A 72,089-nucleotide genomic window follows, 5' to 3' on the forward strand; every position below is an offset into this window, starting at 1 on the left:
ATTCGTGATCTGGGAATAAATAGGTTTAGCACTTGAGCGTCTAGCCCTAATCACGATGCGAGAAGTAAAGTAGCATTAACGGAGAGAAGACGGGGACATGGCTTAAAGAGGGAGCATTTAGCGGGGAATGTCACCGGTCGTACGAATATGCGGGCTGAAAGGTGAAACTGGGGTGGATATGAGTCTGATTTGGAGACTAGGTCGAGTCGGATTCCGTGTACATTTGGTTCGGAGAGATGACTAGGTCGCGGAAAAGGATATGAGGGTCTCATACCTACGGTATAGCCTCTGCCAAAATTGTTGGGGGATTTTGAAATGATCCGTCCAGGTGTGCCTTACAATGTTTCCAACTAGTGCAGAGAAAGCAGCTAGGAGATATTAGAAGGATGTATTCTCAATGTTTTTTCGGATACCCACTATTAATCCGAAAGAGAGCGCTCAGGTATTTAAATATAAAAAAATAGGCAACGCGTAACAAATGAATTTATTATATCCGGATTTTATAATGACCATTAATTGAGTCTAATAAGAAAAAATTCCATGCATATATGTTAGTCCGTTTATCATTCATTCATATTTTAACACTTCTATCGACGGTGTAATGGTGCGATTCCCGTGGTGTAATTCCTTCAAGAGTTTGTTTCGACTTGAGATATCACTGCAGCGTAAAGGCTCCATGATAATGATTCCTTTTATAATGAAGCCATATGCAGTAACCGTGGGTGGAAAAGTAGGGTGTTAAATTATTTTATGTAATAAAATGCCATAACGATAGCAATTATGCGTGGAATCTTAGAATTTATTTATGACAGAAATCGTTATTTTTGTCGCTGGATAACACACATAATGCCCAAGGAGAATTTCAAACTATGATATGCCCAAGCCTTACGTTTTTTCATATTTTTCACCGCCTTTGAAAAACTTGGATAGCTATTTTACTCAAATTTAAATGATAGATAGAGAGTAATTTAAGCTTCTGTAGAAATATCATTGAGACATTAAGCTTAAAGTCGAAGCTTAAATTATTCTATTTGTTGTTCGTAGAGCATGGACAAAATCGTTATTTTAACTCTTTAATGCAAAAAATATAAAGCATTTTTACAATTTCGTATAATAACTTTGGAAAATTTGATTAATTAAAATGAAAGACTCCGGCAATTAGCGGTTAGAACTTCAACTGGGTCATTATATTTGTTATCTAACGATGAAAAGAAAACCTTGGCTTATACCTGCAGCGAAAATAGTTTCCTGGTCATAAATAAAATTGCAATATTATGTTTCGGTATCCTCACGCATAATAGTCCTCTTCTAAAACATTTAAGTCTGTAAGAGCTTGTGGAACCACTTCCAGGCCATAACATCGGCTATGAATAACCATATTATTCCATTTATGTTTGAAAGGTTATTCAAAATATGACTATACCTGCTGTAGCTACGTTGCATGAATAGTTAGAAGATTTCTCTCTGATTTATTTTCTAAATTTTCTCGTACGGTCTTATAATCTGCAGTGGAAACAAAATGCTTGCAAGGTGCACTTTGGGATGATGCATTATTGAGTAGCAACTCCGTGCTGAAGGAAAATTATTCAAAGGCCGATCCCGTCAACATTTACCACGGTATGCCGTCTGCAGTAGTTACCACTGAAGTATTTTATTTTGGGCAACGATTAAGACTTGGGCAAATATCGGCGCCGAGGAAGAATATAGACGCAAGCTTTCCAAAGCAGATTTCCAGCGCAAAAATTTATCCTTTGTCAAATACAATAGCAGTTATTCCGTTGAAAATCAACGCGTATAAACTATAGCAGTGAAGGAGTCGTAATTCCTTAAATACTTCAAAAATACCTTCACCACATCAAAAGACGTAGTTAAAATTTAGCTTCAACGTTGCGCTCCTCTTTGTTAGAATAGTAAAGAAAGCTCTGCTGTTGCTTCTGAAATTAGATTATCTCAAGTGAATATTTCAATTTTCTACAAACTTAGTATTTTATTATTGAACTTATTATGATTTTAATTTTTTAGTCGTTACAAATGAAGTCAATCTGAAAAAATCTGGCATTGAAACGTGTCTGACCTTTAAAGTAAACGTCGCTCAAGTTTAAATGGTCTTTAAAGTAAACTGTCATCAACAATGCATGTATTTTAGTGGTGTAGTGTGATTTTAATACCGTTGAATATCAAATCATTTCAAGCGATATTGCTTCATTCTTTCAACGTGATTACTTTCCAATAAAAAAGTAATAGGAAACCATCAGATTATGCGGCATCGAAGAAAAATTATCTGTAAAAAAGTTTTTTGTACTCCTTGGAACATTGTGGAGGATGAACCGCCTTCACGACAATTAATCTTTTACCTCCTGATTGCTTGGAGTAACTCGTTTTAGAATCCAATCAACTGAGGCAATTTCTAATATATTATCTTCGTTTTTGTTTGAAATTGGGTTATTTGGGTCAATGATTATACTATGGTATTAGATGGGTAGATTTGTTATTCATGTGTGTAAGTCAAATACTGCCACCAGGTAATAAGTAATAATACTAATAGTAATATTAATAATGAAGACAATGTTACAGTTTATCCACGAAAAATTTGTTCTCTATACTCGCATACTCTCACGAGAACCTCTAAACATGTTTCTTAAGCCTCAGTTCATTGATGAAATCAAGATTTGCACTCTTTATCCGAGCTTTTTAATGACGCGCCTCCTTATGTGGTGTTGAATGGACTCCGATCCTCGTCGCCCACCATGTCCAGCACTTCGTTTTTCATTCCTACTCTGTACCTAACCTTCTTCATTCATCTCCACACTCAGGTCTCTAACGCCTCTAGTCCTCTTCGTAAAAAAATCAATAAATTACATTTTAGTATAAATAAATTGGGATTAATGACTCCTCTTCACGGAAAAATACTCGAATTCATCCAACCTTTAAAATGTAAACATCATTCTTTTCTTCTCTATACTCACACCTCGAAGGCCTCCAGTCATTTCTCCAAAAAACATCAATAAACTACATTGTTACTATTAAAAAAAATGTTGAAGATAATGACTCTGTGAGCCAAAACGCGTCGTACGCATTATTATTGTGGAAAAATGCTACTACTTCCCATTTCGATGCGTCGAACATCCACTATATCAACGATGAATAAGTTCAATATTTAAAAATTTGGGATTGATGCCTCCTTTAGCTCTTCTGCATGGAAAGCTACTGGAATTCACCTAAACCTGTAAAACTCTCACCTGTACTCCCTGCTATGGAACTAATTTGCACCCCCTCAACTTTTCTTCTCGGTACACCCTTGCTACTGTTTCCGAGACGAATCTTTCGATCCCGCGGGCACTCAGAGCACGCTCTCCCTTTTTCCGCGTCCACAGATTGACGGCTGGCCTTTTCCCTCGCCGCCTTTTCGATTCCTCGCCCTGCTCCCCTTTCGTTTGGCGGGAGACGGCCGCCCTCCGCGCCGATGGCATTTTCGTCTCTGGGTCGGGGGAAGAGGAGAGGGATCGTAGGGGTGCCGTAGTGGGGGGTGCGGAAATTCGGCGTGGCTTGTACGGCCGCCGCGGATTGGCCGGTGAAAGGATGCCTTAAAGAAAGGAACTGACGCAGCTGCCAGCTGGGAACGTAGGTGCGGAAAATTCAATAAGGTTTAGAAAGACTTAGATCACAACGGAAATCATGTGGTGGGTCAAAGGAATAAGATGTTCGTAGCTTTAGGATACGGTTTTGGAATCTTGACTCCTGCCACGGATAAATTTACCATGGGTAAAAAGGTCACAGACAGTATGGCAAAACTTGAAGCAATGCATTCATTAAATAACTTTGGAATAGTAGTTTCTCTCGATGTGTCGGTTAATATTTTTGTATTCGAGTAGGTTTTCGTGGCAGGGTGACTAAAAATTATAAATTACTACCTTTTTTGCTGAAAAAAGCTCTATAATATAGTTGAAAACGTTGGGACTGATGGAGTGAGCCATCGGCTTATGGTTATGGCCCTATTAAGTGTTGCCATTATGGTATATGGAGAAGACGAGAAACGGAAATTATCATTTCAAATATCCGTTTTGGGATGGAAAGAAGGATGGAGAGTAGGTACTGCAGCACAACGTCTTGACTGCTTAACAGATATCTTTGCTTAAATAACCCACCATATAGCTCCAAAATAGGCCTCAAACTAGAATCTCTATGCAGCCTCTACTGCCACCGAGAGCTGAACCTTGGATAACTTTATATCAGTTGTGTGAGAGCTGAAGAAAACATTTATAGGAGTTCAAAAATGATGTGTTGCGAGGGATTATTTTGTTGGAATTAAACTATGACAGCTTGGAAGGAACAACAATAGAATACACCATGCGTATATCGTATGATATGCGTTACAATGCGGTGGAAGTTGTGGACATTAGTTGATTAAGATATTGAAACGTTTCCAATAAATTTATTGTATTAAAACGCGTCTCTTTGTTGTCACAACTCTCTCAAATGGCACTTGAGACTGTTGCTGTAACAACAAAACGCGTTGTACAAAAATAAATTAATCGGAAACATTGCAATGCGTCTTTTAACTAATATCGGAAATAATAATTTTGGGAACAATTGTCCATATTGAGTGGATTATCCTCCCGCATACTTGATTCACAATGCCTCTTAAATTGGCGGATGCTACATGGTCCTCTTTAAATCGCAATATTTGGATAATCAATGACCATGAACTACTTCACAAGGAAAATAATGATTTATCGCGCTCCAAAGAGATCCAAAGCTGAGCGGGACAACGTTGGCCATCCAGTTTTAATTGCTCACGAGGCGGTTCGCGCAAAATTTGACGAAACTCTCCCAGTCTTAGTGACACTCGTGACAGTTTGACATTCAACGCGAACAGTGGAGTTACGCAGAAATAGTCGCGAGCAAAATTTTGACGTAGACACCCTGATTGCAGCCCCCAGAGTCTATCAGTACCCAGGGCTGGGGAGTATTTCAAATATATTTGTAATTTTTATTTGGTATTTAAAATGCATGACCTGCATGTATCTTGTATTTTGTATTTTAAATGCATGTTTTTGCTATTTTCCCATTATAAAATAAAAAATTCAACTGTAAAATACCTTTGAAGTAGCTCTGATAACACTTCTCTAGCATTATGCTTCAGAGATGACTTACTTACAGAGATTTGCAACTATCCATATCGTGCCAAGGTAGGTTATATTTTTTTAAGGCATCTTATTTTCCATACAAATGTATTTTGTATTTTAAAAGTTACATAAATAATATTCATACTTTATTTTTCAAATGCCCAAGTCGAAGGTATTTTGTATTTTCATTTCAAATACATTTGGAGCGGAATTTTGTGTTTCAAATACTCCTCGGCCTTTATTTTGCCCAGCCCTGACGGCACTCTATTGCTTACGTCTAGGGAAAACGGGCGACGCATTGAAGAGTGGAAAAATGGGTATATGCCACTTTTAAAGCTCTCTCAACGCAATCGGCAATTTGAAATAGAAAAAGGCGAAAAAGGGACGCATTAAAATTTCATCCGACGAACCCATCGTTCTAGTTGACGGTGCCGTTAGCGCACCCTGTTCACGCCTTTGCGGTAACGCGCGGCTGACTGCGTGGGTGCGGATAGTTTTTTTTTCTCGAACGTCGGGAAATTAGGGCTGGGAAAGTCTGGTGTGCGGGCTATTGCACGGAAGCAAGGGACGGGGCGATCCCTTTTTTCGGGAGGGGAACGGCCGGGTGTTCGGTTACTCTGCGGTGAGAGCGTCTCCTTGGGTCGCAGAATGGTGCCATTTGGTGGATTTTTTCGCCTTTTCTCACGCCCTATCTAGACCCCCGCACCCACGCACCCCTCCGACAAAGTCATCGGAACGAGTTAATGCCGTGGTTATCCCACTGACTTCTCATAATGGGAGCACAACTTTGAATTCAGGCGACTGCGCTGGTTATTCCGTAGTATTTTAAGTAGAGCAGCAAATATGTGTATCTTTATTTGATAAATGGTCTAATTTTAAAGTTTAACTTCAACAACTGTCTATCTTAACTGTTTCAAGGAGTTAGGAACATACTTGACTGCAATACGAGATATTTACGCTAAAGAGAAAATTATCCAAGAAAAAATCATTTGGCTTAGCCGGGATTCGAACTCAAACCCCGATCGCCAGTTACGCATGCCTACCGGACTCTTTATCAGACGTGGACTCCTGGCTATTATGTGGGAAGTTTTGCTTGTCCAGTAAAGTCATTGTTTGGCGAACAACGATACGTTTGAAATTAATGTCTAAACGCGTCACGTTTGTACTTCCCTAGATCATAGGTGCCTTTACTTAAGGCAACGGCTTCTAGAATCTTTTCTCTAACATGCAAACAATTTTTCGGTACAATCTTCGGCACCAAATTCTTAATAGCACGCAAAATAGTGCATAATGCATATTTAATTTATCTTCCCATTATTATTGCATATTACTATTTTGAATTTATTGTCCCTTATTAACAAATGTAGGGCTGAATTAAACAAATCCATAATATCCTTAGAGAGGGCAAAATTATGCGTGGATATTTTTAATTTAAAAGCATAATATTCGTGGCTAAATTATCAAAATAGCTTTAGATTTATAATAAAACTTTATCGCGTTATTGAATCATTCATTTTCCGCTTGCCTTTAAGCCGAGAACAGTAAATAATACAGTTTTTTCACCATAGTCGCTAATCTTCGTTTCACTAACATTCAACTCTCAATTCCACTGGCGATGTGCATTGATGTTCCTATGCCCAAGCTCTTTCCTACTTTTTTCTCCGTTATCGCGCGTGTGCTTTTTTCCACGCCTTATCTGATCGAGTGTCCTCTTCCCGTAATCACTAGGCCGCGTTAGTGGCGAAAGAGTCCCTAGGAGCCGCGGGCTATATGTTCCTCGTGCTGCGCTCTGAGTTATAGCGGAAATATCGCGCCTTACACTGTACCCTCCCACTAAGGTTGCCACGCCCGAGATAGCTTGCAAACTTCGTAGGAACATACACCATTCATTCATGCATCCGTTCCCTTGCTGTCTGTCAACGAATTAACCGCTACTAAGAGGCTCCCAATGTAGGTACCTATTTCGAAACGAATGTCTACTCTGCTGTAAACTTTTATGCTGATAATTTGATGCTGAAATTTTGCATATATTTCGTCTCGAAAAAACTGCTGATTTTTTCCCTAGATCTTATACATTGATTAATTACTGAGGCTCACAACTTATAAAATTTTCCAAATGCACCCCATGCGTTTATTTTTCAAAACCTTGAAAAATTGGTTATGCAATTAATTTTATGAAGTAAAGAAGTAAAAAAGTATGTTTTCATCGATTGATCGAATCTATAGGTTGAGTTGAAATTTTAATCCTCAGTAAATCATCCAATTTTTATCGTTCTATATCTTTATAACGCATTCATAATGCTAGTTAACTATGAATATATCCATGGTGCGGATTTTTAAAATAATTTTTGAGCAATTGAAAATTTTTTGGGACCGATTTCTAGAATACAATAAAAATTCCACTGTGCAGAGCCACTATAGTTTTTGTTAATTCCAATATGTTATATGGCAATATGTCACGAGCTTTATGTGAGATAATATTTGCGCTAGGCTATATTAAATAAATGCAATAAACTGTTAGCTAGTAAGCTTGAGTGGAGCAATTTAGCTAATTTTTAGGTCACAATAATTATTTCTCGTATATATCGAAGTAAGTGTCTGCGTTGAATTTGATGCTAGCGAGGGGATACGCTTTTAAAGCTGGGGAAGGGGGATGGGCACGAGGGATTATCAACATGAAACGAGGGCTTTGATGCACGTTGTCCCACAAAAGGACGTGCTTACACACTCGCCTGCGTGTCGACATGCAGAATTGAGTGGAAGCACCGAGTGATGCAGCCGCGCAAATCCGTTTTGCATGTGAGCCGCGTACTCTGATGCTGCGATATGCACCACGACGCCTCTTCAGTCCCTGAATATTGGCCATGAGACTCGGCAGCACGAAGGCGCATGCTAAAATGCCCGAGGAGCACCATCATTTAGATTTAAATCCACCGGGAGTATGCACGGAATCCGCTGTGAACGCTTGGGAAATGCCTCTAATACCGTCGTGATAGTGCCTCATTTCTGGACTCTGCTGTATTTGAGATTAACTTGGAGATAGCAGTGTCTAATGTATTCCCGAATTCTCATTCTATAAGGTAAAGCGTTTCTGTACGGATTAAATAGTATGGGATAGCATTTGAATAATTAAAGGAAGCACAGCTTACAGTCACCCCAAAAAAGGGTTGCCTCTCTTTTCGGTTCTTATTACCCATAAATGATAACAAAAGTATTAGATAGTCTAGGGGTGCTATATGTGTCAATATTTTGCTACCTCTCATTGTTTGATGTTTTGGGGTCATTCTCTGAACCGAAGGGCGTTGATAGTTAAACACACATTGGTATTTTTTAATTTAAGGGAGCACTGTTATCATATCAACATTAATATTTGTCAAAGGATCGATAAAAAATATTTCATGATGGCTAATGTTTTACAGGGCCGAGTTTCCTTGATTTCCGTTCTTTTTAAGCCTTTGACTGGTGGCTTTCATTCTCTTTCTTCGAACTTCCGCCGCAGAGTCATGGAACGTCAAAACCTTGAATGCATTAAAGGGGAGAATGCTTTCTTTTGCTACCTTTGAAGTGTTTCATTCATTTTATGCTGCGATGAAAGGAAGTTCATATATTTTCCTCATAGAAGACTATAATGATCCACTCCCTTACTGCCAATTCTTTGATCAATCTTTACGTTCTCAACTCTCACCACGAATCTTTATTACCTTTTCAGGCAAATATTTTTCATTCGTTATTAAAAAAAGATATATTAACTTTTCAACTTTGACCCAGATGAGTTTTTTTTTCTTTTTCTTGCTTAAAAGTACCATCATAGCTGCGAGGAAAATGATTTGTAATTTCATTAATGGTTACATTCAATTAATTTTTGTTATTTTCTTAAAGGTGTGCATTTTTGTCAAGATGCATCCTTGTAGAACATTTCTTAGATATTAACGATTATTGTGAGTCGTCGCTCAAGATCTATATCCACAATTTATGTTACATTAGGTTCTGGCGGTGGAAAATTTGTTGTTGTTTACTATCTTCCTTATTTGATTCATCTTTGTTCTTCCATTTTCTTTGCGGGTAAAAGTTTTGTTGTTTTTCTATGAGGGATAGTTTATGCAAATGATAGCTTTTTTATGGTGTACATAAATGATGGCTTGCATAATAGGCACAAGAATCTCATCAAATAAACATTAGTGTGATAGCATGATTAAAAATAAATATTTGCTCTCCAATAAAGCGCAATTCTTAATAATTCTTATTTTTAGCCCTACTCTAAAAATGAAGATAGGTTCATAGGTGATAAGTAATGCAAAAAATTTTAGCATAAATTTGACGTAGTTCTACTTTGAAAATTAGTCACGCACAATGATTTTACCTGCAACAATTAGCTGAGATTCAGCTCTCTTTCATTAGGTTGGAAATTTTTCATTCTTCTAATCATTCCAATTATATACCGTACTATTGAATCCAAACAGAAACGCCTTACCGACTGAGAAAATTAATGATAATTTTTTGCACACTTCGTTCAAGGCTTAAAAAAATCACCGCCACTGTTGAAATTCCTTCTGGGGCATTTTGAATTGGACCTACGCTCCCAAGTTACTTGTAAATTAGGTTTCCTAGTATCTCTTCGAGAGCTGGTGTCAGAATACTTGTACGTTTATCGACTCTTCCAGCCGGCCAGGACGAGTGGTCCTTGACAAATTGACGGGGGCGTGTACTCTTAATGAATCCGTGCCGCCCACGCCAATTAGGCGCAAGGGTCGCACGCGTTACTTCTTTGCATGCAACGCGGAACGAATCCAGGCACCATATACCGCGTGACGACTCTGCTTCATATCGATTGCCATCGACTCATTGTTCAGGAGTGTTCCGTCGGAAAAAAAACAACCCTAGCATGAGCAAAAGACTTCATTGTTTAAGCCAAACCCTTCCCCAGTACTAGGAGTGCGAAAGTTATAGAGAATTCCGTCATATCTCCTTTAGGCTCTGATGTCCTGCACGCCATGGTGGATCATTGTTGTAAAGTGAAACGTATCACCTCATACAAGCGTGCCCATAACATAGTGGGACGAGATAAGCGCACTTTTCCATCTTAAAGCGTTATGAAGATTCACGGAGGAACGTCTAGGCAGTAGCAAGTGAGTCACAAAATCCATCTTGTGTTCCTGATATGTTCAGTCAATCCGTAGTTTGTTGTATCCTTACTTCTATTAGCTAATTCCTACGGATATTTCAGGACTGACAGACTCCGATCCAGTCCCATGGTGTGTATTGCTGGAGTATCTAATAGTTCAAACTCGTTTAGTATTTTTTATTCAGTGTGAGTCGTTTGCGGCAGTATCTTCGCAAAACTCTATCACCATGACGAATCGTTACATCAGTCAAGTTTACTATTTATTCCTTGGTAAATTTCTGATGAGAATTCAAGTGCGGGACAGTGTTCATTATCCCTTTAACCATTTCATCATTTCAAGTGAAGAAAAACGTCTCTAAAACGCATGCTTTTTAATTTGCTTGCATATTCTTTCACGAAACTATTTCTTTTATGTATGACTAGCTGACCCGGCGAACTTCGTACCGGCTAACATTCAATGAACTTATAGTTTAGTTGCACCATTTATAATAAAGAGCGGCTGTATCGTTTTAATCATATTTGATTTATTATAAATTAAATGAGAAAATATTGATGAAATAAAAATCATACACATTCAGTTGTTGGGTATTTGTGTTATTAACCGTAAAAAAATGTTTTTAGGTATAAGTCTTTAGCGTAAACTTGGCTCGTTCACGGGGCAGGTTAACGCAACGCTAGACCGACGCTTGACTGATGCTCAAAATAGTGTAAGAAAAGCCCCTGTGAAGCGGCATTCGTATCAAATGACTTTAGGCGCGCCAGTTATAGTATCTCTGTTTGGAAAAAATGCACTGCGTAAACGTGCTGCATGCGTAAACGCACCACGGTGTTCCCTACACATTCGGGTTTAATGTCTTGCGTCAAGCGCCTTCTGATAAACAACAGTTTTTGTTTTGTTATCAGGCCCAAGATAAAGCGAATGAAGCTTTAAATAAAAATAGGGAAGCAAAGCAGGGACGCAGCGAGGGGGGTTTTTGGGGGTTAAAACCCCCCCAAAAGATCAGAGAATCTTTTTATAAAACATTTGGTTATTAATATTAGGGGGACGGATGAGTCAAGAAATATTTAACTCTTCACACAGCCGCAAAACCTACCATTTTGAACCTTTTATCCTAAAAAATGTCTGGGGAGGGCCCCCACACCTCTCGCTTACCTTGGTGAGTTTTCTATACCCTACAGACCCGCCAGTATTAGTTGCGGCTATCCTTAATTCCTAGCTGCGCCCTTGAAGCGAAGGAAGAAATACAGCGGATGGTTTACCGACTCGTAAACATACCACATATTATTTACCATGAGAAAATCATGGGTTTTCACTGACACATGAGAAAAAACATCACAAAAACTGAAAGGCTGACCATGCGATTTGTTAATCGTTATCACGAATGCAACACGAATTGGAAATTGAATACGTTTAAGCTCAAGAGGGCATATAAGTTGGGATCATGGAATCTTCGGATTGAGAACTTTCTCATCTTTGAATTTTCCTTTGAGTATAGTGGCGTGAACAACTATCATTAACAGTTTTTTTAATAACCAAACACGTTCCGTTGGATAGTTTTGGTTGGTTTAGGTTTCGAAAGATCATGAACACAGAGCCTACCTTTAGCTTTAACTCGTGCCGTGGTAAGCCAGGTGCGTCCAAGGACTTTAAATATTCAGGTAAATAGTTGGTAACTTCGTCTTCGTTCATTACAAAGTTAAAAGATTTGAATTCATGCATAGTACACGGACATTACTGATAACCAACAATTGCTTGGAGATTTGTTTACACACACGGTTGTTATGTGTTTGTTGACAACTCAATTCGAGCTGAGCTTACCTCTAATTCAATTATTTTAATACTATTTTAATTTTACTTTAATATTTTTAACATGGTTGAACATTTAAATTTTTTTTAATATTGTTAAAAAGATAAGTGAATACATTAGTAAAAACGAATATAAATCTTATTTCTTTGACCGTCTTAACAATCAACTCCTAAAAGCATATCTGTAAGATAAAGTTTAATTTTTTTGTGAACTTTTCCTATTTTTAATGTCCTATATGTTATCCGGGGCTGAGACGAATCCAAAGATCTTAATGTCACTAAAATCGGTGCAGCCGTTTTCGAGTTATATGTGTTCTAACTAACACGATTTTCCGCTTTCTTTCATATATATTGATTTCTCTCATATAAAGTATATTTTTCAATTCTACGAGCTTAAGGATTCCTCTTTTAGAAGCCTATAGCATTTGCTAATGAGATACATGTGTCATTTAAAAAATTGAGTAGATGTAATTAGGCATCATTTCTATCATATGATGTAGAATGCGGACGTGCCAGATATTAATTTCACTTTGAATGAGGAAGGAAAGTAAGTAATTACACTCCTTTCTGAGAATTTGTTTAGTTTAAATTCTTTTTCCATTTTTTCGCCATATTTAGTAACCACCATTTTCGCTAGAATAGCTTGTCCTTGACAATAATTTAAGTTGCGAAAACGTATTTAACTACCTAACTAAGCATAGTTAATTATACTCATCTAAGTTAGTCTACAGTGATTACGAGTGTTGAAACGAAAGCGACTGCTTTAGTTAATTTTTCGGAATCTACAAAGTTAATTTCTATGCTGTCATTATTCTACGAAGTTATTATACTTTCCGTATTGCTTATTGCATGCAAGTTAGTTGGTTATTAAGTATGTAATTGGTCAAAGGACTTTTAAATATGCTTTCGGAGAGTATACTTAGTAGTGATTGAGATACCAATGAGCTGTATAAGAGAAGGGGGAAATACAATATTAGAAATGTATTGAAGAAAAAAAGGTTTACTCTGTTGAAATCAGAAGGGAATGATAGAAAAACTCAGATGGATATGTAGGAGAAAAATTCGCGGTGGTCCTTTTCAAAAGAAGTAGATAACACCCTTGGTTGAGGCAAGTGTAGGAATTAATACTATACCAATGAAGTAACATTTTAAGGTAGCTATTTATGCAAAGTTTTTATCTTAAACCTTCTAAGAAGATTACTTTGTTAAGGAAAAGTGAACTTTGGAAAAAATTGCACTTGTTTTGGATTTATTCGATGAGCAGTGTGTACGTATGACTCAGCTTAATCGTAGATAGTGTAGGGCAGGGCATATTTGTTAAATGGTTAAAAAGAGGGAACATGATGAAATAAATCATGCGCGCAGAGGCGTGGTATTTGAAGCAGATAACTTACATCTTAGGCAATTTGCAACGTGATCAAAGGGTAAGGAAGAATTAGGGGAGAGAAACCTGGCGTTGGCATTAGCATGCTGCTAACGAAAGGCACTAAGGGGACCACGGTTATACGTCCTATCCGAAGGACGGAGTGCTGTCATTGAAATGCCCTTCACAAAGCCCTCAATCAGAGGTCGGGCTACGAAGATCTCAGAAATTGTCTCTGAAAATTCTCCGCCATCGTATGAGGGTATGAACGCGAACCCAGAGGGTGGGAAGCCATTCCTCTACCCTCCTGTATCAATTCTATCCCCCGTGCTTAGAATATATATTTAATGATGAGAAAGAAAGCATGTGCTTTCTGAAAACCGCAAGCAATAGCTCAGCATTCAGCTAATAACGGCGCGAAGCTAAAACTCAACTTATTTACAACTGTAGTGAGACTTATTATTTTAGCAAATAAGTAATTAAACAATCGTGGCAATGCGCAAGGTGCCTGTTTACTAAACAGAGAGACACAACATGAAATACCTGTTTTTTTAAGTCCTCCATGATGAGAATGTCACGAAAGAGAAATGTCAAATATATAAGTTTGGCTACATTTTTGTTTCATTATTTATTCATCATTTCACAATTACACTTGTAGCGTGGAGAAAGCTATCCCGTTTATTTATTTCTGAAATCCGTCAGCATCAAAAATATTCCATCCGATTCAATATGAGATTTTTTATTATTCCCTTTCCGATATTAAATTTCCTGAATAAGCAATTTATGATTTAAGGGAAGCTCAATATGGCGGATTTTATCTTTCGAAACAATATTAATAATCTGACGCAAATGGAAATGTTTATTTTTCAAATACAAGAAAATTTTATTTATTATTGTTATGATCAATGATAATCATTGATGTTACGGCCGTGTTCAATGAATATTTTTTTACCTTAATAACTATTTCACTTCCCTTTAAAAAATAACATAATAGACGCAGTGTCTTTAGTAACATAAAGGAGAAAAGATACTATTTTTTTCGATCGAAGATGGAGAACCTTTTAAAATAGTCAAGTAATAAAAGTTCAATTTTGAAAAATATTGTCACTATTATTATTATATACATTTTTTTACAACGGGGTTTCAACAGATGTAAAAAGTGAACGTACACAAACAACCATGGAGTATATGCGAAATTAAACATCGTTACGGAACAAATGGCTTCTTATTTTGATTTGTTATTTAGTTGTGCCGAATGTTTCGTAGTTGTTATGATACACTTGTTAAAATACACTAATCCATTGTGTATTTTTGCATTGTACATATTCTGATATTGCAGTACGAGCTTAAGAAGTTTTGTTCTTTTCAGATTTCTTAGATCTTAGAGAATTGACAGGATTCTCGGACTCGTGTTTACAAATGCCCAAGTTCTTCCTCTTGAAAGGGCTCCTATTTTTTGTGTCACAAAAGGAGTAAAATCAATTGTGAACCCAAGGAGAGATGTTATTGGGGATATTAACATGGCAGAAACCGTTTCCTAAAGCCCGATACGAGCCTCGTATGTCGCAATTTATCTTTTGCAACAATATCAATAATCTGACGCAAATTAGAATGTTTTCATTCAAGATAAAAGATAATTTGATTGATTATTAGTGTGATGTGACGGTCTTGTTCAATGAATAATTATATGCCAAATGTATCTCCTTTAAAAAATTCACATTGCGGACGCATTCCATACATTACCATGAAGGACTTCAAGGTACTTAAAGTTGATATGGATAAAAGATGGGGAAAATTTAGAAATTTTAGTTCCGAATTTTCAAAGAAACTCCATCTCTACTATGACCGTTTCCCGCACCAAAAGGGTCTAAGTTGAGCTTTTTCAAGCTTACTTAGATCTTACGAAATTGTAAAATTCTCGGACAAATGTTTACATGTGCTGAAGACCTTTGAAAGGTCACCTACTTTGTGTGCGTCGTAAAAAGAGTACCATTACATGTGGACGCAAGGAGAGCTGTAATTGGGGCAATGAAACAGGGAATCCGTTTCCTTATCTCCCGTTGCCGGGCGCGCCTCACGACGCGGACGTCCACTCCTTGCGCAGGGTGACCGACTATCCGGGGTGGGCAAATACGCTACTCCCGGGACTCGGAATTTATTGCAGGGTTTGGGAGTTTTTTGTTTCCTCTCAATACATTCACCTCCTCAAGGAGGAACTCCGAGAGGAAATCTGAGATCCTCCTCCGAGAGGGGAGAATAGGAGAAGGGAGAAAGTCCAAAAACTCTCACGCGTTTCTGAAGCCAGAATACTCCCTCCCGATCGAGGAAGAGGACATTTTGTCATGGAGGAAGAGCTATTTTGAGGATTATTTCAGGTAACCAAATGTTCTCCTCTTGTTAGAGCTATGCTGTGAGGACTCTGGGAGGAAATGAAAAGTGGGTCCCAACCGCCATTAGGGTCCCTCGGCGCGAGAGGTCCGACCCTTTCCTATTGTCCGTGTGGGGATTACCGCGGCCCATTCCGGCTCTCAGTGTCCCACTCAAGGAAGGGGCTCATGGTCACTTATTTGTTTATAAGTTAAAATAACTAAAAACTTTCATGTTGAATTTATTGAAAATCAATGCGAGGAATTAAATTCTGTATGTTCTGCTGATTGGTTCCAAATTTTAAACGGAATTCTAGCGTTCATATTAACGGAGTTGATCATCACCTAGAACAATTTTTGGAGACGCTAAGGTTAGATGTTTAATTATTATTTCTATAACTCACTAGCAAGTTTGTAGGAGCGATATTGTAATGATTTACATCTAAAAATATACGTTAATTTGTTAGCTCCATTCCAGATGTACATTTGCGGTGAAATTCGATAGAATATTCGATTTAACTTCTATGAAAAAAAGCCCTCGTAATGTAATAAAATATGATTCTCTCAGTTCTTTGTCGTGAGCCAAAATTACAGCGACTATTTTTAATAACCTCTTACCAACCTTTGAATTCAAAGGTATTATAAACGAATTTCGCTATAAATACTGATTAATGCATATCCTAAAAATTCGTAAATTTAATGTACGATAATGTATGATAAGGAATGTTTTACGTAGACACATGTTGTGAGAAGCATTCCATACCATTGGAGGAAAGACAACTGCTCTACCCAGGTAGTTACTCTCATATCTTGGATCTCTGGTCAGGTTGCACCTCACAGAGTTAGTTCGGGACACATTAGCGCATTGATGTTTTCTTGGAAAAACTTATTATCCTCCAACTGGAAGACCCAAGAGTATATTGGTGTAAGTATTCTCCTACTGAAAAATGTACGTGGAAGGTGATAACCTCACTCTTCTCGGAATAGCTCATTTTCTTTTCAAAATTTTCTTGGCGTGTATTCAAATTTAGCCTCTGTACGCATTCCGCTACCTATACCAGGGATGGTTTTTGTGGAGCCCTGCTGTGCGATGCAGTCCATACCATGAATGAAAGAGAACTGCACCACCCAGGTAATTACACTCATATCTTGCTTCTCCGGTCAGGATCCAGGTGGTCTGCTTTGTGCCCCTCACGGGCTTATTTCGGGACACATTAGCGCGTTAATGTTTTCTAGGAAAAACTTATCATCCTCCAACTGGAAGACCCAAGAGTATATTGGTGTAAGTATTCTCCTACGGAAATATGTACGAGGAAGATGATAACCTCACTCTTCTCGGAAAAGCTCATTTTCTTTTCAAAATTTTCTTGGCGTGTATTCAAATTTAACCGTAAATGTTCTGTATGCATTCCCCTTCCTCCTCCTGCAAGGATTTTTTTTCAAATGATGTTTCATCTACAACATCTACATCTACAAATTACCCTGCGAGCCACCTCTAGGGTGTTTGGCAGGGGGTGATCAATCACCAGCATGCAGCATGCATTTGGACTCCCACATGCACACCACACCGTCCAAGAAACGTCCCGTATAATAACAAACTATACTACTATATGCAGTTAGAAATAGAATATAGAATAGAAATTCAGAAACATGCAGTAAGTTTTACATAGGTTAGTAGGCTACACTACAAGTCATGCAATCTATTTACGCGTTCTATTGCTGCCGTTATAATCTCTTATTGATCGTGGAAAAAATGACATTCGGAATCTGTCTGTTCTGCAATCTATCTCTCTTATTTTATTTATATGATCTGATCTTCCGTAGTACGTTGGCGTCCGCAAGATATGGTTAACTTCGTCAGAAAAGACACTGCTCTTGAATTTATCTAAAAGGTTTAGTCTATTTTTCAATCTACGGTCCGACAGAGATTCCCATCCGAGTTTATGTAAGAGGTCAGTTACACTAACAAGACTATCGTAACGACCTTTCACATACCTGGCAGCTCTTCTTTGCACGCGTTCTAACTCTGTTATTAAGCCTTTTTCATGAGGGTCCCAAACACTGGCAGCGTATTCCAAATGTGGTCTAACGAGGGAAAAGTAGCTAATTTCTCTCACTTTGTCGTCGCACTTTCCTAATATTCTTTTAACAAAACCCATTTTACGATTAGCTTGACCGGTTATTTCTCGAATATGTTTATTCCACGATAGATCATTATTGAGTCTAACCCCTAGATATTTCACAGATTCAACTGCCTTTAACTGCGCGCCCCGAATGACATAGTTACGCTGTAGGGAGTTATTCTTCTTCCAGAAATTCATTACGACGCATTTTTCCAAATTTAATTCTAACTGCCAAGCATCGCACCAAGCTTGGATAGCAGCAAGGTCATTCGTTAGTTCATCTTTATCTTTGCTGGAACGAATTTCTCTGTAAACTACAGCGTCGTCTGCAAATAATCGTAACTTACTCTGCACTACTTCGCCAATGTCGTTTATATAAAGAAGGAATAGGAGTGGGCCAATGACACTACCCTGAGGAACGCCAGAAGTCACTCTAACCTCATTGGAGACTGCACCGTCTAATACTACTCTTTGGACGCGGTCGCTCAAAAATTCTCTAATCCAGGAAATGACATCTTCGTCTAGACCATAAGATTTCAGTTTTAATATTAACTTTCCGTGGGGTACTTTATCAAATGCCTTTTTGAAATCAAGAAAAATCGCGTCTACTGGAATGTTGTCTTCCCCGGAGACTAAAATATCGTGGGCGAAAAGCGCTAACTGAGTTTCGCACGATCTGCTTTTCCTGAATCCATGTTGATTTCCCATTAATAAGTTTTGCGCGTCTAGGTGTTTCATTACCGAGCTGACTACGATGTGTTCAAGGACTTTGCAAGAGATGGACGTTAAAGATATCGGCCTGTAATTAGATGGCTGTTCCTTGTCTCCACTTTTAAATATAGGCGTTACATTAGCGATTTTCCAGTCATTAGGTACTTCGTGTTGCTTGATGGATTTACTGAATATTAACTGCAAGTAGGGGGCAAGTTCTGAGGCTAGTTCTTTATATACGCGAGAAGGGATTTCGTCTGGACCAGGTGATTTATTTGGACAAATCGATTTCAATATATTTTCTATTCCGAGCGTACTAATTGCAATAGCTGGCATCTTATGAATACAGGGATTGTCATCGGTCTCGGGTGAGTTTTCGGAAGGCTCCGTGAACACGCTCTTAAAGTAGGAATTTAATAAATTGGCTTTATCGTAACTGCTTGTCAACACATCTCCATTGTCGTTTCTCAGCGAACATACGGTAGATCGTTTACCTTGAACTTCCCTAACATATGACCAAAATGCTTTTGGGTTATCCTGTAACTGCTCTACTAGTGTTTTTCTTTTAAAATTCGTGAACGCATTCCTGAACGCTTCCTTCGTGGCGGCTTTAGTCATCCTATATTTTTTAATTATTAGCTCGCGTTCATTAGCGGATAAATCCGTGCTGACTTTTTTCATTTTAGCATGACACGCTCTCTGTCGCCTCAATGGTTTTCTCACTTCCGCGTCGTACCATCTCGGTTCGCTGCCTTCTTTTACTATTTTACTAGGGATGTAGCTATTTATTCCCGATGTTACGAGCGAAAGGAAAGCTTTCCAAGTATTCTTTACATTTAACTTTATTACTGATTCTTGAAACTCGGGGAAAGCATTTTTCATATGACTCTTAAACCCATCAAAATTAGCTCTTTTAAAAATGAAAACTTTACGCTCTTTTTTAAAGTTTACAGCGGTATTTAGAGAAAACTTTGCAGTTACTACCCTATGGTCACTTATTCCTTCGACAGTGCCAGCGTTTATTACCTGATGTGGTATATTTGTCGCTAATAAATCAAGAATATTTTCTCCTCTGTTCGGTGCGGATGCTATTTGAAACAATGAATTAGATGTGAAAGTGTGTAATAAAGCCTCGCAGATCACTTTATCCCTCCCACCAGGAATGAAGCTATAAGTCTCCCAATCTATAGAAGGTACGTTGAAATCTCCACCCACAATCAAGTTTCTTTCAGGATACTTGGATGCTACGCTGTTTATTTGATTTTGAAAATCCAACATTGACGTTATATCTGAGTTAGGTGGTCTGTAATACGAACATAATAAAATAGTTTTGAATTTTGGACATTTAATTAAACACCACACAGATTCAACGCTGGAAATATCGGTGGAATTACATTTTTTCTTGGAATTATACAGCCAGGATTTTTTTCTTGAAGTGCCTTTCGTTTCGCTTTCGTTAGTTTTGCTTACGTTCTCGACCTGTTCGGAGTTGCTTGGCCGAGAGGAGCGTTAGACAAATTTCCTGGACTTAACTTGCACTGGGAAAATGTCCCGGCTAGTAACGGATCAATCGATCCTGGAAATACTTACGCAAACAGACAGTGAAGACGAGGATGTGAAAATGAGGAGTGTGGATTTTGGCATCATGGATCTAAATTATGTTAATATCATAAATCGTAAATACCTAGAAGTAGGCTAGGAACATTGAAATATTTAATTCCCTTTAAAGTATTTGTTGGTCTATGCTATAATGCCGTTTTGCTGAAAACCCTAAAAATAACCGTAGAACTTCGTTTAAAAGTTCTACAGGCATTGAAAAATGAAAGGAATACATTGATGAACTGACATTTAATGCAACAGTAACAATTAAAAAAAATTAAAATTGCACTGGTAACAATTAACTGACCGCAAAAGTACGCCGGGATGGGCTGCTCTCGGGGAAAAGGGTCGAGGATTATCCCCACTAGGAAAGGTCATTAAGGGGAGGAAGCGACTACCTGGTCAGTCCCAAGCCGAAAAAAAACTCCGTACGGGGCGAAAAAGAAAATCTCAAACCCTTCGTAGAGCCAAAAGCAACTTCCCGCGAAGGAGCTCGGCGCGAAAAGGTTAATCAATATTTTGGGTTAATTATATATTTGAGTTACAATAAAAGCGAATTATTTGCAAAAATAAAAGAGTTCCGAAAGAAAAGGAAAATGGCTCATTTGACCTGGGGACCAACGTTGCGTATACGCATCGTTTCACCAACCGCAAACTAAAAACAATAAAAATATTAAAATCGATAATTTGCCTTATTTCAGTCTGTTTTATTGCTAATTCATCAAAATATTTGGAATTTTTAAGTTATTACCATGCTTGGGATTTAATGGGTTAATGTACCATTAGGGAATGTTTTACGTAGACACATGTTGTGAGAAGCATTCCATACCATTGCAGGAATAAGAACTGCTCTACCCATGTAATTACTCTCATATCTTGGTTTTCTGGTCAGGATCCATTAAGGTGGTCTGCCCTGTGCACCTCACGGGCTTATTTCGGGACACATTAGCGCATTAATGTTTTCTTGGAAAAACTTATTATCCTCCAACTGGCACACCTAAGAGTATATTGGTGTAAGTATTCGCCTACTGAAATATGTACGTGGAAGATGATAACCTCACTCTTCTCGGAATAGCTCATTTTCTTTTCAAAATTTTCTTGGCGTGTATTCAAATTTAGCCGTTAAATATGTGTACGCATTCAGCGGAATATACCTATACCAGGGATGGTTTCTGTAGACCCCTGCTGTGCGATGCAGCCCATACCATGAATGAAAGAAAACTGCACCACCCAGGTAACTACTCTCATATCTTGCTTCTCTGGTCAGGATCCATTAAGGTGGTCTGCCCTGTGGCCCTCACGGGCTTATTTCGGGTCACATTAGAGCATTAATGTTTTCTTGGAAAAACTTATTATCCTCCAACTGGAACACCCAAGAGTATGTTGGTGTAAGTATTCTCCTACTGAAATATGTACCCGGAGGATGATAACCTCACTCTTCTCGGAAAAGCTCATTTGGCTATGATATAGTGCCGTTTTGGGATATTTCACCCGTAAACAAGCAGGTTACTTATCTTTAACCACAATTTTACCGGAGTAAAATTAGGGTAATAATGGGGTAAAATATCTTTTGTGTTGGCTGGGACATTAATTTGGCCCCTCCTCCTAACTGATGCTACAAAGTATAAATACTGGCGACTGGGTCCAACGGGATCATTTCCAGTCCTACTGCACCCGAGGAAATAGCTCATCTAGAAATTTGAAACATCGGCAGTGCATTGTTGAAAGTGTAGTGTTCTACGGTGTTCATAATTTTAAAACCCATCGGAAGTTTGTTGGTTAATTGTGTAGTACTATGTGGTGACTAACTTTTTTCCAAAAAATACAACGAAAGTGTATCGGTTGACTTGACAATCAACCTCTCCAGAAACTGACAACTGTTCCAGAAAGCTAGAAACAGGTAAGTGTTCTTATTATTTTCATATTTGAAAGTATGAATTGCTTCTATGATTTAAACCGATCCTTCACGGAGTCACCGCGGCGGAGGCGCGAATAAAAACTGTACCGGTGAGCCTAGACTCACCCCAACCAGTCAGTTTACAAAGTAATTTAAAAATGGCGCACGTGATCTGTTGCTAGTGTAATGTAGTGTTTGTGAGAAAGAGAAACGTACAACTAAAAATTCAGATTAATTACGAATGACAATAACAATGAATTCTTCGTCAAAATATTAAATTTTGTGCTTATTGTTATTTTTTTATTATAATTCTTTTTTATTTTTTATTTTCATTTTCTATTGTAAAGAACAATGGTCTTTACTTATTATTTTTTTCTTTATATATGATTTTTGGTAATTATTTATATTTTTTGTGAGAAAGCACACTTTTTTTCTATTAAATACAGAAATGAGAATTTAATCTTGCCTAACTTAAAATTAAAAGAAGGAAAAGACATAGAAAAGACTCATAGCAGAGCAATTTGTTGAGGCAGTGCATGTGTCGTTGGGTGTCAGATGTTTTCAAGGAGTGTATTTCTAGTGCCCTTTAACCTGGACTTAAAGTTTTTAACTAAGTGCGAAATGAAGTCGTTCATTGATGGGAGCTTATGTGCCTTTAGCACGTCAGAGATTTTGACCAAGCGGGAGAGTTGGAGTAGGTGTCTGATTGATTTATTTTGGAACACTTCGAGTTTCCTGCGAATTATTCTATTTTTGGCGTAGATTTCGAATGCGTAAAATATCACCGGTCGCACTATGGATTTATAAATACGAATCCATGAACTGTGGGAGAGTGAAGTGGAGGGAGAGGAGAGACAAGAAAAGGCTTGTCGAACAGCAATAGCTTTACCGGAGCAATATTTTAGATGGGGAATGAAACTCAGTCTACTGTCGGGAATGACGCCGAGGAATTTGTGCGTGGTTGCTCTAGGTATTGCCTGTTTGTTAAAGTATGGAGAGATTGTTGCTCTACCTGTTCAAGTTTTTTCCCACCTACTTTTATCTTGAGTCTCGCATTCCTCGCTCAGGGGTCGGCAAAAGAATATTAGGATTAACCCATTATGACCCAATGTTGCTTCTATGCAGCATCAATAATTTGTAAATTTTATGCTCTATTTAGGAAATATCTACTCTACGCATAACTTTATGATGTAAATTATAATTAAGGCATATTTAGCTACCACGATAATCATGATACGGTGCAAAATGTTCAATTTTTCAAAATTTAAAATCTTGAAATTTGATATCTCCGGGTTAGAAAGGGTTAATTAATATTTAAGACATCAAGGATGGGAATCTTTACAGGAGCGTAGTAGAGCCTAGTAGTGTAGTTTGTTATTATACGGGACGTTTTTTGGACGGTGTGGTGTGCATGTGGGAGTCCAAATGCATGCTGCATGCTGGTGATTGATCACCCCCTGCCAAACACCCTTGAGGTGGCTCGCAGGGTATTATGTAGATGTAGATGTAGTTCGAATTATACGCTTAACATACTAAGGACATTCGATGAAGATATTTTCTTAGAGGACGTGAATCATATCCTTCGTTTACCGTCGTACTATGGTAAATGTGATCATGAGAAGAAAATAAAAGAAATAGACTGCAAAACGGAGAGATTAAAAATGTCATTCCTCCCTCGTACTATTAAGGATAGCAACGTTGTCTCAAATGATAGGATTAATGGCGTCACTCGCTTGGATGACACATGGCTTATTTCCATAGTTCTAACCTTGCTAATAACTCTTATTTTATTTATATGATCTGATCTTCCGTAGTACGTTGGCGTCTACGGAAGATATAACGGCAGCGATAGAACTCAAAAATAGATTAGATGACTTTTAGTGTATCCTACTAACTTACGTAAAACTTAATGTATGTTTCTTAATTTCATTATTATTTCTAACAGCATATGGTAGTACAATTTTTTTGTATGTGTGACGTTTTCTGGACGGTGTGGTGTGAATGTGGGAGTCCAATTGCATGCTGCATGTTGGTGATTGATCACCCCATGCCAAATACCCTAGAGGTGGCTCGGAGGGTATTGTGTTGATGTACATCTACATGTACATAATACCCTGCGAGCCACCTCTAGGGTGTTTGGCAGGTGGTGATCAATCACCAGCATGCAGCATGCATTTGGATTCCCACATGCACACCACACCGTCCAGAAAACGTCCCGTATAATAACAAACTATACTACTATATGCTGTTATAAATAGAATATAGAATAGAAATTCAGAGACATGCATTAAGTTTTACATAGGTTGGTAGGCTACAAGTCATGCAATCTATTTACGAGTTCTATTGCTGCCGTTATAATTTCTTATTGATCGTGGAAAAAATGACATTCGGAATCTGTTTCTTCGGCAATCTATCTATCTCTCTTATTTTATTTATATGATCTGATCTTCCGTAGTACGTTGGCGTCCGCAAGATATGGTAAACTTCGTCAGAAAAGACACTGCTCTTGAATTTATCTGAAAGGTTTAGTCTATTTTTCAATCTACGGTCCGACAGAGATTCGCATCCGAGTTTATCTAAGAGGTCAGTTACACTAACAAGACTATCGTAACGACCTTTCACATACCTGGCAGCTCTTCTTTGCACGCATTCTAACTCTGCTATTAAGCCTTTTTCATGAGGGTCCCAAACAATGGCAGCGTATTCCAAATGTGGTATAACGAGGGAAAAGTAGCTATCCTGTAACTGCTCTACTAGTGTTTTTCTTTTAAAATTCGTGAATGCATTCCTGAACGCTTCCTTCGTGGCGGCTTTAGCCATCCTATATTTTTTAATTATTAGCTCGCGTTCATTAGCGGATAAATCCGTGCTGACTTTTTTCATTTTAGCATGACACTCTCTCTGTCGCCTCAATGATTTTCTCACTTCCGCGTCGTACCATCTCGGTTCGCTGCCTTCTTTTACTATTTTACTAGGGATGTAGCTATTTATTCCCGAAGTAACGAGCGAAAGAAAAGCTTTCCAAGCATTCTCTACATTTAACTTTAATACTGATTCTTGAAACTCGGGGAAAGCATTTTTCTGATGTCTCTTAAACCCATCAAAATCAGCTCTTTTAAAAATGAAAATTTTACGCTCTTTTTTAAAGTTTACAGCGGTATTTATAGAAAACTTTACAGTTACTACCCTATGGTCACTTATTCCTTCGACAGTGCCAACGTTTATTACCTGATGTGGTATATTTGTCGCTAATAAATCAAGAATATTTTCTCCTCTGTTTGGTGCGGATGCTATTTGAAACAATGAATTAGATGTAAAAGTGTGTAATCTACATCTACATAATACCCTTCGAGCCACCTCTAGGGTGTTTGGCAGGGGATGCATTTGGACTCCCACATGCACACCACACCGTCCAGAAAACGTCCCGTATAATAACAAACTATACTACTATATGCTGTTAGAAATAATAAGTGAATTAACACGTACGCTGCCGGGCCCGAATTCTGCTGCCATTCCGCGTGTGCCAGGCAAATATTTTCGAACCTATTACCAAACGGCAATAATGATATTGAGCCTATCTCCGGGTTTTACTAATATTTCTCGGTATATTTACATTCATTACGTGATGCGCTATCGCTTGTAACTTTATTCACGTGCGACGCCATAGGGCGTCTCCCCACTTTTGACAATGCCTAAAATTTGATGAGACGCCATTTGGCGGCTCAGGCAATTGGTTCTGCGTTCCAACTTTTTAGTGTACACTCAAAAGCTATGATTGAAAATAATGTTAAAGAAATTTTAATTGTTGATTATGCTTTCAATGATATTTGCTATCGTACCATTACGGAATAAGGAATCATACCTATTACGGAATAAGCAATCATACCTGTATTAGAAGAAGAAAAATTACCTGTTACCTATTTACGAGTTCTAATGCTGCCGTTATAATCTCTTATTGATCGTGGAAAAAATGACATTCGGAATCTGTCTGTTCTACAATCTATCTCTCTTATTTTATTTATATGATCTGATCTTCCGTAGTATGTTGGCGTCCTTAAGATATGGTTCACTTCGTCAGAAAAGACACTGCTCTTGAATTTATCTAAAACGTTTAGTCTATTTTTCAATCTACGGTCCGACAGAGATTCCCATCCGAGTTTATCTAAGAGGTCAGTTACACTAACAAGACTATCGTAACGACCTTTCACATACCTGGGTTATCCTGTAACTGCTCCACTAGTGTTTTTCTTTTAAAATTCGTGAACGCATTCATGAACGCTTCCTTCGTGGTGGCTTTAGTCATCCTATATTTTTTAATCATTAGCTCCCGCTCATTAGCGGATAAATCCTTAACCTCATCCTCTTAAACCCATCAAAATCAGCTCTTTTAAAAATGAAAAGTTTACGCTCTTCTTTTAAGTTTGTAGAGGTATTTAGAGAAAACTTTGCAGTTACTACATTTGGATTCTACGAACACCTCTCGAGAAAGTACACTAATGAAGAAAAATCTTTTTTTTATCTATTTATTTGTGATATCCATCTCATCTACATTGTTTTCATATTTTTTAAATCCTTAGATTAATAAAAATGAAATAAACAAATTCATCTCAAACAGTGATTCAATAATTGTTTACAGGATGTCGGCCCAAAACAAATCGATAGCTAAGACACAAGGCGGGGATATTTTGGCTTTTTATAAGCAAAACGAGAATGGCGACTGCATTTGCCAAGTGCAAGTGATGGACAGGGTCGGGAGTGGAAAACATCCGTGTGGCACAAAAGTTGTAAGTACAATACGGTTCTATCTCTCCGGCTAAGAAATCATCTAATAACTCATAATTTAATATTTTAAAAGGATTCAAAAAGCGCTCTTATGAATCCTTCCTCTTTGAATCTCAGAAACTCATTTTAGAGAGTTCTGTACGCTGGTGGGTGATGTGAATGCAAAATTCACTCAAGCCCATTTTGAGACATTCATTACCTTTAAATTTGATTATTTTTTTATGTTATTGACGAATTCTTTCTCTTTATAGACCAACAAAAATAAAAACAGAAATTGGAACTTGGAACGACACGTCAAGACGTGTCATTTTCACGAATACAACCAATATTTATCATCATTGGGACAGATGAACTTGGCAGACGAAGAACCAACTTGTGAACCTCCAATAAAAGTGATGATATCAAGCGCATACTTAATCGACATGACAACCAAGTTTATCTACGAGGATGGGATTTCCCAAAACGCGTTGAATAACGGAGCCATGAAAGACTTAATGAACAAGCTAATCGACGGGTTGAAAAAAAACAACCAAACTTTGAGCTGGAACCATCGGAACCAAATATTCTGGCTTCGACAGAAAGCAAGTGCCGTGCGAGATGTCATTAAAGAGGAATTGAAGGTATAATATACTACAATCATTATCCTAAAACTATTCTCATTTCATGAACTTATCTAATGTTTATTATCTTTTGCTCCAGGGGAAAATGGTAAGCCTCAAAATCGATGGCGTATCCAGATTGGGTAAGCACTTTGCTGGAGTCAACATCCAATTCGTCCAGAACGGCACGATCCACCTCAGGACTCTGGGGATTAAAGAACTGTCGGATCGACAAACGGCAGCTCATTTTCGGGCAGTAGTAACGAAGCTGTTAAATGATTACGGGATGAATTGGAATCAGATATATTCGTTCACCTCGGACGGTGGTTCGAATATGGTAAAACTGGGTCGCCTCATCAACGAAGCTGAGGAAGAAGAAATCGAAGAAGAAGAGGACGAGCGGGCAGAAGAGCTTGAAGCTGACCTGAATAAAACAGAAGGTTTGGTAGCGATGTTCGGGACGGAGCTCGACATTACGTGCGTGCGATGTGCAGCCCATGTAATAAACCTGGCTGCAAAAGATGCCCTCACCGACCCCGCCATCGATGACCTGGTGCGAAGTGCTCGAGAAGCGGTGAAAAAAATAAGAAAGCCCAATTTTCTACGGGATCACGGCTTCAGGAAACCTCCACTCGATGTAGAGACGCGATGGAATTCGGCCTACGACATGTTGAGTGCGCTACAGCAGCTCGAATGTTCACCAGGCGTCAGAAAGTTTATGTCGGCGACTCATTGGGCCCAATTGCCACAGCTTTGTGAGGTGTTGGAGCCTCTGAAAACATGGACAAAGGTCTGTGAAGGGGACCAAACAACGATGTCGGAAGTATACATTGGATTGCTTGCAGCAGAAATGAAGTTGCGAAGAATCCATCAAACTTCATTTGCTCATCCGTTCATAAGAATAATTCAGAATGCTCTAGATAACAGGAAAGACCTGATTTTTCGGAACGCAAGCTTCAAAGCTGCGCTTTTATTGGATCCATTGACCTGGATCTGTGTCAAGGGAGAAAATAGAGAGTCTGCGATCACTCACTTGGTAGGGATTTGGGAGAAAATCGACCCCAGATCGCGGCATAGGTCGGAAGATATGGAGACCACTGACGAGGTGCCTCCCGAACCGGAAGACGTATACACCATGCTCCGGACTTTGGCTGGTGTAACCACATCTGGCCATGATTGCAGTAGACCTCAAATTCGGTCTGACATTGAGGCCTGGTTGACTGGAAAACCAACACGAGCTGCAGATACGTCACCAATGTCATATTGGGAAAACCAGGCAGCCGTACATCCCAAGATAGCAAGACTGGCTCAAGTTGTTTTTGGAGCCCCAGCTACATCATGTAGCGTGGAACGGCTGTTTTCCAGCCTCAAATGGATTTATTCGGATCTGAGGAACCGCTTGAAATCGGACCTTTTGGACGACATCTTGGTACTTCGTTCCAACATGTGCCGAATTAAAAATTCTCAAACCCTCGAAAACAGAGTGCGGAAAGCAATGGCGGCGCATAATATTCGAGAACCCACATCACCGCCAGAAAGAACTTCCTCGCCAACCGCAAGCTCATCACTGGGCGACATACCATTGTCGAGTTTGTCGACGGCTTCGGACCCCAATCCGTACGACTTGAGGCCAGAAGATTTTGAAGATGACATGGAACCTTTTCATTGAACGCCTCATTCATTCATGCATTATTGATAATTATGTGTATTTTAATTTGTAAATTTCATTACTTCTCTATCTCTGTAATGTATTTAATATTATTTTTGTGCTATGTATGTTCATATTTTATTCATGCACACAAACATTCTTGAATAAATTTTAAGCTCATCACTGGACGAAATACCATTGTCGAGTTTTGTCGACGGCTTCGGACCCCAATCCGTACGACTTGAGGCAAGAAGATTTTGAAGATGACATGGAACCTTTTTATTGAACGCCTCATTCATTTATGTATTATTGATAATTATGTGTATTTTAATTTGTAATTTTCATTACTTCCCTATCTCTGTAATGTATTTAATATTATTTTTGTGTTATGTATGTTCATATTTTATTCATGCACACAAACATTCTTACGAATAAATTTTAATTCAATGCAAAGAAAGAAAATGTTGTTTTACATCGAAAAAACTGACATATTATGTTTTTTTCACTTTCCGATAATCTTAACGTACAGAGAGCGAAAGAAGAAAGTGTTAGGAAGAGAAAACAGAAAAGTACAGCTCAAAAGTGGTTCTGATTTTTAGTAGTTTTTATTGTTAGTCATCGGAGAATTTCGCAGTTCTTCACAGCCCTGCGTGTCTATGCCAAAAATGTCTCCAAAAACTATCCCATATGGCCCAAAAACTGCGCGGAATAATTTATAAGTGCTCTCCAAAAATGTTTCAAATATAGTTAAAGTTACTAGTCATTTTAAATTCAAAGTTTTGCCATTTCTATCACTTCTACAGTTAACTCTTTCGCTGCTGTTCAATCTCCGAAAATCTTCTCCTCACATGCTGCGAAAATGTTAAAATGCGTTTCGTGGCCCCATGGAGCAGGTACTTCCAGGATGGGTGTGGTGCACACTCCGAAGGGTCGCTAATCCGCGGCCCTATCCTCGACGAGCTCATCCACGCAGGACCGTCTCCTCGACCCTACCAGCGGGGGGCCTATCTCCCGAAAAATGACCACTCTGACTGCGATTTCTAATTCAATTACTCAATGTGATCATCAAAAGTAATTGTTTTCATCGCACTCCTGCCAATCAAGCAATCAAGTACGTCTTTGAACCGTGTTTCTACGATGAAAAATAACGATTTGGTTAACTTTTCTAGAAACGTGGCTGCGGACAACCGGAAAAATGGCCATTTCAGCAAAGTTAACAAAATCTTTATTTTTCATCGCAGAAACACGGTTCAAAGACGTACTTGATTGCATGATTTTCGGGAGTGCGATGAAAACAATCATTCTTTGATGATCGGATTGAGTAATTGATTTTCAACTTGCAGTCGGAGAGGTCACTTTTCGGGAGGTAGTCTGCCTGCTCGTAGGGTCGAGGAGACCTGCGTGGGTGAGCTGGTCGCGGATTAGCGACCCTTCGAAGTGCTTCGGCGTAAGTGCTGACCGCATGTCTCCACTCTGTCCAGAGCTTTGCCTCATGAGCCGTAAATACTTTTTTTGTATTGCTCTAGCTCATTTGGGAGGAAACTCTTTTCGGAGGAAAGCCTTTTCATTCTCCTCTTCACATTATGTTGGAGGAGAAAAAAACTCTCAGAGTTTTTGTATTTCCTCTGAACAGAGTTCTCCTCCCAAGAGTTTCGGAGGTAAGGAGTTGGGAGGAATCCCTCCTGACTTTCCTCCAAGGAGGACTCCCAAACCCTGATTTATTGTATCCGGTGCGACATCGGACCCGTCGTGGGGGCCACGTAATGCAAACCGCCTGCGGCACTGGATGCTCTCGAGATGTCCACTTTGATTATTTGTCGCGTTGGTCCATAAGTTGGTCCATCGCTTGGAAATGTCTGCTTATGCTACGACCCGCCCAGTGTCCCACTCCACTCCGGCTGGGCCCGAGATGAAATGGTCTTGCTCTATCCGTGAAAGCGTCTCTCCAATCGTCTTCCTCTTGCCGGAGCACTCGGACTAAATGCTCTAAACTTGAGACTTCATACTTCGTAGGACTTCCACTATGTCTTATACTGCAGAAATTTCTTTTTGACGGAGGTGGCATCCCACATTTAGGCTACGTATTCCCAAATCGGATTATTTTGAAAGGATTCTTTACATAGGGTTGAATATTTGCAGTTATTTGGCTTATTTCTCTCCCAGTACCTTTGTATTATTTAGTTTCTGTTAATATATTCATTTTTGTAAAAAAAATGAATTGATAAAACCACCAATTTCAATTTCATGAACATCCACAAGGAACTGGTACAAAATTAAAGATCGTAGGGTGTATGCTGTCTTCTTACTTTGCTTGGCTATCCTAGTTGTGTTGAATTTTTTACAGTTGTCAATTTTATAGTAAAGTATGCAAATCAATGCAGTTAATTTACGGAAAATATTTTATTCATCGGTCAAATAGTTTAAATATATGCTGTGTTACTGGAACGCGCACGACTCAAGGCTAGCTAATGCCAAGAGGGTGATTAAGTAACATATGACCACGAGTGTTATACCTGAAAAAGGAACATAGTTTAATGATTTATCATAAGGCAGAGTCAATCTCTAATAAAAATCATTTGGATCGTACGCCATTCGACAGACATATATGGAAATATTCAATACAGAAAAACATAAAACAAACTTCAGAAATATTTGAAGAAGAAGTAAACTTGTATCCTAAAAAATGAGAGCAAAGAATTACTGAGAACCGATATCTCTGTATATATTAAACTTTTATGTATGTACACTTTTGTATGTTCCACAGGAGTTTTAAATACAATCAGGCATATTGCAATGCAATTTATATACACCGCTTTGGTCCTTGTCAATAAATTTTGGCTTTGAATTAAATAAAAAATTGCCCACAATTGTCATATTACAAAATGATAATCTTACTTTATCTTTCGGGTACATACCAGTCACCCGATAAGATAGGGGGCCAAGGAATGGTATTTTCCCCCAAGAGGTTACAGATCTATCACTATCAAGAGATGTTGAGGGCAAGGTTGTGACAGTCTGAAGACCGTTTGAGCAATGAATTGCGTGCTTTTTAAGTTTCCTATTAAGAATTTTGTCAATTGTAATAGATTTATACCCGTTTTGAACAGCAATTAATTTTATGGTGGATAGTTCTTTTTTTAAATTTTCATTTGACATGGGAATGGCGACCAAGCGGTGTATTAAGGACTGAAATGCCGACTGCAACCATAGCAGTGATTTCGATGCCAAGGTTCTCCACATCTTTGGAAAGGTAAAAAGCTGGACTTTCTTGAGCAGTTAGAAATGTTAAGATCATGTTGCAACAAAAATGTACGGGTGGTAAACGACCTTTTGTACCCCTCCCACTCCTCTCCTTTATTATCAGTTCTCATGGACTAAAGAAGTAAACCCACTGACCTAGAGGAACCCATTTCCTCGTTAGCTCTTCCCCCTCCCACCATCACCACCTCCTCCCTGTTTTAACCCCCCCCCCCCCCCTCCTTAAGGTATATAAGCTCGCAAATTTGTGTATATTCACCTTGATAATGACATAATGTACTGTCGAAACCTGGGTCGGTAATTAAAACTCCTGTGGAACATACAAAAGTGTATCTTCATTATGTTTCCTGTCACCAAGTTCCACCAAGTATCGCCTTCCAGCCTTAAGTTGGTTTATGTATATGTTTTACGTCGATGCTTCACAGGGGCCATAATAGTGAACATTAATAGATACTAAAATCGATATCAACTATAATAAGTACTCTGCGAAAATAATTTGAGCGCATTAATGACAATTTCTCATTCTTGATTCCGTTTTGCAGGCGCGTGAATATTTTTTCTGGGGGGCTTGCATGAATTAACTGAAAAGAATTGATGCATTGTCGTTTTAAATATATGCCCGGGTGATTCGCCCCCAGAAATTATTAAAGCGATTTTTAAATATCTCGTAATTCGGAGCCGTGTACGGTGTAACAGGCTTAAGACGAGTGGGACGCTGATGTGCTATCAGTGTTATGAAATGAGTCAGCGTTAATACGCGAACGGAAAGTGCACAAAGTTAGGGGTGAGTCTATATTTTTCAGATTTCGCTCGGCTGCCACTCTCCACACAGTGGAACCACGCCATTCACCTGTGTGCGAGTCATATCTACATCTACATCTACACAATACCCCGCAAGCCGCCTAAAGTTGTGTGGCAGGGGGTGTTAGGACACCATCCGTTACAGGTAAAAAAAGAAAATGAAGTGCTCTAACGAAGTTGGGACTAGCGTTTATTAAAGTCCTTTATGGTTCGGGGTAAAAACTAATTCCCATATCCATCCGTTCGGCAAAACATCTCTCTTAATTAATCGTTTTAATTGGAGCCTGGAAATATAGTGTGGCTGTAACATCTGGGTTCTCTGTGTCGCTCTTAAAGATATCCATTCTCAATTGTTCAAACAATCTAAGCCTAGCGCGCAGCCTCCGAGTCTCCAGCGGTTCCGAGCCTAATTCGCTTAACATCTGGGTAACACTGTCTATACACACGTATTAGTTTTTGACGAAACGCGCAGCCTTCCTTTGTATTTTATTCAGTTCGCGGATTAAGTCTTTCTGCACCGGATCCCATACCCTCGCTGCATATTCAAGGTGCGGTCGGACGAGAGCGAAATAGCACCTTTCTTTTACTTTCTCATCCGAAAATCTTCCCACAATACGCTTGACGAATCCTAATTTCTTCAGGGCTATGCCGCAAATATTCTTTATGTGTGTTCCCCACGTGAGGTTCGAGGTTATCGTAACTCCCAGGTAGGTACTTCACTTCGTCTGTTTCCTTTATGTTAATACCATCCACTGTATAAATATGGTTAGAGTTGGAGGAATTCCGCAAGAAATGTCCCGACATGCATTTGCTCAGATTAAGTCCGTGTCCCCACTCTTGGCTCCATAAATGAACATTGAAGCGACAAAATCTGCCGTCTCCCGCGCTCAAGCTTTCCCACCAAACATCCACTCGGACTATTCCCTACACTTTTACCGCTTGGCTACACGCTCCCCGATCGCTACTTGCGCCAAACGTTTGATGCCGCCCAAGTCTCAGCTTGCGGGTAATTATTTGGCTTTTTCTCGATCAATACCCATTCTTCATTCGCGTTTCGCAGTTAATGGAAAAGCAATCGCTTAGCCCAGCGCCACCTCGCCGAATGATTCCACTGCTTCCTCCCGCCACACTCGAATGATATTCAAATGTCACATGTAGTAATTTAAATTATTTCAGACATAATAGCATCCAAAAGATTCAAGCGTCATGGAGAGGAATTTTACCGCATTGAAATAAATACTGACAATCATTGACGATTATAAAATTATATGCGTAATTTAATGTAAATGATAGCATAATATATTTCCACCATTATTAATAATCGTGAAAAATTGCAATTATGTATTTCAGTATGTTATATCCATGATTTGTTAGTATGTTATTTGTGTACTAAATTTTTAGGTTTATGCCCAGGAAATGTATGTCCAATTTATTTAAAATGACTTCCTTTTTTCTGACTCGTTTATTTAAAAATTATCCAACCTTTTATTCCAGGTTAACTTTCATTAGTTTTAATGACTGAATTGTTTTCTAACTGTCATGAAAATGTATCTCGATAACCGCGACATTTACGTGTTAACTTAAGCTGTAATTGTGGGCATTCACTTTATAGAGTTATAATTATCAATATAATTCGTGGAAGATAGGAAAATACTAGGAAGTTTAGGACGAAGTATGGAAGTAAAGTAACACATGCGTTTATCGTAGGATTGAGAATATATGTACTTTTTTGAGATACCATGTCCAGGGAGAATATTTACAACCATAAGGATAGTGAACGTTTAGGGGTTAATTTCACATCAAAACTAGATTGGATATAAGTTAGTTTATGAATATATCTTATTATAAGTTAGTTTATGAATATTGTTTCACAGCACACCACTATAAAGGAAATTCCTTTAAATGCTTTACCTACACATTTTCCCCGATTTGCTAAGCGGTTTCTATGTTCAAAAGAAATTCTTCCAGGAATTGTCTTCCAGTGAGAGATAATAATTTATTTACGACAGAAACGGCCCTCCTTGTGCTTATTTAGGGCCCTATGACCGCGTTATCTCTTAAATATTTCCCAAAATCATTCTTTATGGCTTGAAGAGACATTTTTTGCTTTAAACATAACTATGATGGATACATATTTTTTTAACTTTTTAGAAATTGTCAGTACTGTAATCAAAACAAATTTAATGCATACAAAATATTTATCTAGAGCGTGTAAAAGCCATATCTTTAATGGCTGCTTTTCCTTGCTGAATGGACTTATTAATGGGCTCATCAGTTAGTTAATGCCGTTAATTCGGCCTTCAATGAGGTAAAATTTGCATCGGATTTTATATATTTTGCATGCATTCCGTACTGCTCTTTTCAGATTTAATTTTTGTCTACAGGGCGGAACACTTTGCTTTCTTTTTTGCGATACAGCAGATTATCGTTTGAATTATGTGTAACTTTCTATTTTTTCCTCATTAATATACCTTTAAATGAATAATTAATTTTTCATTGTATATTTTTTTAGTCCTAGCGCTGACGTTATCGCATCGAATTATGCATGTACCTATGCCTCTGCAGTTTCAACGCATTAATTATTGAGGAAAGCAAAACGCTTGAATGAATGGAAGAAATATGACAGTCCATGGCGTATCTTTAGTTTAATTGAGAGGTGTGTCAGTTACTACTAATTGGAAAACATTTTATGCCGTTGATGAGGGGAAAAACGGGGAATGTATGCTCCAGAACTGAGGAGGTATGAGTCGATTGCCAATTTCTGTGAAAATCATGAAAGTTGAATTTAATAATTCATGAAAAACATTCGCTCATGCCTTTACGAGCTAAGGATTTTTTTTCAGTTCGTCACTTCATCTTTAATATGTCATTCCCTCAGTAAAACAAACCACGTCATGTCAAGAGCGGTTTATCTTATTTTCTATTACCTGAAGCTATTTGGGCTCCCGTTTACCAATCTCTTTCCTTGTTTATTCGTTTAGCGCAGAGATGGTGGGGGTTCATTGAAAGTTGAAGTTAGCGTCACTTAGACTTTCTACATATGCCTTTCTAAACTTACGTCTTCGTCTGATGTTTGCTAGGATTAAAATATCCATGCTGGAGTCCTTGGATATTATATTAATATTCCACATATTTTTTGACTCGTGCCAATAGGTTGAAAATGTTCAGATTACGCTACCATGTATTTCTCGTTTCGACAAAACACTAATGTTAGTTGCTCCAGGATATTAAATGATAGAAATTAAATTGAAAAATCTAAAGATAAAAATTAGTACATCAAAATTAGGGTTTTGGCAGTAAATTGCGCTGTAGACAGTTCCAACTGCTGGAAAAGTTAATGATCAAAGGTCATATCCATATTTTTTGTACTTTTTGGTACATAACTATTAAAAAAATGGTGACCAGTTTTACCCAGTAAGGTATCATCATACCTAAAGAACTGATGGCTCTTGGAAAACATCCTGGAAAACTGTCAGCTTAAAAAGATGATGGTGTAATATATAAATTAGTACAAGTTAGAAATTGATAAATAACATATTACAGGTCAAGCGGGAGTATTGCATCCTTATCCTTTCTAAACTTGACATATACAGCTCTTGGCAATTAGAAAAAGCACATAATGAATGTAAATACACTATCTAACCGCTATCATCACAGAAACTGCCGTGCACGTGATGAAGTCTCCCAGGAAGCAATATTCCCATCTTTCGTGTTAGAGAAACGTTTAATTTATTTATTTGTTTCCATACCACCAAAAATAGCACAGATTGGTATTTTACACCGGGATTTATTGATTATTTAAACAATTACACGTGCACAAACAATCATGTCCTTGATGAATACATCCTACCCTGGCGGGATTCGATCCCGCTAGTTAGGTAGGTGAGGACTTTACCCTGCCGCCACCAAGAAAATATTGTTTAAATAATTTTTGATATATAAATATTCTTATTGTGAAAGAATCAGGACTAGTATATCTGTAATATTAAAATATAAACTTTTTTCTCCTCAAAGGCATTGTTTTTCGTGATTCCAAAACTTGCGCATATACTCACCATAAATTTTTCACCCTTACTCCAACTGGTTTCCTGTCTTTCTGCGCCTGTAGCTCTATGCTCTTATTCCTCGCCCTCCGGCCTTTCAGAGTCTCCCTGTACTCCTCGCCTTACTCGACCCGTCCGAAAGTTGACCTCGGCGTGAAGAAGGATTATCCTCCTCCTCAACGCCAGGAGGAATTGATTTTTCATCATAAATTCTCTCGGCTATCAAACAGCTGAATCTAAAGATGAGAAATGTCCGCACGTTAATCAACCCCCGTAAAAGGTGCTTCCTTCTATAACCCTCCAGCTAAATATCTCAAAATATATAATAACTCTCATGAATAGTTTGTTGCCAATTCTTTTAAAGTAACCGCAATCAGATTTTAGTAAAATTTCATTCCCGTGTTGGGGCCGACTTTACATTGTTGTATGTACATACATGTATTGTAATTGTCGGGTGAATGTGTAAATAGAAGTTAAATAATACATTAAAGTAACTATCAAACAGCTAAAGATTTAGATACCGGCATCGGACTGAAATTCCTGCCATAGGGGTCATTGTCCCCAGCGCTATCTTGAAAAAGTTGGTGTAAATCATTTACATTTTCTCAAATTCAGTAGTTTTAAAAGGTGTTATCGAAAGTATTTTTTAGAGAAGCGATAACCCATCTCAGTCATACGGGAATAACCATCTTGCTTTACCACCCAAGACATTTTAGTATGACATAACAGTTAAGAATAAATATTTAACGCTGATTTCCTTCTTTACTTGATAACATTATGTTTGTTGAACAAATAAAACTTAGATTTGAACGAAATGTTAAAATTTTGATACCATGCCATATCGATGGAGGTTTTAATTAAATTTAAAAATATCGAGCACACGGGCGATTCAATTACTATGGAACGCTCCATCAAGCAAATCCGTTTTTTGTGAAATGCTGCTACCTTATTTTAAACGAGGCGCCTGCTATATGCAAATATGAGCGGGACAGGACACATTCCGTCGGCTTTGATCATTGGAACCATCCATCAATCCACATTATCCAGTCAGGTCCTCAATAAGTAATCGTCATTGCTTGTTGGCCTATTCCGTCTGCTGTAGGAGCGCAGAAATTCTCATCAACATTTCCAATCGCGTATTGAAAAACCTGCCGAAACCCCTCATTCATATTCTCACTGATTTTTATAATTTACTGCTATCAATCCCGTATTTCCCTACTCCTTGGAAATACGCTAAAGTTCTCATGCTCCCTAAATTAAATGAACCCCGATGCAATAATCATGATATCGTCAAATTAGTTTGCTAAATACCCTTGGAAAGCAGTTTGAAGCAGTAATTCAGTACCGTTTGAAGATTATTCTACACGACGAGAAGATCATTTTCCCGGAGCTTTTTTTCGTCCAGAGAATTCGATAGTTCACCAAATACTTCGCCTCTTAGAAGCCATCACTACTGAATATAATTCGAGGCTATTTTTTATGCAGTATTCATAGATTTGGAAGTAGCCTTTGACTGTGTCTGGACCCTGGGCCTCATTCACAAACTCTTCTTTCTCCAGAACCCAACTTACCTTCCCAAGGTAATCCGATCCTTCTACATCCAAGTCAACTCGGCTGCTTCCGCATTCATCCTCTCTTCTCCGGCGTCCCTCAAGGTACTATTCTATCTTCCACTCTTTTCAACCTATTCGTAAATGATACCCCAATCACTCCGTATACCAGCTTCTTCCTGTGCGCAGACAATATTACAACCTTATCTCGGGTATTATTTCAAAAATATGTTTGAAATTCATCATAAGTAACGACTCAACAGGGAGCGTCGTGGCCTAGTGGGTAGAGTAGTATGGTTAAGTCCGGAGTGAGCTCTATCCTCACCTAACCAAACAAACGTTCTGGTTTAATTATTGAGGAAATGAACGTCCTACAAGAGTCGTTCAATAAGTCTTTGGAAAAACGGAGAAAAAATTATTTTGGGTCAATTTTTTATATTTTTTAACTTTTTCTCTTTTCAGCTCTGTAAATTTTTATTAGTATTTTTCTAAGCATTTTAGCCGCAAAAAAAGCAGATTTTTGTTATCTCCTCACAATAGGCATTCTTTTGGGCAATGAACTGCTCCTTAGACGTAAATGTTTGTCTGCAAAGCCATTTCTTCACATGGAAAAATGAGAAAAAGTCACCGAGGGTCAATCTTGTGAATACGGTGAATTTTGTTTCAATTGGAACTTTAATTCCGTAATTTTGGCGAATAAAACTGCGTAAGTGTGCGACCGTGCATTGTCGTCTTGAAGAAAGAACTTTTTCCCTTTCAAGTGAGGATACTCATCTTGATTTCTACCATCAACCGGTCTCATGGCGATGATTGTCCTGTTATGGCTTTTCTATTTCCTCAGAAATCGAAGTAGATTATTCCGCATTCATCCCAAAATGTTGTCATGACCTGACCGGCCCATTTCACCACCTTCACCTGTATTGGAGCCTGTTCACCTTCAAAGTCCCATTGTTTCCACTGCTTTTTCCATGTAGTGTAGTGACGAATTCATATTTCATCAACAGTTATGTATTGATGTGAAAAATACTCAGTATTTCGGCGGAAAAATACCAAAACAGCCTCGGAGTTGACCACACGATTTCGTTTATTCTCCATAGTGAGCAAATGCGGCACCCATCTCGCGGAAATTATTTTCACACCCACTTTTTCGAGCAAACTTTAATTGATTGCGCATTGCGATATGCCTATGGCCTCAACTATATCGTGAACTTTGATTTTTCCATCACTTTAAACCATAACGTGGATGTTGTCAATCATTTCGGGGGTAGACACTTTCAGAGGGTGTCGAGAGCAATGTTCATTTTTTGGATGTACGGCCGTATGTTGAGTCATTTACCCAATTTTAAATAGTTGCAAACACAAGAGCAGATATGACATGAACTTCATTCACCTCAGCTTAGGTCACCACGTAAATCCTTTTAAATGCAAGTGTTTGATCACCGCACGAAACTCACTTTTATCAATTTTTATAAACAAATTAAAGTTGTTCACTACAACCAGCAACAGCAATCTTTACAATTTATGGCATGGATACAGCTGAAACTACAACAGCTGACTAGTCAAGAGTGCTTCTTACTGGGAAAATTTTCTCATATTAAGAGTGCAATCTCTCGGAAATTTTAAGGACTTATTGAACGACCCTCGTATCCAAAAATGTAAATCAGTCTCATTATCCTAATGTAGTTCTATTGAAGATATTAAAATATTTAGCAGGTAAAGTTAAACCTTAGACACAACACGCGCCTCTCTCTGATGAGGTTAGTGAAAAACACTGCTAACCTCATGCATATCATTTACCTCTTAACGCAAGTTTGGTGCTCGTTATTTAATTATACGTTCGAAATACGGTTATCGTGATGTGATTAAGACATAATTACTTTTTTGGCAGTGCAAATATGCTCTGAGCTTTTCCAGTTTATGCTTATCATACTATCTGATGAGATAAATCTGTAGATAACGTATATTGATAGAGCGGGGTCGTTGGCAGCACGGAAATGGCTGTTAAGCTAACTCTTGCGTTGCGGTCGCGGGATTATCTGATAAGATCAAGGGTTCACGTACTTGACTCCTGGGTGATGATCATACGAACTAATATGGGACTCATTAGTGGAGATCAGCGAGCATAATCTAAAATCCACTCATAATATGAAACTACTAATAGTCGTAATGGCGATTTAAAAAATAACTGCCTCTCCTGAAAGGTTGATTCTTTTTCCACAAAGGCAGCAGTCCTATTTCACTTGGTTTCTTTATGATTTAATATTTACAAAAAAAAGAACGAGTGGCATGGTTGATGATTAATTTAAACATAAGAACCATCGCATACTAAACACATGAATTCAAATTTTAGCACTAAGTAGACCGAGGATTTATTGCTTTCATTGGTTAATGTTCATTGGTGGTTTCAATGGTATTGATAAGCAAATATAAAAAGGTCGTGTCCCCATTCAACTGCTTATTCCTCCAGTCAAAAATGCTCTCATTAAAACGTAAAAATGGCATAAGGCCCAAACTTAAATCCTGCAGCCGCGGAGAAACAAGAAGAAGAAAGTAAACTAGAATACATTCTTGGATTCAATTCAATACTCTGCCCCTATTCGATTCTTTCTAATCAAACTTATAGTCAGAATTTGATGAAGAACACTAATATTTGGTACTCTCTGCCTAGAGTAGAGCATGATACTACCGTTAAATATTAACTCTCCTATTTATGCATTCAAGTTCCTAATGCAGAGTAGGTCATCTCAAAAACATGTATTTAAACATTCTCAAAATATTTGAATATGACCCGCAAAGCACTGCCTTTTATCAAATATTAATGTAGATTAGGCAAAATGATGAATATTTGATGTTGAAATGGCATATTAGGTATGGGAGCTAATTAATACATAACACTGACAGTTTATGAAGATGAATTAACTACTTTCACTCTAATAGCCAAGCGCCTTTCCCCACACCGGAGTCGATGACATCTCTCGTACTGGCTGGCAGTCAGAAAACCTGATCCTAGCATGACTATCATTAATGGGCTCGAAAATGAGAATATTGAAAGTACGCTCTTCGTACTGCTCTTAAATTGTATCGTGCTACATATTGTAATTACAGGATTTAATATATTGAGCGTATCCAGAATACAAGCTGAAATGAAGCTGTAGGAAGAGTCGTATCTTTGTAAAATTGAATGTCTGTTGCTTGATTGAACTGCATAATCTATCGGATATTATTGGCACCATAACCATGGATTATTAAGTTAACGATATTTTATCTACAGAACCGTTTGCTGAAGGCCTCTCAAACTCAAAATAGTAATGGAATGTTAATATATAATGATAAGCTTAATGGAGTAAACTGATATGGTGAAAATACCGTAGGGGAACCAAGTGCGTAAAATAATGAATTTCATATTTTTATGTTTAATCACTCGATCACAGACGAATTGATTGGAAAAAAATAAAATCTTTTATGTAATATTAACTACTAGTCAATTTATGTTGGATAAGGACGGATTTAGATATCGTGTTAAGCATGTCCTTATTGTCCACTTTGAGTAGACCGTAAATTCTAAGGGCATGAAAAATTTCATATTTGGTGGGTTTTTTCCGACTTAGTTTGATTTAGTTTTGAAAGAACAGCGTAGGAAGGTAGCATTTTATTGGAATTTTGTGAAAATTTTCAAAAGTTAATACAACTCGACATTATTGATTTCTCCACGTTTTAAAAGAATTACATCGTAAATTTTATATGGATTCAAGTCTCCATTCTACTCTATTTGATATGATTTCATTAAGGACTCTTCAACATCTTGGAATTTTTTAATCGAGTCTTCGTGGCGCCAGGAGAAAAAAATATTGTAACATTTAAACGACCAGTTCTTTTTTTTAACTTTTCGTAAAAATTAAATCTGGCATTACAATGCGCATGGTTAAGCCCATTTGAGCGATACCACCCAGCATTGTGAAGGATTTGGAGATCCGTTAGCTTGCCATTTCACTTGCTTTAGCAGAAACCTTCCTCCCACGGGCTTTGGGTGGGGGTTCGTGACGGTGATTAATGGTGTGAAGAAAAATGAACCAATAGAAGAGTTAATGAAGTTTCCTGCGAGCCCTGCTCATTTATCCGTGAGAAAGGCTTGCAGTTCGATGGAACTGGTTGGCATGGTTCTCATGCATAATAAGATAATCATTTTGGCCAATTTGTCTGGGGTAATTCATGAGTATAATCTTTTTTGTCCTTCAAAAAGTCATAATTTGTACAGTCGTGCTCAAGATATGGAGAGGGAATTCAAGTTTTCATTTCAATAATGTATTTAACATATCTTGAATATTGCTCTAATAAGAATTACTACCGTAGTAATATAGTGTGATAGCCGTGGGTAAAGTGATAGTTACTGATAGGTGGTACAGGCGTTCATATTCCTCTTGGGTTACCCAAAAATTACTCAAGTTGAAAGATGCGAAAAATAGATATATGATTTCTTTTTATACCACGGTGGCTTATATTCTAATGAAATTATGTTTAACGCGCTAAATTAGAAGCATTGTTGAATAATTATTTCTATAGCTTCATTTGAATAATTGCCTTCTGAATAACTATCTGTAGCATTTCTATCCCAGACCTATGTGAGCCATTTTTCAATCATAAGCTAAAGCCTTTTACGCTTTCCATATTGTTATTCTCTTTATTTTTGACTGAATTATTTTTTTCTGGAGGAGAACAATTATTTTTTTCAAGCTAAGAAATAACTTTCGAAACAAAGGCCCGATGATGCCAAGTTGGAGGAGAGAGAAATAATATAGAATACCATTCCTATCGATTTTGGCGGACCTCGGGGAAACCAGCCGAAATATTGATATCTGATTCACTATTTTGGAGGGAGACAAAACTTTTGCCGTCTTAGCAGAACAATCACCTCTCGAGGAACAGAAATCTCCAAACAAAGAAGTCATTTTATGTGAAGGAGACTTCTTCAAATCAAATCTGCCCAAGATGGAAACTAAAGGAGCACTCCATTCATTTCAAACTTATGGTTTCAGTATGGCCTTACGCCACCTGGGAATGTAAATTACAAATGGCAAAGTTAAGCAGCTTGCATAGGGAACTAATTCTTTTATTATGATTTTATGTACGCTGTGTTTAGTTGTTTGAAATTGATTTATACCTGACGGAATAATGCCAAATAATCAATAGCCAATCAATAGGCTTTCATGCAGTTAATATTGCAAATATCTTGAAGTGGCAAACAAATGAAATAAATACGTATCAAATTTATCTTTGCGCAAAATATACTCTATAATTCCGTTGACAAATGCGATTTACAAATATCGACTCAAAGGGATATAGCTAACAGAGGTTGATTGTTTGATGGGGTGTTGGAAGCCAGGGAAAGACTCAAATCATGGTATTTTGAGGAGGCGACCGACATCTGAGGTCATTTGCGCCATGAGGGAAGGGTAGGTAAGGAAGGGTGGAGAGAAACCCGGCGTCGGCATTAGCCTGCTCTTAACGAAAGGCGCCAAGGGGACCGCGGCTTAACGTCGCGTCCGACAGACGGAGTGTTGCGCTTGAAATGCCCTCCATACAGCATTCAAGCAGGGATCGGGCAGTCTATGAAAATTCTCTGCCGCTGCCGGGATTTGAACCCGAGCCCACCGGGTGTGAAGCCAACAATCTAGCCGCCACACCAACCCGATCCCCCTAAACTCAAATCATAAAAGCAGGTCATAATTATCGTACAAATGGTAAACGAGTTTACGAGAGAAAATTGGCTGAGGCAGTTATGTTCTGGGAATAATATTTCATTCCTAGGATATTTCAGAACCGTGATATTTTATAAACAGACGTAGCAAACCAAGGTAGCCCTTTTATAAAGGCTTAACGCGTGCGACGGTGACAAGTGCATTTACAAGTGTCTGGAGGCTTTGGAGGTTCCTCTTTAAGCTCTCCCTCGGTATATTTTTATTTCTCGAATTTGAAAAGTTTTGGAAAATAAATACACGGCATATGTGTCCGTTTTTTAATTGCTGCCTACTTCTCCAGCTGTTTGCAGCGAAAAAAATCGTATGCTATTCGAAACTTTTCCCGGCTTTTTTAATTACGTCGCAAACTTCTTACAATCGGTTCACTATGCTTCAAGTATAATTTAAAGAAGGAATTGTTGAAGAGTATTTTTTAATTCTGTCGGCAAGAAAATTGATACTGAACTTGTTTGAAACTGTACGTAAAGCGGTTTTGAGAAAGGAATACGTTTGTCATGAAACCATCATCGTGCTCAAAAGTATTCACGTTGCAGTTGACCTAGTCCCTCATATTAATTCATCGTATTCAGAAAAATGAGGTAGAATTTATTCTAAGATCAAGTTGAAAAAATGAGACTAAATATTTAATCACATTAATAGTAAGAAATTAATATTGCTTATGTTCCCAAAAATATAAGTGCAAAATAGATATTAAGGGTATCATTATAAATTACTATGCCGTATTAGACTTTCGTTGTATTGTATCATTAGGTAGAATAAAAGCTGAAAGCCACCTCGCGCGATCCCAATTTTCTTCGCGACTTGAGGAAAGCGTCGAAGTCAGCGTCGGGCGGAAAAATCAACAGCTTTAATAGCTGTTGATTTTTCCGCCCGCGCGGAGCTTTTATCTTTGCATACCGTTTTAATCTTGAATTTCTCTCAGCTTGCGAATTAAATCATTCCGTCCCGGGCCACAAATGTTTGCCCCGCACTCAATGAAAGCTCGGATTATGTGAAATAACAAACCTCTTCCACGTTATACCCCAAGGCCTTTCCTTTATTTACCTTTAATGAGACAGCCTATCCCTAAAATAGTATGCTAAGAATATGTATTGTTCACTAAATAGCTGACTAGCGTCATCAAAATATGAATTTGAAGTAATCGTGCCCCTTTCGTAGTTAGCGATGCTTATAAAAACTCTAATACATATATTATCTATATGTAGTATTGGGATTACATTGTTAACAACATGCATTGTCAAAACCTAGGCCGTTTAATAATTAAACTCTGTGGGTCATGTAAACTTTTTTCTATCAAAATGGTACCCATTACTTGGTCCCACAAAATATCGGCATATTCTCTTAAGTTTGTTAAGGATAGGCTATTTCGAAAAAAAGTAATTGAATCAGCAACAAAAACAATAGCATTACAGTTTTTAAGTTGTTTTAATACGCAATATTAATATCATTTTAGCATAATTTCATCGCAATAATATAATCAACATTTTAACATAACATAATTATATGCGAGATATGTTGTTCATTGCATTGAAAATAATTTAAATGGAAAGCTAAACGGTACTTATGCGAATAAACTATAATGTAGGAAGAAATGGTAAACGAGAAGATTCCTTCACTTTTGCATGGAAGGAAGTAATAAAGCCGCTCGAGTGAGTAGATCGAAAGTAAGATATGCCTCCTGATCGGAAGACCTGGAGAAAGGCCTAATGCAACAAAAACACTCAAACCAGCAGAAGCGGATCTTTTGTCGTTTATTTAGGATACCATCATGTGAAAAAAGGTCAACTAGTATCAATCGGAAGTCCTAAAAATACGAGGAATTGAATACGTAATGTAAGGATGTGCAAAGCAACGTAAAATTATTGATTGAATTTGAGTTATGAAAAAAAAGTTGTCCATGTGTAATGCCGTAGCATATGTAAAAATGTCAAGGTTAAGCATATAGAACATACTGGGAGAGATAAATTTCGAAATTCAATACGTGGGCTTAATGTAATACAATTAAATACTTTCTAAAGTGAAGAAATGATGAATTACATTAAAAAAGAGTTTATGCAAACTTCAAAGACATAGGGCATAAAAAATTTGTATAAATAAGAGTGTCGGACATGGTTCCTTTTTTTTAGTTCTTACAATGAGATATTTAATTTTTGATAAGAACTGAGTAGCTTGCAGTTTCATATTTTTCATATTTTTATCAATGATGTCGAACCTGAAAGATTTATAATCTAAATTTCGATTTGAATCCGCCAACATTAAGTTATTAGAATATGCAGTAAACGTATCATGCAGATCTTAATGCTTTAATGCATACGGCTGGTGAATCGTCAATATAGTCATTTTATTATTAGTATCGGAAATTCAGTCTGTAATTCATGGCGAAAACTAGTAATGCCGATGTCATGTTAAGACAATGCAAAATAATATGGTTCCTTCGACATAAATGGTGATACCCAATAGGCATGCCCATCTTCAAGGCCGGAGTAGGTGTAGTGTCCTCGGCGTTGCCACGTTTATACTGTACACAGCGATACGTTTTGGCAAATGGCAAAAAATAGTAATGGCGACTTCAAGTCAGGAAAATGCTTTATAATAATAATAATGATATTTCTACATAATTTTTGACGTTCAATAGCCGGGCATACCTAAAAGTCATGCCCGTCTTCAAGGACGGAGAGTGTCTTGGATGTTGCCGCGTTTCTTCGCATGCCTCAGGATGCTGGAGACGTTGAACCCTGTTGAAAAACCTGCGGCGGTGAAGGCGACTTTTTGGAGCCCAAATCACGGGCCAAGATGAGCCCATATTTCAGCCCTCTCCCCAACCCTTTTGGCGAAGCAGGCCCAGCCACCAGCAACACTGTTTCTTCATTCTGTTTTCCTGGCCGGAACTGGTCGACCGCCCCTCCTACGCTCGCCAGAGTTCTACCCCAGCTCCACAATCCCCAAGCTATCACTCCATCTCATCCCCAACCCTCTTACACCCCCTGCTCAGTCCAAGAAAGAGAGCTCCTTCTCTGCCTTTCCCACCGAGAAATTTGCCTTTTTTCATTTTCACTCCTCCATCTACTCGGTGTGTTTTTATTCCAATTTGAGTACGTTTCTCCGAAAAAATAGAATTTTTTTCTCCACTTCCCCTCGGTCTTTTTTTATAGCCCCTAAATATATTACTCATTCCCAACAGCAAATTGTCACTCTTCCGTCGGCATTTTTATTCTAATAATTTCTCTTCCTTTTGTTTCCGTAGCTCATTCATCAGTCTCGTTTGGTGGGACTTGAGTGCATATTTGGATCATAGCGGTCCTTTGGTTTCCCTTGTGAAAGGAGATACGCTAAAAGTAAGACTAAATATGTATATTTCGTCTTTGATTTTGTTAGCGTAGCTGGGCACCTAAACAAAAATTAAGTTATTCAAAATACGAGTTTGAATTAGGAGATTTCATATTCGCCGTTTGCTATCAAGTAAAACCATATTTTTACAAATCTCATGATCGCTGATGCGCATTCAGGGTACATAAGTGCACATGTTATCGAAGTATACTGTGATCACGTCTCCTTTTATGTCTGGTAAATTACAATTTTAGTGTGGAGTAACTAGTTAAACATAAGAGTTTGAGGGGTCACAATCAGCGTAACAGAATCTCATGTAATAATCAGATCGTATTTTTGAGGGAATACTCTTTGCATAATCTTACTTTTCTTGCCATTGAATTTACAAATGCTGCTGTAAATGTTTTTATTGCATCTTCCAAAAGTATTGATATCCAGTGAAAGTGATACAATGGGGAACATCAGGATTAAAGCCTCTTCTAGAGAATGATTGTATTTGTGTGACTGAAATAAGTTAAACTAGCTGGAGAGCATCTGCTAGAAATTTAACCTAATGATATTTAATTTCATCTTGTATTTTTTAAATCTATGTAGCGTGTTTTGTAGTGAATTCATGGATATATTGCTACCCATCAGCGGTGAAAATGTTAATGTTTCCTCTGCTTTTTCGATTAAGACTTTATTTGCCTCCTCAGAGGGGGAACTCCTCCCAAATATTCCTTCGGTCTTTATTTGCCTCCTCAGAGGGGGAACTCCTCCCAAATATTCCTTCGGTCAGGAAACCTGCTCCAAAAAATTCCGTTGGCATTTTTTCCCAATTTTCCAAGTCCACTGAAATTCCGATAAGGAATCTTTCGCGCTATTGATTGGGAAAACACAAAACCTGTAATCCGTACGATTACATGTGATGAGGCACGGAGAAGTTCTTGCCATTGCCTGGGAACGAAATAAAATTATCGGTTTTTTTTTCAGATTTCCCGCTTGAGAGAACGTTAATGAAGCAAGTTAAAACATATAAATGACAAATGGCCTTTTAATTGAGGCCAACAATTTATCGAGGGAATTTGTAGGGAGACAGAAGTGCTGATTTTTTAAGTAACCGATTCGAAATCTCGCTGATGCTCTCTTTAACTTAAAAAGATTTTATTATGCTTGTCCAATTATGAATATGGAGCTGATTTATTGTTATTGCGCTATCTGAAAAATGGAAAACATTTGTGAAAAATTAGTCCCAGATTTTCTTCCATTGAGCGAAAAGTATGCACCTAGTGACGTATTACGCTGTTAATTCAGCGATATTATTCCTCTCTGCCTTTCAGCGCCATCGGTACTGGTTAAGATTCAAGTATTTATAAGTATGTATGACCATGTCTCTGTAAAGTCGACGCTAATAATTCCCTCTCTATATCTTAAAATGCCCTAAGAACTGAATCAGATTCAAGTACTTAAAAGTGTGTTTTACGAATAGGATGCAATGAATAGTGGGCCCGAAGCATTAGTTTCATTACTCTAACGGCAAAAGATACTAAAATGGTACTTTAAATTCCCGTAGTGGAGTGAAAGTAGCCTCTGAAAGACGTAATTATCTACATCTACAGACTACCCCGCAAGCAGAGTGGCACGGGATGTTAAGACAAGCTGTGTAATATAAAAATCAAATGCTCAAAAGAAAATTACGACTACTATTTATTAAATTCTTTTACGATTTGGGGGAAAAACGAACTCCCATATCTATCTTTTGGCAAAATATCTCTCTTAATTTATCGTTTCTGTCATGCCTGGAATTATATGCAGAATTGATTAGCATTTACATAGTAGTAGTAGCAGCTAGTATTCGAAACCAGAACCACCTAAGTTAATATGAGCCCTGGACCCATAAATTTATCCCAGATTTTACTGCCTCGGTGAATTTCATCGACGCTTTAGGCGAGCGGGGTCTTCTAATTAGGCGTTGTACATTTCATGCAGCGAAGAACCGTTTTCCGAGCGCATGGGAGAGGTTTGAGCCAAAATACTTCTCGTTGTTCTCGACTCTGGTGTCAGAGATCCCGGAAATTATGTGCCTAATCCTTGTCCGGCGTAGTGCCATTTCTTGCACGGGCCTGAGCCACGTCCTCACTGAAATTATTCCGCAGTACCACTTTCGCGACGCCCAGCGTCCATTCGTTAACTCCACACATTCTTCACCTACCCACCTCTTGATTTACATTTGGAAACCTTGGCTCTCCACCTTTTTCCACCACTGCCTGACTTCAGTATCCCTCTATCTATTACGAATATCAGCGAGTGGTGCATTACATGTGATGACAAGCCCAACCCGATATTGCAATTTATAACTCTCAATAATTTTACAATAATGTATACTTTTATAATATATTTAGAATAATTTAAATAATTGGCTCATCGTACTTGGTGCGTTAAATGACTAATTTTCTAGAATAATGTTAGCAGCCATTTTTTAAAAGATATACAGATTTATAGCTAGTTTTTCTGGTTGGATTGCCGTTGTATCTTAATGCATACGACGATATCTTTTTTGTCCTCATTGGGAACAGTGACAGGTTTATTAAAAATATTGATTGTGTCACTAAAATATATGTACTGTAACTACAGTTAGCACAAAATGAAGATGATGAGGACATATTTATTTTCATGCACACGTTAAAGTGAATAGTGTAAAGTGCTACATATTTGTGGTGACAGCATTTAAATTGAAATACGTTTTCCGGCACGAATTGGCTGTTCAAATAGTTTTTCATATCTTGTGAGAAAAAATCTATTTAAAAATGCATAAAATTCAACTTGAAACGCTTTAGAAAATTCATATCAAATAGCTGTACTTAGTAATTTTTTGTATGGCAAGGTAATCCATTCTACGGTAAGGCTTGTTGAAATGTGTAAATACATAATACTTTTGTAAAATTTCAAAGGTTTTTAATTGATACGACGCGTTTCGACGCTATGGTGTCACTCTCGATTGTTCGAGAAAAAAATATGTGAAAATTTTAAAAGGTTGTACATCTTTATTCCGCATAAATTTTCACGATGTGTAAGCCGACGAAACCGATTTCAGGTTTTTGGATTAATCAGTCTTGTGGAGTTAGAATTTTTTTGGTGAGTTCGGAAAAATAACTGAGTCGTTATTTTTTCCCCTTAGTTCCTTAGAGAAGAGTATGTTTACATTTTTGGGTCACAGCGAAGCGACATGCTTAAAGACTTCCACGTATTCTGTCGGCAGTTCTTTCCCGTCCTAGCCATTCTCTTTTGCACTCAATGATCTGCGAGAGTGCTTCTCGGACCGAGAAAGTGCGGAGGGAATGGGAAGCAGGTAATCGTTTCCCGGTGGTGATGGACTGGAGTCAGGGGGATATACCTGAAAATCGTTTTCATTGTTATTTTCCCTATTGACGATGCTTTGAAGAGGGCTTTAAGTATTATTTTTGCGCCGTTCTCTGCGTGTTGTAAGACTTTGCCGTCCATTGTTTTATTTCCTTCAACGGTGAGCGAGCATTTTATTTTGTGTAAATTAGTTTTGCCTTTCTAAAATGCTGAAATAGAATCAGAATAAAATATTATAATTAAAAAATGTGAAGTGTCGACTATTGAGATTTATTTCTCAACGAAATTTTAAAATTATGAAAATATTTTGTTGATCTCTTTTTCATATCACTTAGTCCATAAATTTATTTGCATGAAAATGCTTGGCCGTACATAATAATGAATTCGATGCAACAGTTTATGAAAGGTTATATATCATTTTTAAATAACAGAACAAATTGAATCCAAAAATTTGTCAGCGGTTATTGGGCGTAAGGTGAAGCACTCAGCTCCTTCATCCGGGTATTTTGCGACCTCCGATAACCTCGCAAAATAGTATGCATAAATTACTATTTTTTTTAACTTTTATGGCCGTTCTGGTTATATCAGATAACTCTTCAATGACGGTAGAAATTTCATAAATGGCAAAGAAGCTTGCTCCTTAGAATCCAGAAGACTTCAATATAAACTTGCTCGTCAGAAATTCTGAAGGGAATTTATTCACAAGTATCGCGGGGAACTGCTTTTACAACTATCATAAGAGAAATATTTGGAAGAAAATCATTTCTTTCGAATGAGAAACAACTTTTTTGGTTTTATGACTCTTGACTGCGATCATATTTCCTTGGTAACGGCCAATAGTGATAGCTCCGATCGTAAAAAGTATTCGGAACTGCTATGTCCACCCAAAAGGTTATACAAGTGCTCTGGAAACGGGATTTTTTTACGTACAGTAGTGAAACTGGAAATAAATTGACTGTAAAACGAAACTAGCCCTGTGGAATTCCGTTGAGCGCCTTCTAAGTAGTCCAGCGGACCATTGAATCTATGGACCACCAAAAGCAATATAAAGCGAGGGAACTTGAAAAGCACGCCCGGTAAAATGAAGTAAACAAGGGCTGAGGATCCTGATCTACGTCATCATGTCTGGGAATTTCAAGGCTCTTCTTGAACAGGCACTAGATTTTATGTGTTCATCCCTTGTAGCATCCGTTAAACCTGAGGGATAATCCTTAAATTCCCTTTAACGGGTTTTGATTAAAAGATCCTACGGGAGAGCGAGACGTAAATTTAACTTAGCTATTAGAGGTGTCTACAGATAGATAAAAGAAAAAAATCTTCGGGCTTTTTTTATCTCGTTGCTATTGTTATTCATCTCATCGAAAGCAGAACGATAGCATATTTTACCTGAGTAGGTTAGTAAGTGCTCACTGGAGCTTTTTTAAGATATTGCAATGGTGAACCTTGAACCACACACATTTACTTCTACAGACAAAAGAAAATGTGTGTGCTGTAGATCTATTGCGTGAGTTTGGTAGAAATTATTTATGAACCGTTCTTTGTTAGCTGAAGTGAATAATATCGCTTTGACTTTAGTCTCTTGAAAGTTTATTCCTTGGGCTCTCAAACTGCATCGTTAGGAATTTAAAGTCTTTAATTTATACTGAAAGTGTTGATTTTTCATTCCCTAGCTTTCTTGCTTACAAGTCCACATGTACGTAGGATTGCCATTAATATGTCTCACTCCAGTTATAAAAGGTATTCAGATGAAAATTTAAGAGACATTCTATGAAAATAATTGAAACCAATCAGAAAGATTTTTATTCAAAATTGCATATTAAAAATATAAATTTTACTTTTCTATAAACTTGGGGTCGAAAATATTTATTTTGACAGTTAAATGTCCATTTATGCCTCCAGTTTCCGTCACATTGAAGTGCAGCACTGAATTTTACCGGACTATACCTACTTATTACTCAAATGCTACCCATGCTCTCACGATCACACTCAGCGTCGTGCTGGCATTTTTATAATGACATTTTTCCCGATTACGGACAGGTCGCTATCATGCTTGATTCATGTAAAACGTAGCAAATAGTCACGCCTTTCCTCCAGGTCTTCTTCAGTTGGGGCCCCAATTAGGAGAAAAACCTTTTCAAGGGCATTGGAGAGAGAAATGGCCCAGGAGATATGGGAAACGGTCATCGTGGGCAAGGGAAAAGAGCGTCTCTGAATGGATACGGCCGGGCCACAATGGTAACGCTTCATTGTTCTAGTTTGAGGGTCCAATCAAAAGAGACAAGGGCTTGGAAGCCGGAGGGAGTGTAACCACTATGGTCTGCCGAAGGGTCACTGAGGGAGGTTAGAGGTCAGGATTCCATGTAGAGACACGGCCGACCGCAAATAAGTCGTGGCAGTCAACCCATTCATTCGCTTTTGGAATTTGGTGGTCTTATGGTTTTCCACTTGAAATTTGTCGGTTATTTCCCGGCCAAACTTCTCCGTTAAACCGTCTGAACGGAATGTCATATGGAGTAGTTGTACATGGAGACTGCCTTTCCTTTTTTGCAGTGAAAGTGAGTGGAGAGAGTCGAGAACCTTGGTCGCCACTCTCTCTCCAGCAAATTACCTCTTACTTCTCTCTCTTCCGCCTTACTCGACTTCCTGAGAGAGACTACAAGATTTGGTCATTTTTGCACTATATTGAGTGCGCAAAGAATTTTCTCTGCTCGTACAGCTCGAGGTAGGAGTTGAGCTGGCTCGTAATATTATTTATCACATTTAGGCATTTATCCTGCTGATTGATCTTGTACCATAGCTACTATCAGAGTATCCCTGCAAATAAATCGTATCTAACTTATTTTCTAAGTTGAAAAATGCATGTATACACACTGTATAGCGTATAACGCGACTAAAACGAAATAAACATTTCAGTTTTGAATGGAATGAAATTGATATATATATGAGTTTGTAACAAATTTATCTCCATCATCATTAAATCACCAATTTTACTTCATTTGTAGTGCAAATTTCCTGATTACAAAAATAGAAGTATGCTATAGTATCACCGCATAGTTAAAAAAAACTCTTAATCTTAGGACGCATCTTATAGAAGTTGCTTTCGAAATTGAATGCAATATTTTAATTTTCTGACGCAAGAAAATATTTGGAGTTCAGGCAATTTCCATTACTCCTTTTTGATTTTACGGAATGCAGCAATCCCATGTTCACATGCAGCAGTTCACGTGCAAGAAGAACATTCGATAAAACTCAAATTACGATCATTACACGAGAATATTTTGATAAGAGCTGTACTCAGTCATCAGAACACGTAATTGTGGCGATAAATTTACCATTTGTCAATTAATTAAAATAAAATTCACTTCATTATCCTTGCGTATTTCAATAATGCATAATTGCATAATTTGTGCTATAAGGATGTTGTAATGATGATGTAATACATGTAAAATAATAATTTTCGGTGCTTACGGCGGTATCTTCTTGCTTTCTCTTCTAGATTGATAGGAAAATATTTTCTTTCTCAACCTTTCGACATTGGCGACGAATATGGATTACTTTCTTGTCAGTTTACGGCGTTAGATTCTTTCAATTTATACGATTGCTGGTAATTAATTAAAGATGATAGTTTTTACATTGAAAACAGTTGGAAGGGTTCGAGGTTATCTGAGCACTGAAGGCATATTAAATTGCTTCTGTTTCCACCACTCGTTAAAAAGTGATGTTAGATACACATTGAGAGTCAGCTGATTTGACTGTACAATTCCTGTAATGGCTTCGTTGTATCCTAGATTTTTTTATGCTCAATAGCCACTCTCAGACGAGTCGAAAAGAGCTCCCTGCCTGGAGGTCCACTTTCCAGTGGTTCAAGAGTTCGCCGCTCATCTCGAGTCTTTAAAACGTAGAATGCGAAGGACCTTTGGTCATTAAAGAAGCTGTTCTCTGGAAGATAAGAAGGCTGCGGTTAATTGGGGAAAGGGAAGTGGCTGAAGAACCTTTTTTCCGCTCCAGCCTTTCATTGTTGGGCGATGTTAAGGTCAATAATGTGTGAAAGAGCCAAGCTTTTTCCTTTGTTCCGACTTGCCAGTGAATATACCCTCAGAAGTGGAAAACATTCCACTTAAAATTTTTCTCCTTTTGTCGTGCTGCGTAATTATTGTATTGGAAAGGGATGAAAAGACATGAGGACGACATTTCGAATGGTGTAAAATAATTCAAAAGAATGTCATTCATTCTGTAAGCTCGCAAATATCCTATTTCATCTCGTCGCCGAAACATTTGAGAACAATCAAATTAGATTTGCATATTTGACTTGGGCCTAAAATGGAATGCTTGATATTCAATTTGAGGACAAGTACAATGCATAAGAATTATTTGAAAGTGTGAGATGATGGAGATATTGCCTTGGACTTATTCTGTAGTGAGCAAATGGACCAACTTTCCATAACTCGATCCCAAACGAGACCCTTTAGAGATGGTAAAAAGTTGGCTCTTATATTCAGACTCATTTATCATTTAGTGAAACTGTTGACACGACGTGTTTTATTGCTTGTATCCGGGAAAATGAGATAATAATAGTAGATAGTGATGTTAGCAAGACGTTTAGCAATCCTCGATAACGATTATTTTCTCTCGATCGAGTGAATTCAATACGGTTTGAATTCAGTAGAAAACCATTAATTGAAACTATAGCTAACGTAATATAATTAGTAGATCTGATAACTGGGAGTTATTATTTTCTTATCTCATTTGAATACATTAAATAGTTTAAGAGGTAGCTTCGTTCAGTTATAATGAATGATTTGGCAATTGACATTGCAAAAATACGGCTATTTTTTTCATTTTTGGGATTAATTCTCGAGGCATTATAGCCCTTTCCAACCCAGAGGTGCCTCAAGGAAAAATTAAATTTCAAGATTTTCATTTTTTTTAAATGAAAATTTTCTACTAAATCCTAATTATCGATGCAGCTAAATATTTTTTCATTACGTTCTACAACACCAAATTACAATTTAACAATTTTTATCAGAAAATTTTTGGCTTATATCCTTTTTATAGTTCATAGTTAGCAGTGCGAGTCTAGTTCATAGCCTCGAGAAACATTTTGGTAACACATTAGATGAGGCTGCAGAACTAGAAATGTTATATTTTGTCGATCGAATAGATATGCGGATTTGTTTTTCCCTCGAGCCATGAAGGACTTTGAGAAATGGTAGTCGTAATTTTTTTGAAGTATTTGCTTTTAATAAGTAGATGGCGGGTGCCCTAATACCCCCTGCCGAATGCCTTTTTAGGCGTCTAGCGGGGTATTATGTAGATGTAGATAACACGTAGTGTAGATATATCCTAAATAGAGATGAAAATATATACTTCTTTGTTGTTACTTAGAGGGTTCAATGATAAAGTAATTATTTTCGACACAAAATATTTAAGATATTGGAATCGTGGAATTGGATCGATCATATCAAGGGGCCAGTATTGTCACTAGGGATTAGTGAAGGATTTTAATAACTTTGTTGGCGTTGGAGGAAAATGTTCGGTTCATTGGTTATCTCTTTTTATTTTACGACTGGAAAACTTAGTGGTTGGATACAAAGCAATAACACCGATGTTGGAAGAAGAAAGCTCCTCTCACCAGGACCTTAATGGATATTTTCCAAGATTTGGCGGAATACGCGGCAAACACTCCAATTTGAAATGGCTATTTTATAGAGCTCTCTCGCCTGACTCTATGTCGGAGGTCTTCTGACGACCATATTGTTTTGTCACTCTAAGCAAGTGGCTATGAAACCAGAAGTAGTTTCGATTATCAATTATCTTAGAGAAATTTGCTAGGAACAGGAATAGTCGGAAAATTCCACAGAGAGAAAATCATTTTCCTTGACCGAAACTCGAACCCAGATCATCACGCTAATAGTAATGAGACTCATGGCAACAAGTTAAGACCTTTATGCGTCTTTGGCTGCATTTACAGGGAATATAAATAAAATTCCATTCATATTTATAGCTCTTTTAATGGGAGAAATAAGGCACATTTACGACTGAGTGGTGAAATTTTAAGGAAGTCTTTCGGACAAATTAATTCTCCTTCTGTGCGCAGTAAAACCCTTTATCGATAGAAAACATGAAGAGCATGAGGTTTTAATTTCTACTTCATTCTATCATCCCTTATCTTTGTACTATATGTAAAGGTACTGTTCGTTTCCTATTTCAGATATTTCATGTAGTAAAATGTCTCTCTTCTTAATGCTAAGCTTCGTGTCAGAGGATTACGATTTATTTATGGAATGCAATACAGTTGACCCACTAATTAAGTCAATTAGAAAACCAATATGTAGTTGATGATAAGTTCCTTTGGTCAATGATGATGTTCAAGTGGCAGAGATGAATACGGCTTTACCAAAGTGGCTTACGTATAACAGTAGCCAATCTGAGAATGGATGAAATAATCTCTCCATAACATCAGCATTTCCGTGTTTAAGGAGATAGATTTAAGCGTTTTTTCTTAAATATACAGCTTAGTTGTATTTTTCTCCCAGTGTTGCCTGCTGCAATTATTAGCGGTTAAAGTCTTGAGCTAAGAATTCTTTCTACTTGAAGAGATTCATTTGGTAACGGCTTTTCAGAACGACTCCTTATTCGTTGATGTAATAATCGTTTTATTAGAATAATCTAAAAACCTTGTTTACGCAGTTATCGATTTTTTTTACAAGCAAATCAACTTTTTCACTCCTTACCTTAGTACCTCACGATTGGTAGTATGCAGTTTAAATCAGACTTTTCATAACGAGTTTAGTTCTATCTATTTCTTCTAAGATCCCACTCTACTTATTACTTCTAAAATCAAAAATTCATGCCAGCTAAATGTTAAAAACCTAAATTGTATTGAATTTAATGAAAATAATGTGCATAATGTTTCTCTTGAACGTGTGTGCCATGTAAATATTATTGGTATTTATGCATTGAAATGAAGGGATAGTATGCATGCATATATTTAAATGCTTGTTCTTGTGTACTTGTACTCGTAGCCATGAAAAATGAACTTTACTCTTTTTCAACAATTACCAATCCATCAAAATACGTTAGTGTAAGGTCCCACCCTGTATTAGTCCACCAGTCTTTTCCACGAATATCAGTCACTGATTTGATTTATTTTTTTCCTCCGTCACTTTAAGCGTGTTAATATCCTATCTGTGTGACGGAAATTCAATGAACGAGGTTTCACCTTGGGTGCTGAAAGAGTAAAACCAAAACTACCTCAGATTAAAGAAAAATCGATTTCCTTCTATTTTCACCTCTCTCCACTCTCAATGCTATAGCCAAGACCCGAGGACGTTATCAGAGAGTTGCTTTCGAGAAAGGATTAGTATTAGTCTACTAGTCGTTGCCACGAATAGCAGTAACTGATTTGATTTATTTTTTTCCTCCGCCACTTTAAGCGAGTTAATATCCTATCGTTGCGACGGAAATTCAATGGAAGAGGTGTCACCTTGGGTCCCGAAAGTATAAAGCCAAAACTACCTCAGATTAAGGAAAAATCGATTTTCTTCTATTTTCACCTCTATCCACTCCGAATGCTATAGCCAAGACCCGAGGACGTTATCAGAGGGTTGCTTTCAAGAAAGGATTTGCTCAAAATCAATCCGATAATCGATGGATTTTGCCACCCTGTGAGGGTTCCCAGACGTTCACACCTCAAGACTCTGTCCCTATGCTTTAAAACCCATTGATTGCATGCGGAGAGAAACGATGCAAAAAACGGTTGCCCTTAGGAGACAGGACCAAGATTCCTTTGTAAGTGGTACCTGAGTCGTAAAATGATTGGCGGTGAATTTGGAATCAAATTGACACACTGAGACTGATACTTACGTCGTTCGGTTAGCGATTTCAAAGAGGACGTGATAGGAATACATCACCGTGATTGGCACGTGTAAAACTAGAGGGTGTTATAGGTTGAAAATGCATATTATTTTAAAATACAAATATAATTACGTAATTTATGGTAATGCGTGCACGCAAAAATTACTACTTTTATTTTGTTTAGTCGTGAAGGACCCTCACTTGCGTATTCTGTATTTTTTTGCTTAGACAGTGCATGGAAAGTTCTTCTTCAACCTGTAAGAAGTTCCTATCCATCCATTTTCGCCTGCTTGGTTATAATTAATCACCTGAATTCTGGCCTCTGATTGTTAATTTTTTGTTTACATTTGGACAGCCATCGAAATATCTGCAGTTTTCGGCTACATATTATGGATGCATAGTACGTTATAAATGTAGTTACTAACTGAGGAAGATTAGCCGGTGCTTAACTTGCAACAGTATGTAAATAAACTAATGTGGTTCAATTCGATTTTTATATGAAATTTGAACTGTTCAGATATGTATGTTTCGTAATAAAATAATAATTGAAATTTTCTAGGAAGAATGGAAATAAGTGAAACCAACAATAATTCATAGCAAAGTGCTGAGAAATTTCATCGCAACAATGCAGTTTTTAGATAAAAGGAAAAACGGAATTATAATAGTTCTATGAGTTTTTCTAAGTCGGCAGCCGGTTGGTTAGCTTTTTGATGCCAAGATACCTGACAGCAAGTCTTTATTCATAAGGCCGAGAACCTTCGTCACATTCTTGCCTCATAAAAGCTCCTGTTTTCTTGCGACTTCCGCCTTCGATTGAGATTCCTCCAGAGTCATGGAAAGTTTTTCCATGTGAAGACTTTCCTTTTCTCCCCTTTCAGTTAGGCTGTAATCCCTTCAATTGGCATTACAAAAATGAAAATAAGTACTTATTCTCGAAATTTAAACAAATTTTTGTCGTCATCTAATATGCATGAAGACTATTTGTGTGAAAAAATATGGCATAAATGTCCACAAATCGTAACTACTGCCCTGAATAGCAGCATACGGAACGCAAATGTTAATCAGCTCTTCTGAAAAATACTAAGACTAGATACATAAAATAAAGATATAACTTCCTAAATGCATATAATAAAACACTTATAATTATATACAAATGATTATTATCGATATTTTACGGCATTATTCATTAATGTAGAAAGACGAAGCATCAGTTGGGTAATTTACCCAACATATGACGCGGACCACATACCAATATCGATTGGATGTTACAATTTTGTGGCATCTCCACACATATTTTCTCTGAGCATATACATGGACATGATGATGCATGCAATCTCACCCTCGAAATTTACGACGAGTTTAAAGGCAGAACAGGGCCGTTGGAGTCTCATTCTCGTCCCTTTGCCGAGGACTTTTTGTTATGATCAACATGGCAGGTGCTGGGTTTTGGAAGGGAAGCGAGAGTACGGATATTGCTTCCAACGTCACCTCATCTCCTCGTTGGCCCTCGATAATGATTCGGGACCGGGTGTGTGCCTGCACTTGCCCCCACCTCCTTCGCTTATCCGTCGGATGCACGGCCTCAGCCTCCTTTTGCACCACCACCTGTGATTTTCAGCCCATTTCTCTCGCTTCTGGAGAGGCACAAGGTTTGCTCCATCAGACTGTTCCCAAGGTCGTTTCCCACTGTCCCTATATTGGGATTTTTCTTCCTCATAGAAAAATCTCCCCGGGATGGTGGCAGAGAAATAGCATCGCTTGGTTTCGCTAGGTAGGGCTCCCTTTGCTTCCATAGCACTGGGGTGTTTTATCCCTATTTTCCCCCCTTCCATCCCTTTTCCTTCCCTGGAGGCGTCGGCGGGCTCCGATCGCGACGGCGTCTCCATCCTTTTTCCTTCCTTTCTTCCCCCTCCCCGGGTGCGCGGGTGTATAAGCTTCGTGAGGGTGAGGGTTCGCCCAGAACCCTCGAAGTCTCTGTTCCCAAGGTCGTTCGGTATCTCGACCGATCCTTCTTCGAGTGCGTCGATCGGGAAATACAAAGGCTGTCGGAAAGTATCATCCGTTTTTTTAATAAATAAAACGCTACAGCAGATGTCCAAAATTTATAACATAGCTATTAAAACTACGACTGTCATTTACTTTTCAACAGAATTCCCATGCACATTTAGGCACTTATAATTCTTATAAACTAACTTTGAAATTTCTTCCCCAAAAAATCTCCCGCCTGTGCCTTGAGCTATCTGGTGATCCGCATATTTGAGCTTTCCATCATCCTGAAATCTCTGGGAGCCAAGCCTTTTTTTCATTTGCATAAAACTATTCCAGAACAACTTCTTCACTAATAATATTTGGGACATAAGCAGCACAAATTTCCCTATGAATTTTTGCTGCCGAATATTTTTTTTACCTGTAAACAATCGAATAACAGCAAGGACTTTACACTTCGCGGGATTTTCTATTGCAACACACATTTTGAAAAGCTACTAAAAACAACTAGCGCTCAAACGACCTTCACTCTACCATGACTGTACATTGACTGACCTGCCGTGGGTGCCGATGCAACAATGGTGGCACTACTCCCTCCACTTTTCACGTAGTGAGAAAACGGAGTTTTGCTTTCCGTGCAGCCCTCGTATATCGAATGCCAGAATGTCATGCAGCGCCTTAAGACTTAAGGCCGCTATACACGGAGAATGATCATGCTGAATGATCACGTGATCATTCATATGATCATGCAAGCAAAATAGAACATGTTCCCATTTTCTCTGAATGATCATGCGCGTGATGTTTCATTTGCGAAATTTTCCCGTTATACACGGCGAATAATTTCATTTCCATTATTATTCAGCATGATCATTCGCACGATCATTCACCGTGTATAGCGGTCTTAAGAGTAGGCTCAGTAAAGAGTGTTATGGGTTTCAATATTGAGACAAGTGCAGTGGGACAAGATATATCACCCGATAGAGCTGGTATTTTAGCATCATATTCGGGAAGTGATTCGCGTCAGTGAGGTTTCCATTTTTTTATTTAGATTATTTTTTTATAATTGATGCGGAACATTTTTTTCGCCGTGACGACTGAAGCTAAACCCAATTCAGTGTGCTACGATACAAATAGCGCAATTTTAATGTTCCTTAAACCATGATTGTTTGTTTGAGCACTTCTAATCGGGTATTTGTAATTGTATTGATGGACTGAGCTTTTTGCGAGAATTTCTTTTGTTTTTGTCAAGTTCTGGGCCACTACTGTCGCGAGGACCAACGCATAGGCTTGTGTATTTAATCATTTTAAATTCAGCATAAATAAGGGCTTTTGTCAATGCCTTACTTATTTTTATTCTTTATTTTGAAAAAGGCAAACGCAATCTCTTGTCTACTTTCAACTAATTGATTCTAAGACACTTTTTATCCCTAATCTTAGTGATGTCACATGTGGTGTAGGATGAACATAATAGTTTGCCGTCACATCTTATGTCTTTTTTACTACATTTTTATAGTTAATTCAAATCCTCGCTAATATGACTCCTGAGTTAACCGAGTTTATTTCCAAAGAATTATGTTGACGATGAGTATGGTAGATATCTAGAGAATGCATAGTTACATAATTATATGTACCATGGCAGTCTGATCCTTGCACAAATACCGAGGCGTTAATTTAAAGTTAACACAATTTCAATAATTAGATAATTAAATGGTCAATGACAGTTTTATATCCACGCAAATTCAAATATGGCAGTTTTATGTTGGTAAAAATACCGAAAAGCCACCTATTTTACATGAATGACGCAAGTATTTTATGGCATTATTCATTTGATAGATAAATATTAATCTGCTTGTGTAAGTGATACCGTATTCAAGGTCGTATCTGATTCACCTCCATCATTGTCATTATATGCTTACCATTCCATTCCGCTCTCCCGTAATTACTTCCGCATTGACTTGCGTACACTTTGTCTGCTGAGAGAGAGCGAGACAATCCCGTCATACTTCCATTGGATCATTTTACCGGATCCCCGATTACTCAGAGGGCATGGTGTTTTACCGTTGCTGTGAATTCATATTTTTCCAGCTTTCTTTTTTCTCTTGCTCTCGAGGAGGATACCTTTCCAGAGTAACAAGAAAAAGATCGGTCCTGAGAGTCTAAAAAATTGCAATGAATAGGAAATTCCTCTCACTTCCCAACATCATTGCAGCTGTTGCATTGAGTTGAGAAATTGAGACATTCCACTCGCTTGATCCGCTCAAATGATTCCAGGCTTTCCATGTGGACTAAATAAATGAACGTTTTTAGAGTAACATCCTGCACTCGTGGAGTGCACTCCCCGAAATTTTTTAAAACAGATTTCTGATAGAGTTGCTAGAATAAAATTATTTGCCTTTGCTTACGTTTAAAATGATCTGAGCATACATTTTTAGGAATTTAATCATTTTTCAGTGATTGCAGAAAGTTTTTTTTTGCAACGCCTTGTGCTTCCATTCAGTTTTAATATCTTGAATATTATACCCTACCTGTTGCTTTGTAGTGAGCAAATGGGTTACGAAACTAGGTGTTTTGTTGCGTCGCGAGCTAGCTTAAATTATTTTACTTTCATATCAAGGACTCACCTAACCACAGCCGAAGATTGGTCTTTTGAAAGATCTCATTCAAATACCATATTATTTACAAAATTTGCTTCAAGTCGCAGTAATGGTAAGGTCTAAATAAATATGGTTTTTATAAATGTATATAAATGGCCAGCTATCAATGCCTAGTGTTTTAACGCTGCTCTTGTACATCTCAATCCGATTCATGCAATGAACTGAGATTTTAAACTTAAATGCGAAAAAATATGCGTAATTATTGTGAGAAGGTTTTAGGAAAATTTTACTATCATTTTCATCCAAAAAGTAATCGAACTCTATATTTTGATGAATGATTTATTTTATTAATTCATTTTTACGCAATGTAATGATTGACTCCTAATATATTGCTTCATTTATTTGCGCTCAGCATTTAAATACCCCGGTATAGACAATGAAAACCTAAAAATTCATTAATAATCATGAGTGTGTGACAAGGAAAAAGCATTCGAATGTGATAAGGTAAGGAAATCTTGACAAATAACATTGGCCCATTTTCCATGGTAGCGTAATGTACGTGAAAATCCTTCAACGCTGAGAAATGGGATGGAAAATTGACTCACATTTTCGAGCAGGATGAAGGAGCTATTAGCGAATTGAGTTTTCGAAACATTTGAGAACATGGAATAACTAGCCCGTTAGATAACCCGAGAAACCCTAATTTGTCTTTCATGGCTTTTCTATCGAGGTAATATGTTTGCTACACATTTCTATTCCCACCTCTATTACTTGGGTTCACATCCCAGTTTTAGTGAATATTTTTTTCACGGAATCTTAATGATTTCAGTTGGCATATACATAAAGTTATTTTTTATTTATTTAATGCAGCCTAAAACATCGTATGGCACATTAAAAACGACTAGTAATGGCAACAATAAATAAACCGTAAAAATACGTAAACAACAATGAAATAAACAATATTCCTCAGTTTCATCAAATAACAAAGAAATAATCGCAGTATTCATTGGGAGGAGTCAAGGAAGAAATTCAGTTGATTCAATCTGCAAACACCTATCAAGATTTTTTATATATACATGAGCTAGGGTGCTATTATACTTGAGGCCAAATAGACATTGGAAAAGTCATAATAAATTAGGTTATTTATGCATCTAAAACGCATAGATACTGTGGAAAATGCTATAGAAGTCCAGTACTTCGTCCATAAACATGAATTGCAGCAAACGAAAAGCGTCGGATTGTGCCGAATCACCAATATCTGGGAGAATTAAGCCAGACCCTTGCCATTTTAGCGCATTGTAGTGGATAATAATCAAGCGGCATGGAAAGGGGCGGACAATATGCTCAGCATCTTCGAGCGGGATGAAGACGGCCATTTCGGAATGCTGATCACGCGTCGCATGCTTGCTGAAGATTTTTCATTCGTAAGACCCCTGGGTCAAATTATAGGCCACGTCCCCCGTACCTACTTCTCGGCTAGTGATGGAGAAGAAAATTTCGATTAAAATGCAGTTTTAAATGTCATCGGATGAGGAAATCGAGATCAATCCTTGATGATCGACTTTCGGTCAAATCTTAATTTTTCGATTTCTATCTTTTTCACCATTTCGTTTGATCTCATGATTATCTCGTTACTATCAGCCTGTGATAACTCAATCCGTCGCGAGTATATCAATGGATGACCAAACTGGAAAGGCACGCCATTGATCATCAAGGAGGCATCTCAATCAGTTCCTTAAAACTTTAAGGAAGCCGATTGGTTGCAAGCGGTTGCCTTGTTCAGACGACGATTGTCCGTTCGATCGTCCTAACGATAGTTGGCCGAGCTAGCCGCGTGAATGCATGTCCTGACAATAGTTCACGTTGTTCCAAGTGTTGCCACGTTACGATGGTTTGTTAGGCGCTGGAAGACCGGAAAAGGAAGACGAAAAGTTCGTGAAGCTCCCTTCGCTCTTTTTCTTTTCATGGATTTGTCCAAGCAAGGAAGAATATGCGCAGAAGAAAAATTATTCGTTATATACACCTTGAACAAAGTAATATCTTGACACTACATACCTCAAGCTTTGCTAACCGTCAATATCTCGTTCACTTTAGATGTCAGCAGTAGAGGGCAGTACAGATTTTAACCATCGTTGTGTGAATGCACGATAGTTCCAACGATTGTTGGAACAATCGTAATCTGAACGAAGCAGGTGATCCCAAATCATTACGGTGAGTGCATTTGTAAATTTTTCACAAATAATAATTCAATTTTGTATTCTGAGAACATTTTATAGGAATTTTTCATCACTTTAAATGTGTATTTCAAGTTTTTTTCAATTGTATGATAAATATTTTTTGAACAAACTGTATTTAAAAGAGGAGAATCGTCGATTTTTTCGATTAATTGAACTTACGAATTTCGATTAAAAATTGAACCAACGAAAAATCGATTTTGGCCCATATTTTTCCATCACCATTCTCTGGCCCACCTGCCGCCGCCGGTTAGCTCGGGTGCCCTCCACACCATTAGCCCACAACGGTAGCCGAAAAATGGAAAAGACACTCTGCCTCCACTTCGGCGGCCCATTTAACGGGAGCAGCGAAATATTCGGGGGGCCGGGAAAGCATTTAGGATGCGAGCGCATCCATCTTGTCCTGCCGTTCAGAGAAACACTCATTTCTCATAAAATGGATGTGCTCGAAACACGTTGGTATTCTTTTTATTTCCGGAAATTCCTCAAATTTTCTCCCTCCCAGGCGTTTATTTATGTCTGCTTGGGCCAATTCATTGGAATGCCCTCTGATGAGTTTGAGTCTCCATCGCTCTCGAGCATAGTTAAGAGGTAGAGGCAGAATTTAATGATTAAACTAAACCCTTTACAGTGCAGCGATATTATTTGTATGCGGGCGAATTCGTTGTAAGGCAGGCGTAATTGTGACAAAGGTATACGATGTATCCTATTTCTAAGTAAATTTGGAAGGTCAGGTGATTATATCGCGGCTGAAAAATTAGGTAATACTTAATATAAATGACCAAAAAATCTGACAACTATTATCTTCTCCGTTTGATTCAAATAATAATGTCTCTGCATTATTTTCAATCCGGTTATGAATTCGATATTTGAACGTCCCATCCACATGCGGCAACTTTATATAAGCTGCTCTATTTAGTCCATTATTTTTAATAGCTCCTTGTTCAATTTTAATAGTTCTTGGCATCATATTATTATTGGCCCCGGTTGTTATGAAATAAGTTTTTCTTGAGGAAATATTTATTTTGCTACGGTTTTAATATAGTAAATCTTAAAATTTGGGCAAGTATACCAATGCCATGAATAACAGTGCAGTGATTTAGAACGATTTATTCTAAGAAATCTGATTCTTACTATAATATGAAGAAATTATAATAAAGTGCCATGTAAAAAATTATTTACAATAGGAATTAAAAATCAAGCTATTTTAAGTAAAATCGGGATAAATGGAAATCACGGGCTTACGCTGATGAAAGGCCTGGATAAACCTCTTCAATGCCACCTTTCCTTGCTTGGCATCATGAGTGACGACTAAAATCTATTGAAATATTATGAGAAGAGGCAAATTGTGTTTATTAACAGCGCTGAGAACACATTCCGTTATACAGGGTTCAATGAAATGCTTTCTATCTACTTTCAAAGTCAAGGTCACTTTATTGTAATAGCTCGGAATGTGGAGGATACTAACTAATTTTGAAACTATTTTTCCCCGAAGAGTGAGCTTTTTGGGTAAAGATCGCGTTTAATGGTAGGTTATTTGACTGACGGGATGGCCTCGGCATATAGTAGAATAGAACTTTTAGTTCCAGTGGCAATTTAGCAATGAAATTCGAAGAATAGAAGTTGACAAAAACACTCGGAAAAATCATGTTTTTGTGGAGGACTCCTGTTGGAAGAGAGTGCCTTAGCACTCGCTAACTTTTTTCACTTGAAAGTGGAATTGATTTAAGATATTTAACGAGTGAGAAGCTCTATTTTCAATGTAAGAATCAGAATTGTATACCATGATTTTCCAAAGATTGTTAATTAATGAGCATTAACGAGCATTAATGGTGGAGAAATGAGAAAGTAGCATAAATATAGCTGGTTGCTGCGTTTTCATCGAGGAGAGCCCAGAGAATACCCGCGTATTTTGAGGAGTGGATGTCAGGAAATTTTTTTTCATCCGTATTGAAACTTATAGATGATAAGGACTGAGGAAGAAAGAAAAACTGGGAATAATCATTGGTTGCCATCAATTCGCTCTAATTGGCATTTGTCGATTTGTCACAGTGCGGACGAAGTGAGTTTGCGTTCTTAACCCTGCGCAAATAAAGATGGCACTTCTAACAATAAGTACATTTCGAATTACTACCTGACCCGGCGAACCTCGTACCACCTGATATTCAATGAACATTTTAGGTATACCATTAATAAATTAAGATAGGGTGTGTAGATTTGAATACTTTTTGACTAATTGTAATAAAATGCGCAAAAAATTCATTTAAACTACAAAAATAAGTATTACAATGTCTTGTTAGAAAGTCATTTCCTTTATTCGATCTACATATGATACACGCATGTACCCGCGGGTATTTTTCAATGAATTTTCTTATTTTTATGTTATAACTTTGGAGACTGTAGACATTGTGGTATTATAAAATATCTAATAAAGTTAAAATATTATCTATTCAATTGTTGACCAATTTGTATTTTTCACCGTAAAAAATGTTTTCAATCCCTAACCTGTGGCGCAAACTAGCCACTTCTTGCGCTAAGTTTAAGCAACGCTAGACCGTTACTTTTAACGTTATGGCCCTTTACTACATAAGTATATAAGGGCCTTGCCAAACGCTTAATATATCCTGAGGATAGACCATAGGGAACACCATTAATATGTCATGACTCGTGGCGCGCTGGTTATAATTCGGTTCGGAAATGTGCAATGCGTAAAAGTACCCCGAGATGCCCTTCACATTCAACTTTATTCTCTGAAGTCGAGTACCTTCTGATAAACAGCAGTTTTGTTTTGTAATCAGGAACAAGAAAAAATGAAGCGGTTGTTTTACTAACGCGTGAACATGGCACATATATTCGACCATGAGAAAAACAATGGTTTTTAGATTCTTACCACAAACACTAACCTAGTGGATTGTTCTCATGTTCATCATGAATGCAACACGAATTGGAAATAGATTTGTCAATAGCAAGCCGATAGATTTGAAAGAATGCAGAATATAAACGATTTGACTCTGAATTATCATTTTTAAGCCATCCACATGTTCCTTATTAGCCTCCAAAATTGCTTGATCACTCAACCATTTGGTATTTTTGTGGCTATCAATCAATTTGGGAACAATTTGTTGATGAGCTCATCTTTCAATGAAAAGAAGTTACATTAATTCCAAGGAAATGAAATCAATCTCCTCCATTCGACGGCAGGTACACTATCATTACCGAGAGTCAACAAGTGCTCGGAGATTTTTTTATACACACGGTAGCAACGTGTTTGTTGAAGGCTCAACTCGAGCTGAGCTTTCCTCAAATTAAATGACTTTAATATTATTATTCTAATATTTTTAACATTATTTGACCATTAAACTCTCTGATTGATAGTTTTTAATATTGCTACGAAGCTAAGTCATTAAATTGGTAAAAACAAAACCAATCATCTAGTTTTGACCGGCTTGACAGCTTTTGCAAACCAACTCTTAAAAAAAACCTAAGATCAAGATTAGTTTTTTGTGAACTTTCACTATTTTTTGTTGCTTCTTGTGTTATCCGGGACTGAGATGTATCCAAATCCCTAAATATCATTTAAATCGGCACAGCCGTTCTCGAGTTATAAATGGTGTCACAAACACGATTATCGACTTTGTTCTTTACATATAGAAGATAGTTTTCAAGATTCATCGCTTGAATGCATTAATGCGTTCATCTTGATAATTACTGTGTATATCAATTTATGCAGCCATGTCCGAGAAAATATTTAGCCAAAATTAACGTGAAATGTTGTGTTTTTGAGATTTTTACTAAATGCATACTAAATTAGGTAAAATAAGGTATTTTATTTCGCTAGTTGACATGAGTGAAAATAACCATGACTACCGGATATTGATTCATATGAAGGACATATGAAGGTAGCTAACTCTTTGGCCTCCATTATTAGCGGAATAAGAGGGGAATCATATTTAACTGTGATAGTACAGTAGTAACAAGTATGGATGCTAGACCCACCTGAGCAATAGGGTTTTCCGAACCATGGAAAGCCTAACGCGAGGCATTTTTTCCTTTTATTTTTAACAGAATATTAGTCAAGGAAATTTTTTTTAATTTTACTCATCTGTACTTCATCTAGGTCAGATTTCAGTCACTGTATTTCCGGAAAACATAAGGGCCTGCAGAGAGATGATTGATACCCTATACATTTTTATTCATAAAAAATATGCATCGTCCAATCACATCTTGCTGGCTTTACCTCAATTCATGGATTCAAATAATCAGTATCATCCTCTAACCTCTTGTTGTTATATCTTAGAAGAGAAATTTAAAAGCTGTTCCCGCATTGTATCCGTCAGTTTATTCTCGACAGCTTGGAGTCCATAGTAGATTTAACCAAATGAATGGTACCTATTTTAATGATTTCTTTATACAAATTTCTTCAACAAGTGACTGATTTAGTCTCTTATTTAATTTTTCATGTATCCTTAACCTGGAAAGTGAAGTTATGCCATTAAAACAGCCATTGAAGTAAAATGATCGCCTACTAATGCGTTTCTCATCGGGAATACTCAAATTCCTGGAAATTGCGGGGACATCCGCAGTTTTTCAGAAGAGGTCTTTTTTCTTCTGAAGTGTTCCTCGGCGTGAATTGTGAGCCCGAAAATTCAGTTCGGTCTTTCACATTTCAAGTATTTTTATTTGCGCTCTTGCATTCAAAATTGGATTTTTTCGACGTTTTCCCAAATGTCTTCCATTTCGAGCCGAGAATCCTTCTTGAGCATTAGTTGGGTTAGAGCACTTAGGCTGTCCGTGTAATTAAAATTTTGACCTTGATGAAATTTATTTTTTCCATTAAATTGATCAAGAATGCTTCAATTGTTCCATTAGAGAGTTGCAAGTCGTTAAAAATGAAATATTTTTTGCGTTTTGACGGAAAAATCCTTAATAATATCCGTGTGCCAAAATTCGTATTTAATTTTTGAATTCAAAGGGAAGAATACACGCTAAATGGAGAACAGCAAGCAGAGATGGTGATATATTTAGGAACATTTAAGTTTTTCCCTCATTTCTATGAAGAGCTTGGTTATTTTTTTTACTTAAGTAATTTATGTTGAAGATATACAGCAGTTATGTTTTGTAATCAGGAGCAAGAAAAAATAAAGCAGATGTTTTACTAACACGTGAACGTGGCACATATATATGACCATAAGAAAAACAGCGGAACATCAAGCGTAAATAATGATATATTTAGGTACGTTTAAGTTTTATCCTCATTTCTATGTGGAGGTAGATTATTTTTTTACGTAAGTAAGTCATGTTGAAAAACACTCATATCAGGTCAAAAAAATTGAAATTAAAATCCGTGGAATCAGAGGATTTGACAAACATGACATAGACCGCAAAGATACAATCTATTTTGAGTTATAACAGGTAAAATATTTTGATATCCACATTTAAATTACTTATTTTTATTTTTTAATTAAGTAATATCAATCTTATTTTTCACCAAGAAACAGGAGTTTGCAAATATCGTTGCTAGGATTGCGTTTTGCACGGATAAAATAGTATTTTACCTGATATGTTCCCTCCATTTACTTTCTCCCCTACCCCCTTAAGCAGCCGTTTTATTTGACACCGAATAATTTCCGAGATACTTGGTCTTTGCCGAATCTGACATGTATTCATTAGACGGGGTAGGCCAACTATTATTGATCGACTTCCTAAATGAGTGATTGATTTCTTTGGAAATTAAATGAATTATTAGTTTGAAAATAATTTATCTATCTTATTGTCGGATGGCCTTTTAAATTTAGTTAAATTTTGAAGCACGTACATATCCAGGTTAGTTTCTAGGTTATATTGGATAAATTTTAGACTTCTGGAATGTCGTTGGTTCTTCTTCGAGGGCTACTACTGAGGCAGAAGCGTTTTAATAATTGTCACAATTCACTACGGGGACGCATAGCGTAGTCGGAATGAAAATTTTATTGCACAAAAATATACGATCTAACTTTTACGTTGTTAACCAATTGATACCAACACTCGAAATGAAAATAGAATTATTCCGATATTTGAATATTCGGAATAATTCCGATCATTGTAAACAACGCATTTATTCAGTGGCAACTTCCGATAGGAAAGATGCTGGAAGAGGAGAAGACATTGGGGACCTTGGTATTGATCGGAATTATTACCATCGGTTTCAATTCCAAATGGGAT

The 72,089-nt window shown here is 37.6% G+C and overlaps 1 protein-coding gene across 1 annotated transcript; it reads left to right on the top strand.

Moving 5' to 3' along the window:
- Window positions 1-27,829: 27,829 nt before the first annotated feature.
- On the top strand, window positions 27,830-29,164 carry LOC124171150 (zinc finger BED domain-containing protein 4-like). Its single transcript, XM_046550287.1, has one exon. The coding sequence runs from the start codon at window positions 27,830-27,832 to the stop codon at window positions 29,162-29,164; it is 1,335 nt and encodes a 444-aa protein (XP_046406243.1).
- The last annotated feature ends 42,925 nt before the right edge of the window (window positions 29,165-72,089 follow it).

Source organism: Ischnura elegans, chromosome X (assembly GCF_921293095.1).
Source record: "Ischnura elegans chromosome X, ioIscEleg1.1, whole genome shotgun sequence".
NCBI classification, from domain to species: domain Eukaryota; kingdom Metazoa; phylum Arthropoda; class Insecta; order Odonata; family Coenagrionidae; genus Ischnura; species Ischnura elegans.

Bases quoted from the DNA above. Each gene is read 5' to 3' on its own strand.
- LOC124171150 (XM_046550287.1), top strand. From the start codon at position 27,830: ATGGTAAAACTGGGTCGCCTCATCAACGAAGCTGAGGAAGAAGAAATC.